Source organism: Trichosurus vulpecula, chromosome 6, assembly GCF_011100635.1.
Source record: "Trichosurus vulpecula isolate mTriVul1 chromosome 6, mTriVul1.pri, whole genome shotgun sequence".
Taxonomy (NCBI): Eukaryota; Metazoa; Chordata; class Mammalia; order Diprotodontia; family Phalangeridae; genus Trichosurus; species Trichosurus vulpecula.
Genome location: NC_050578.1, coordinates 271590028 through 271650975, shown reverse-complemented (window position 1 = coordinate 271650975; position 60948 = coordinate 271590028). Strand labels below are relative to the sequence as shown.

General features: G+C 55.4%; 1 protein-coding gene across 1 annotated transcript; it reads right to left on the bottom strand.

Annotated features, from left to right (window-relative positions):
• Nucleotides 1–3128: 3128 nt before the first annotated feature.
• DAGLA (diacylglycerol lipase alpha) lies at nucleotides 3129–32562 on the bottom strand. The gene is made up of 19 exons (XM_036764199.1): nucleotides 32468–32562; nucleotides 31691–31902; nucleotides 31480–31581; nucleotides 30275–30413; nucleotides 27774–27861; nucleotides 24283–24417; nucleotides 22843–22920; nucleotides 20915–21039; nucleotides 16842–16995; nucleotides 15779–15862; nucleotides 15330–15407; nucleotides 14916–14996; nucleotides 14529–14671; nucleotides 12690–12758; nucleotides 11878–11950; nucleotides 10405–10601; nucleotides 9965–10094; nucleotides 4418–4590; nucleotides 3129–4079 (listed from the first exon to the last, which is right to left on the bottom strand). Exons 1-19 carry the CDS (start codon nucleotides 32560–32562, stop codon nucleotides 3164–3166), a joined length of 3072 nt encoding a protein of 1023 aa, XP_036620094.1. The 3' UTR covers nucleotides 3129–3163.
• Nucleotides 32563–60948: the final 28386 nt, after the last annotated feature.

The following is a 60948-nucleotide window of genomic DNA, read 5'->3' as shown; positions in this document are numbered from 1 at the left end:
TTTGTCTCTCCTTTTTACAGCAATATTAGTTTGGATCTTTCATACATTAGGTACAAAAAAGTCAGGTGGGATTGGCACGTAGAGTGCGTGACTGTCTGTGGGGGCTAGAGGCGGGGCGGGGAGAGGGCGGTGGGGATGGGGAGGGCCTGGTTGCTTCCTTAGTGATTGCATATGGAGGTTCTGTCGGCCCCTGGAGAATGAAGCAGCTCAGGGCCACTGAAGGCAGGGATCTGAGGGCAAAGTGGTATGGGAGCTGCGCCAGAGATGGGGGCTAAAGGGGGGAGGGGGCAGGTTGCTCCTCCTGGCTCCCTGCTGACCCAGGAGAAAAATGGAGTGACCCCTTAAACCCGGAGGTTCATCTCTACTGGAGACAGAGTCTAGGAGTCTTAGAGGGGTGAATGTCTCTTGGGACCATTTGGGAGAGAACCTGCCCCTCCCCATGTAGAGGGGCCTTGGGACCCTGGACCAGCCAACCTGGCCCTATAACACTGTGGTTACAGCCTTCATGGAGGGGGAGGGAAAGGGGGAGACCCGGGGCTCTGGGGAAGAAGTTTGGCAGGCTGAGGCAAGGGGCAGGGCGGGAGAAGGCAACCCTCCTTAGACACAAGCTTATTACCCATTGTCTCCCTTCCATGCTGGAGAGCGGCCTATGCCCACAGCAAGTTGGCCCCTTTGGACCCTTAGTGAGACCCCTGAGGCAGGGGGGAACAGGGGGTCCCAGGGGAAGGAGGACTATGCGAATGGGGTAAAGGAGGAGGAGTGATAGAGGCTGGCTCCCTGGCCTCATCCCTCTTATCGTGAGAAGCAGCAGCCCAAGCACGGGGACCCATACCCATAGGGCTCTTCTTCTGTGGCCTACCTGGTCTGACTGCCCAGGTGCATCACGGATGTTCCCTTCCTTTCAGAATGCCCAGGATGGAATCTCAGAAAAAGCAGGGACTGGGGTAGGTACGGAGCTGGGCAAAGGAAAGAAGGGCCCCTCCTGAGGGGTGACCTTCACTCACTGGAATTCTGATGCCATTTATGGGAAGAGGCCAGGCACCTGAACCAGCCCCAAAGAGAAGCTCCAGGGAAGGGAAGCAAGGCCAGATGGGGAAGGAGACAGAGACAATAGAAATGCTCTCCCCGAGCCTGGGCGGGCTGGTGAGGAGTCTCTAAGCAGCCTCATCCCATGATCAGAGCCCCCGGGGAAGAGCAGAAAGAAAGCAAAAGGTCCAAGAAATGGGGAGGAGGAGGGCGGAGAGCAAGGCAGGGTGCCACTGTTTGCTTGGGCCTCACGGAGAGAAGCTGGCACACGCATGCATACACACGCACGACTCGTCAGGCCGTACCGGCTCACTGTGCTCTAATCTAGAGGGCTCTGGCAAGGCCCAGTTGTGTCATCTGGCTCCCTCACCCCAGGCACACCCCAAATTCAGCAAGGAAAATGTTGGCTGTCAAAAACACTTAGAGATACTGGGCTTACCCCTGGCCTTGCCCCCTGAGGGGTTGGGTGGTGGTGGGAGGAGGCTCAGTCTCTGATGGGCACCTCTGTGGGGATGGCAGCATGTGGGAGGCCATGGAACCCTACCCTTCTGGAGGGGCCTCAGCATCCCTTTCTAAGGCAGCCCAAGCAGGCCTTCATGCCCCCTTCTTCACAGGGCAATGTTCCTAGGTTCAGCTGCTAATGGGGGCATGGGGCCAGCAGTGAGGCTGGACAGCAGCCTCCTTCTCCAAGGGACCGAGAAGGGAGATGTGCCCTGGGAGCGAGGCGGCCCAGCCACAGGGCAGGGAGGAGGTAGCAAAGGGTTTTGTTTCAAATACTGGCATCCAAGGTGTCTGGGGAAAAGGGAAGCAGGCAAGGACCCTCTCTCCCAAAGCGCCCTGAGCTTGGGGAATGCATGCAGGTGGCAGGAAGGCAGGGAGGCCTACAAACAACCCAGCAAGCAGCAGACAGGCCTGCTTCCCCTCCTCTCTGAAGCAGTACAGCTCACCATGCAGCTGGGGTTCAGCTTGGGGGGGGTGTTGCAGAGGCTAGAGAAAGGGGTGGGGGGTGGTTACTGCCGCAGCAAGGACCAGATGGCAGCCCTGATGCCAGAGCCCGTGAGGCCTACAAGGGAGAGGCTAGTGCAGAGAGGCACCAGGTCCTTACACCCCTGGTCTGCCCCCATGGCCTAGCTGCCCCCAGGACCTGTGGGGTCTCAGGGACTGGCACCCATCCCCGGCAGAAAGCTCATTTCAAAGCCTCAGGCCAGGCTACTGTCTACACCTGCAAGATCTGAGAAGCCTTCAATGGGGGCCAGGGTGAGTGCAACTAAACAGGGGAGGTCCTAGGGCCTGAGAAGTGAGCTGGGCCCAAAAGGCTCCTTCCTCTGGGGAGTGCTGGGGAGGGGAAGGCAAGACAGAGAGGAAGGGATGGACCTGAAAAGTCCCCTAAGGAAGCCCTGGGCCGGGCCCACCCACAGGGAGCACCCAGCTGCCTCAGAGCAGGGAAGACAGGCTAGGTCCATCACAGCAGAAACATCTTCGGCTGAGCCTGACGGCTTCTGTAAACATGCTGACCGTGACCCTAGACCGGGACTGAAGGACATGGCTAGGAAGGCAGCCGGAGGCGAGTCCCGCTGAAGTGCTGGGACGATGTGGGGCTTTGGGGGCCAGGGATGAGATGGAAGTCGCTGGGCACCAGGAGGGGATGGCAGTGCCTGCCCCTGGCTCCTTCTCCTCCCCAGGGGAGAGCAGGGAGAACGCTGGGGTGGTCTGGCGATTGTGGGGGGAGGGACCGGGCCCAGATGACCAGCTGTCGATGATTCCTAGAAGCCCTACAAAGGCCATTCCTGGATGGGGGAGGAGGAGGACGGGAGGCCAAGCGCTGCCCGACCCCTTCCCAGACATGTAGTGGCTTTGGTGAGGCCTGGACGGCTCACCTCCCTCCCCAGCTTGTGGCGGCCCCCAGGAGCCTTCACTGACCGGGGCTGAGGTAGGGAAAGGACCCTGTGATTCCACTCTCCTTCTGCGCTGGCAGCTCGGCCCCTCCCTCCCCAGCCGCACGGGCACCCGAGGGCTCCAAGCGGCCCTCAGGGGACGCTTCCAGCCGTTGCCAGCGGGCGGGCAGGGGATGCCGACCCCAGGCCTGGGTCTGCCGCATGCTTCGCGTGGTGGGTCCGAGCTCCCCCCACCCCCAGAACTAGAGGGCCGAGATCATGAGGTCCTCCTGCTTGGAGGGGCTGGCTGCGTGACCAGCGGGAGAAGTCCGGATCTTGTCTGCGGCCAGACACTCCTGACTGCTCAGGCCGGTGGGGGTCAGGTCCATGAGCTCTCCCGAGGAGCTGAGGGGGAAGGAGGGCGACACCGAGATGCCCGACGAGGGGTCGGTGGAGCCGGCGAAGAGCCGGGGGGGCTTGGGCACCAGGTTCGGCTCGTACTGGGCCCGCAGCAGGATCTCCTGCTCGCTCACCGACTTGGGCAGCGCGCCATAGTCCCCACCCGGGCTCTCGGACAGCACCATGCAGTAAAGGTCCTGGAACGAGCTGGTCTTGCTGTCCAGGTTGAAGAGGCTGTCGATGAACTCAGCGAACTCGAGGACCTGGGGACTCGGCGAATCCCCCAGCCGCCCGTTCTGCAGGGTCAGCTCCCCCCTGGCCGGCGCAGGGGACGAGCCACCCTCCTCCGCGCTGGAGCGGCGCCGCGGGCTCTCCCCGCCGCCCCCGAGCCCGGCCTCCAGCGGCTGCGTGTCCTGCGAGTGCTTGGACAGGCTGTCGGCGGCCAGCAGTTCTGTCCTTGAGCTGAGGGAGGGGTTCTCCTCGGGGATGGCCGGGTCGATGTAGAAGCAGTGGCCCTCGTCCCTCTCCATGACCGCGTGCAGACTCGGGGAGCCGCGGATGCTGCGGAAACCGGAGGAGCGTCGAGAGTCGAAGCTGTAGACGGACTCATTGTCCGACAGGCTCTCCATGGTGGCGAGGGGGGCCCGCCGGGCCTGCAGCTCCACCGACAGGCGCTCCTGGGTGGTGAGCAGCAGCAGCTCCACCGGGTCCTTCCTTGTGGGGGACAAGGCCTTGGTCTCATAGAAACCCTCCAGGCTCACCTCGGACTGGGACTTGCTCCTGCCAAGGTCGGGGTGGGGCAGGGCGGGGGCAGGGAGGGCCGGTTGGTGGCGGCTCCTGGGTGGCAGCGGGCTCGGCCCCTCAGGAGGCGGGAGGTATCCCGCTAACTCTGGGGTCCCGGTACCCGTGGTCAGGGAGGGTCACCAGGCTGGCCGCTTGGGCATCACAGTGTAGGGGATATATGCTCACTGGGTGAATGCCTAACGGAGAAGGCGTCCCTTTACTGACTTACTCTGGGGATGGAGGACCAGGGGGAGACAAGTCCCTGCCCCTCCCCCGACCCCCCGTTCCTCTCCTCCAGCCGCCCGACCCTCCTAGGGAGTCACAGTGGCACTTACTTGATGCTGCTGCTCCTCGGGGCGGCAGGGGGAGGCTCCAGGGAGTGGGGGCCGGTGGGCAGGGGCTGCTGCTGGAAGATGAGCTCTGGGGTCAGGTCCACCTCCGTGGGGCTCACCATTACCTTGGCTGCAGAGAGCAGGGCCGTCTTCCCCTTATTGTAGTTCTCCAGCACCTGGGGTAGAAAGGCCAGGGTGGCTGGTTAAGAAAGGCTCTGGACACGCTGCTGGAAAGTGAACCCCAGGCTCACAGTTGAGCAGAATCTGTCTATCCACGAGGCCAAATCTACCCTGTGCCCGAGGGCCTCTAGTCTGGCTACCGTGGTGCCGCTAGGAGGCGCTGCAATGGATACGATGCTGGGCCTGAGTGCGAATATGCCCTCAGACGCTCACTAGCTGTGTGACCCCTGACGAGCCCCTTAAACCTGTTTGCCTCTGTTTCCTCCTCCGTAAAATGAGCTGGGGAAGGACATGGCAAACCACGCCAGTATTTTTGGGTCACAAAGAGTTGGAGATGACTGAACAACAAACAAAAGACTTGGAGTCAGGAGAGATGTGGGTTCCGATCCTGCCCCAGGCATTTACTAGGGGCTGACTACAGGCAGGACACTTTCCCTTTCTCAGCAATGTTTCCTTATTTGTAAAACAGCAGAGATAATGCCTGTCACACTTGTCTCCCGGGTGGCCAGGGTCAAACGAGTTTAAGTGCCATGCAGACCTCAACGTCCAATGTAAATGTCGGTCACTAGCGTCAGCCTCCAAACATCCCAGTGAAGCTGCTCTCCCACCAGAGGCCTCTGATGTCAAGGCCTCTACTTGGGGTGGACAGGGCTGGGCTTGGCCAGGTCCCACCAGGTGGCGAAGGCTCCAGATACAGGCCCAGGCACCAAGAACAGCCTGTGAGGAAAGCAGCATGACTTGGGAGTCAGAGAAGCGAGATGGAAATCCGGGATGTGCTGGCTCCCTGAGCACCTCCTCGTGCTTCAGTGCCTTCCTCTGCTGAATGAGAAGGTTGGACTGGACCAGAGGTGCTTCACCTTCTTGGTGCCATGGACCCCTTGGGCAGGCTGACAAATCCTATGGGCCCCTCCTCAGAATGTTTTTACATGCACAGTGCCGAAGTCCAATTAAATAAAGTTGTCAAAACATTTAAAAAATGTCATTAAAGATTTATTAAGGGCTTCCCATGTGCCAAGTAAAAAGTTCTCCAGTTTAACAACCCCCAGACTAGGCAATCTTTAAGGTCCTGTGGCCAACCTACCAGAGTGTAGAGACCAAGGGCTTTTAACCTTGGATCCATGAACATTTTTGAAAAAGTATTTTGAGAACTGTGTTTCAATCTAACTGGTTTCCTTTGTAATGTAATCTTTTGTTTTCTGCATTTAAAGTCATTATTTTGAGAAGGGGTTCATAAGCATCACCAGACTGCTGAAGTGGGCCAGGACTTACAGAAGGTTAAGAACCCCAAGTATATTCAGCACTGGCTGGGCCCCCAGGACAAGATATTTTTTAGTCACAGGCAACACCCTAACATGACCGCAGTTCTAGAGGAGCTGGGATCTGCATCAGTGGCAGATGCCTTTACGCTCAAAAAATCATAGATTCTTGATGCATCGCCCTCTAGTGATGATGGTGGTATTTTCTTCATCATGATCTTCAAAAAAAAAAAAAAAAAGATGCCACAATTTTCCAAAGCCATTTCAAATGGGGTCCAGAGACCCAGCTCAAGCTGAAGTCCCAACACTACTTTGTGGTGGGATCTTGGCCAAGTCACTCCCCTTCCCTGGCTCTCCTCATCTGTAGAATGAGGGTGATTGGCTAGATCAGGGATGGAGAACTTGAGGCTATCTGTGGTCCTCTAGACCCTCAAGGGCCATCCTTTGGCTGAATCCAAACTTTCAGTCAAAGGGCCACATCTGAGGACCTAGAGGGCCACATGTGGCCTTAAGGTTGCAGGTTCCCTACCCCTGAGCCAGATGATCACTAAGGTCTCTTCCAGTCAGAGCTATAACTATCAATTTTCATGTCTAGGGCGAGGTGTACAAAGTAAATGAGCCCTCAGATAAACTTCTAAAGAGAAATTCAGGTGGTGGTGGTGGGGAACCGAAGGCCCCATGAGGTCACTGCCAGGGAGGCTGCTATGGAGGGTGGAGAGCTTGGCTATGGAGCTCGTGTTGGGGGTGGGGGTGGCTGGGATAGCGAGCCATTGACAGCTTTCCATTTTACCATCTCCCATCTCCGTACCTTTGAACAGGCTATCCCTCATACCTGAGATTCGCTTCCTCTTCACCTCCATTTTGGGGAGCTGCCTCCAATGCTCACCTCTTGAGGTCCTTCCTACTCCCCCTAGCATCTTGAAGACGAGGACTGTTGTCTTTGCCTTGGTGTCCCCTGTGCCCATTAATTAACCAATTAATTATTTATTAAGCACCTACCTACTCCGTACCAGGTACCAGTCCCTGCCCTCAACAAGACTTTCTTATCTCTTCCTTTCCCTTCCTTCCTCACTCTGCCTCCCCTCTTCTGACCTACAACTTCACTGCCATAGGGAATTCCCAAATGAGGAAACCCCTCTGCCAATGAAACTCAGAGCCTCGGAGAGCCTCCTGATGCACTGAGAAGCGAAGCCACTTGCCCATGTCGGCACGGCTGGTAGATGGACCAGGGAGAGCTGGTGCGAGGGTGTACAGATGGTGCCGAGGAGGAGGAAGAGCAAGAAGGCCCAGTATGACCAGTTTGACAGTCCAGCATACGGAGTCATGAGACTAAAGGCAGGGCAGGCTGGGAGGTGAGGACAGCCTTGGTAAGCCAAATAGGAGGCAACAAGGAGACGATAGAATATGCCGGGTAAGGAAATGAAACGGTCACACCTGGGCTGAAGAAGCGCCCCTGCAGCTACGGAGAGGAGGGAGACCAGTCAGGAGGATGAGGGCCTGAACTGTGGCAGAAAGTGAGCGGAGAAGGAAGCCAGGCAGGCAACCAATACGAAAGATGCTGACCGGGCAGAAAGCCCACGTGGAGGGGACCAGATACCTGGGGGAAGGGAGAGTATGGAATCTGGGCTTCGAGACCGGGAGGATGGCAGTGCTCTGGACGGTGCGAGGGGACTCTGGAAGAGGGGAGGGAGGGCCGGGCAGTGGCTTGTTGGCATCTGCACTGCCAGGTAAAGGGGGCTGGAGGTTTGGTCTGTCAGCCCGTGCGCTTCTGAGAAAGGGGTAGGATGGCTGAGGGAGGCTCCTCTCAAGAAGGCAACGGCAAAGACGACGATGAGATGGTGATTACGATGATGGGGACGACGGTCACGACGATCACGATAACGAGAACTGTGATGACAGTGACAGTGATGGTGACGGTGAGGAAGATGGTCACAATAATTATGATGAAACAACCATGATGCTAACGATTACAACGTTACAGCGTCATGTTAATAATGATATGCTAATTACAGTGATGATAGCAATAACAATGGTGATTACGGTAGAAAGGATGCTGACCACCAACGCCAGGATCCGCTCTCGCTCCTGCAGCCCCTTAAGGCTCCAGAGCGCCTCCCAAGCACCTTCTGCCTGCATTCTGCCAGTCGCCCCCGAGCTGTCCCCGCCACGTCCCCTTCTCCGTGGCCCGCGGGGGATTTTCCCTCTCCAGCTCATTTTATCGATGAGGAAACGGAGGCAAACAGAGTTCGGTGACTTGCCCAGGGTCACACAGCTAGCCTGGGGCTGGATTTGAACTCAGGAGGATGAGTCTTCCTGACCTCGGGCCCAGCGCTCTATCCACTGAGGCTATTTTCCTCCTTTTGCAGATGAAAACACTGAGGCCCAGGAGTCGGGACTCGCCTGAGGTTACTTGGGGGGTGGGTGGGTGGCAGTCTTTGCACCGTCCTGCACAGCCACCGGGAAGTGCTGGGGGCCAAATCCAAGGCCCTCTCCCACACTGGTCCTCACAGAAGGGCCTTAGGGAGTAGCTCCCACCCCTAGCCTGGGACCCCTTACCCTATAGAAGGTGCCGAAGGCACCCTGAGGCAACCCTGCCCACTCACTCCCAGGAGGTCAGCCAAGGACTCCCAACTGCTGGGGGCTGGTCTTCCCACGTCTCTCTTTGACCCATAATCTCCTGCCCAGAGGAGGAAAGAGAAGGACCAATCCCTCTAAGCCGAGGCTTATCAGCTGCCCTGGTACAAAGGCTGGGGGTGGGGTGAATCCATGTAGCTGAGTATCGAGTTTGAGAGTGAGGCCCCCGAAGCCCAGAGAGGTCCAGGGCATCGCCCATAGGCACCAGTGAGTAAGGGCCAGGGTTGGGCCCCAAGCCTCCTCTCTGAGGAAGGAGTGGGGGGCTGGGCCCTCGGGGCTCTTCACTTGATTCTGTTCCTGGCTGTTCTGCCCCTACATGAGGAGCCAAGCCTCCTGTAACTTTTCTGAGGCCTCGGAAGGGAGCGTGGACCTGTGAGCGCTGAGGATCTTTTGGGCCAAATGGCTCAAAGATTCTCCAATGTTTGTGGGACGCAGAGGGAATGAACATAAGAACGAGAGAGGCTCCCTAACAGACTGGGTCAAAGTCACTTTTCAAAAGCAGAAATGCAACTCTCAAAGACCGTGTGAAAGAATGCACCAAATCATTAATTATTAAATTAAAAGGGCTGTGAGGTTCCACCTGAGGTCCCTCGGATGGATGGAGGTGACCAAAGAGGGAAATGGGGATTGTGGGCAGGCCCCTGGGGCACTGGGGTGGGAGTCACCAAACCACCTGTGCCTTCAGATTCCATGGTACACTGCGGCTCCAGGCCTCAAGGAAGGTAAGGACTCAAGGGAGAGTCCCGGGACACCGATGTATATACAGGGACCCTTTATGTGGCAGCAGAGACAGGAGCAGAGAAAGTGCCCACAGATCAAGGAGTGTGGTGCCTCCCCATGGTCTGGGGGGTGGGGGTGGGGCCACCAGAACAGACCAGCCCATGGTGACAGGGTGAGGCCTAGGATTAGGCCTTCCATTGGAAAGAGCCTGTCACTTACTGTGCTGTGAGGAAAGACAAATAAGATGGAGTCAAAGGGAAAACCCATGGGCCCTATGTAGAGCAAAGTATGCAAAGCCAGGACAGGAGAGGAGATGGATGGGCCTAAGGAGGACATTGAAGAGACTGCAGGGGCCTTGAGGGAAGGAGAAGGAAGAGGAGCAAGTGAATGGGGGGGGGGGGGTCAAAGACGGGGAGGAGAAGGAAGAAGGAAGGGGAGAGGGGAAGGAGGGGCAGGAGGGGAAAAGGGAGGAGGAGAAAGGTCAGTCTTGTTCTGCTCCTTAATTTGTTATGCTTCATTTACATTACAAGAAAAGGTTTTACTGGGGGGCGGTGGGGGGTGTCATTCAGAAGTGGAAAAGGGGAGAGGGAGAGAGAAGAAAACACCTTTGAAGCCGTTCAAACAGATAGCCTTCAGCCTCGGCCCACTGGGGTCCCAGGATTTAGGAGCGGAGGCCCAAGGGAGGAGGCCGCCCCAGCCAGGGCTAAGAGGCAGGGCTTCCTGATCCCCGCGCTAGCTCCGGGGGGGGCCACCCCCTTACCTTGTTGAGTCCCTCCATGACCACGTAGGGCAGGTGCTCATGGAGCATGGCCGGAGAGATGATGACTTCATTGAAAGCCTTGTTGTCCCCCCAAATAGCAAAATACGTGGGCTCTTCCTGCTCGCAGCAGCTGGGGCAGATGTACAGACATCAGCAGGGGAGGAAAGACACGAGGATCAGATGGGATCTGACTCTGGCCCCTTTGCCCTCCCTCCTCTTGTTCTGCCCCGTGTGGGCCCTGAAGGTTCAAAGCATTCCCAAGCTGAGCAATGCCTCGGTATCTCCTAGCCGGGCTAGAACCAAGAGGCCCCGGACTCAGCGCCCCTGGGCGTGGGCTGCCAGGCTTGGCGGAGAGGCCTGGAGTGGGTGGGCCCGGGCTGCCATGGCCGGTACCCCTGGGCTGCCCTTCCTTGGCCACGGGGGTGCCCTCTGGTACCTACCAGCAGTGCTCCGCGGGGTGGTTGTGTACCACATGGATGATGCGGCCTGGGGGGTACAGGGGCGTGCTGGCCGACAGAGCGATGGTCAGGTCGCTGGGGTGGGTCCACAGGCGGTTGCTGGCCGTGGCGGTCACTTCGGCTTCTTCTGGCAGCTCCGACTTGGGGATGCACTTGGTTGCCCCAATGATGATACGCCACTAGATTTGGGGAGAGGAAACCGAGTGGTGGCCCCAAAGGGGCATGTGCGCCAGGTCTCCAAAGGAAGAGGTGGGGCAGGGCATAGTGGTGAAGAGAAATCAAGGCAGGGTTGGGCACTGGGTAAGTGCCAGGGTTTAAGGGATGGCAGGAAGCCCTGGCACAGGGGGCTGACACCGATGCCTCTGGCCACAGCCAGCAAGCTTCCAGCCCAGCGTCTGAGAGCTGAGAACTGGCTGCTGCCCTTGCTGAGGCTCCCCTGGGGCCGACTGGTCATTTCATAAGCCTTTATGAAGCACCTACTATGTGCCAGGCACCATCTGGCTTTGGGGAGACAAATGAAGTGGGCAGGGAGGTTTGCTTTGGCATCAGCAGCCTCACAGGCCCTGGGGAGGAGGCACTGACCCCCTCTGGAGGATGCCAGCTCCCCCGAGGCAGGGACAGGCTCACTTCTGTCACTGCAACCCCAAGACCTGTCCCAGAAGTGGGGCTTAATAAGTGCTCAGCCCTGAGCCACAGTGGAGAGAGCAGCCCCTGGTCACACAGTTCACATTTCCGGCCTGCCTGAAGGACTACAAAGCACCTTCCCTACAACAAGCCTGTGGGCTAACTCCTACAGATATCACCCTCACTGTGCAGATGGAAAGGCTGATGCTCGGAGAGCTTAACTCAGCCACCCAGGGCCACACGGCTCATGAAGCATCAGGGGCAGGATTTGAACCCAAGAATGCTTGGAGAGGGGTCCAGTCTAGCCCTGCCTACGACCTCGCTGAGGAGGGGGCCTCCAGCCTCCAGCCTCTAGGCCCTCCAGGCAGCCCCTGCCCCAAGGCTGCAGTCTGCCTCTCCGGGCCTTCCCTCAGCCCCAGCCCAGGACTCCCCCTCCACGGCCGTCAGTGACTTCGACCTAACTCATGTGTCCCCCAGATCTTCTCTTCTCTGGCCTAAATGTCCCTAGTTCCTTCAGCTGATCTTCCCATGATGTGGTCTCCCTCCTCCAGAGCGCTGAAGAGAAGGATCAGACTATGACATCTGAAGCCACATAACCATCCCGAGCCTCAGTTTCTTTATCCATAAAATGGGGCTATGTGCTCTACTTCCCTCACAAAGCGGATGCGAGGAAGGTGTTCGGTGACTCTTACAGGGACAGCAAAGTGGGAGTTCTGACCGCTGGCCTTCCTCCTTGCCCCACAACATAACCCTTGGGGATATGGAAGGCACAGGCCCAGCCCTGGTACAACTCTGTGGGGGGCATGGCCTTCCCTGGGGCCACCTGCTCACTTTGGGCTTGGTACTGCGTTGCAGGACATCCAGAAGCTGCCTTCGGAACCCTTCGAGCTGTGACAGGCCGATCCTGTTGGGGAAAGGAGGCCAAGCTCAGTCCTTGGGGGCAGACGGGAGAGCCAGGCCCCTAGGCAGGGTCAGAGCAGTGGGGGGGGCCAGGGCAGGAAACAGAGTAGTGAGGAGGGGGGCAGGGGGCAGAGAGGGGCGGAGCAGTGAGGGGGGGCAGAGAGGGGCAGAGCAGTGAGGGGGCAGGGCAGGGGGCAGAGAGGGGTGGAGCAGTGAGGGGGCAGGGCAGGGGGCAGAGAGGGGTGGAGCAGTGAGAGGGCAGGGCAGGGGGCAGAGAGGGGCGGAGCAGTGAGGGGGGGCAGAGAGGGGCAGAGCAGTGAGGGGGCAGGGCAGGGGGCAGAGAGGGGTGGAGCAGTGAGGGGGCAGGGCAGGGGGCAGAGAGGGGCGGAGCAGTGAGGGGGCAGGGCAGGGGGCAGAGAGGGGCGGAGCAGTGGGGGGGCAGGGCAGGGGGCAGAGAGGGGCAGAGCAGTGAGGACGGACAGAGCAGTGAGGAGGGGGGGAACCCAAAGGGAGCTGGCCCGAGGTTGGGCCTGGCAGGGCGAGGGGATGGCACACAGGGCAGGACGAGATGACCCAGGAGGCCTGGGCCTGCACTAGTGCTTGGGAACATTTCCGAGGGACTGGGGGAAAGGAGGTAGGAGGGAGGAGGTGGAGGATGCTGGACACCAAGGAGGGGGTGGGGGGATGCCAGAAGAAGGACCGAGGGAGCCGTGCATGGAGATAGGGCAGGAGGCCAGACTTGCCTGGGGACCAGGTCTTTGCCCAAGACCACTGCGGTCACAAACTCCTTGGAGTACTCCATGGCGTCCTCGCTGCAAAGGAACCCACAGCCCAGGGTCAAGGCCTAGGCCGAGAACCTCTGGTCCTCCCGCGTGTGGCCGTTGGAGGCCCTTTGCCAGGTCACCCTCACCTCTTTCCATCTTTTCCATGTCCTCCAGGGCCGACCCAGAGTCCCTACCCTTAGACACGGCACTCCTGCTCCCTCTGTGAGTCTCTCTACCACCATCCATACCCAGACCCTGCCTAAATGTGTCCTGGCTTCGGATCCCCCCAGGGGGCAAGGACAATGTTCTTGAGCCTCCCACTGAGTTCTGTTTGCCTCTCTCTAATGCCCTCATAGAATGGGGCACTTTTTTCTCCTGGACTTTTGAGTCTGCATGTAGGGAACTTCTGGTGTGGAAACTCCCTTTGCCTTTCATCTTTCATCTCCCTTGCAATTCATCCCTGGCCTGTAGTTTCATCCAGCTGCCTGGAACACTGGGAGGGGAAGTGATTTCCCCCAGGCCCACTGACAGTGTGGGGGTCAGAGGGAGGGTTCAAACCCAAGGCTCGCAACTCCAAGGAAGGCCTTGTACCACTCAGTTATGCTGTCTCGGAGGAATATGGAACAAGGGGCAGCTGGAGGTGCCCTGGCACACAGAGCGCCAGGCCTGGAGTCAGCAAGACCCGAGTTCAAATCCAGCCTCAGGCACCGACTAGCTGTGGGACCCTGGGCAAGCCGCTCCACCCGGGCTGCCTCAGTTTCCTCATCTGTAAAAGGAGCTGGAGAAGGAAATGCCAGACCACTCCAATATATTTGCCAAAAAAAACCCCAAATGGCGTCATGGAGAGTCAGACACAACTAAAACAGCTGAACGGCAAAAAGTAACATGTAATAGAAATATATATATATATACACACATATATACACACACACGCGTATATGGATTATATATATAGATTTACACATACATATGTATGTATGTACACACATACACAGCCCCCCACACACATACACTCACACACACACGCTCACACACACTCACACACTCTCACACTTGCGCGAGCACACACACACTCTCTCACACACACTCTCACACTCACACACACACCCCATACTTGAAGGTAAGCTTCACGAGGACAGGAGTCATGTCCTATCTGGACTCTTTTTCTCCTCCAGGCCTGGCCACAGTAACACCATCTCCAGTTTATCGAGTGCCCCTGCGCCAGTGCTTTAGAAATATCTCACCCAGCCTTCACAACAGCCCCAGGAGGAAGGGGTTGGCCTCATCTCCATGTCACAGGTGAGGACACTGAGGCAGGCAGCAGCTTTGCCTGGGGCCACACAGCTAGTGGGTGCTTGAGGTCTTCCTGACTCCAGGCCCGGCAGCGGCTCTCTCAGCTGCACCTGCCTAACTCCCTAAAGACCGTCGTGGACTCAAGGATGGCGGTCCTGAGCTGGTCAGAGGTCGCTGCTTGGGGAAAGGCCTGTGCTCCGGAAGCTGGGCCTCTTCCCGGCTCCTGGCTAGTGTCTAAGCCTTCTCTACCACTGTGCTCCCCACCTACCACCTCTCTTGGGTTCGGGCAGCAGGCGGCTCTCCAGATGTCTGCATGTTCCCATTCCCAGGCTGGCTGCCTTCTCCCCTGGGCTCACCAGAGCAGAGATCCAGCCTACCTAGGCCCCCTTGTGAACTTTCTAAGCATCAGCAATGCCTCCTGCCTCCCTTTACTGGGTCTGGACGCCCAAAGGCGTGCCCCGGCCGTCCCCACCGGGCTCCGAGATCACCAAAGCCACCTCATTCCCACCTGTGGCACCCACCTACCTCAGCAAACCCCCCGGGGGGGAGTAGGCGAAGCACTTGAGAGTTGGGTATTGAGGGCGCAGGAGGAAGGAGAGGATAGCGGCGGTGCCTGCACCCAGAGAGTGGCCCACCACAATCAGGCCGTAGTGCTTGGTTCCTCTGCCCTGGGGGAGAGAGCTGAGTTCAAACCCCTTGGGCCCCCTCCTCCACTAAGCCTGCTCCCTTCGGGGGCTGGAGGGGATGGATGCACTCCAGAGGAAGCTCTCCCCCCAAACCACCAAGAGGTTCCCCAAGGAGGATGCTTTGAGGGATGGTTGGGGGGGTGCCCTTAGGGCCCAGGAGGTTGGAGGTGACCTGAGAGAGGGAAGGGCTGCCACCCCTTCCCAATGGGCTTGCCCCTGGACTCACCAGATCCCGCCCAAAGGCTTGCGAGAGGACCATCTCTTGCTCTAGCTTCTTCTTGATGTATTCAGCAGAGAGGACCATCCCCTAGGAAGAGGGAGGCATGGTGAAGAAGCCCCTTCTTGGACACCCATATTCCTCCCCAGCCCCTACCCATTGACGGCCAACAGGGTGGTGAGAGACACAGGCAAAGGTCACTGGAGGGAAGGGGTTGGTACTGCACTGACCCTAAGGTCAGGGGTAACATCAGCAAAACTTGTCTGCTCACGGTGCCAAGGAGTTCCTAAGGAGGGGGTCTGGGGTGGTACACATTTATCTCAGGAGAGTCCCCTTCCCTCGGGGCGACCCTCCGGCAAAGGTCCCGAGGCAGGACACTGAGAGGCCAGGAGAGGAGGGGGAAGGGTTGGGTGGGGGTGGTACCTTGTGTCCCAGCCACGTCCCGTGGTGCCCCTCCACTGGGAGGCGCTCTGCATCGCCAGTCAGATCTGTCAGGGCATCCTTGGAGGAAAGACCAGACAGGTCAGAGTGATAAGGAGGAAGGGGGCAGGGGGCCTGGGAGCGATGAAGGGGAGGAAGGGCTGGTGGGGAAGAGGATTCAGAAAGGGGTGCGGGCATCCAGCTGGGACACTTCCTTCCTTTAAGATGCATCCAGACACCGCTGTGGGCACAGAGCCCTTCCCAACGCCCTCCCCCCAAGCTGCCTTCTCTGTTTAGCTACACTCATTCACGTTATAACCATCCTGTCTACACTAATTCACGTCCTCCTTGTGTCTCCGTGAGACATCTCATCTGTCCTGTGCCCTGGCACCTGGCACACAGTAGGTGCTTCATGATGATTTGCTAGGGGAGCAGAAGGCTGGGCCGTGTACCTTAGGGGACAGGGTTCCTCGGATACTAATCACCACTTTCTTCTTGTCATGGTCCACAGCCACGTAGAAGGGCGTCTCATAGACCTAGGAAGAGGGTAGGGCCAACGGGTCAGTTAGGACTGGGCGGCCGGGGTCCCTCTCTCCTCAGAGGCCGATGTTTGGGGGAAGCAGTGAGGTCACCTTAAGGCTCCAGGGGCGGGCCCCCGAGGCTGGCCGGGCTCCTAGCACGCTTTCACAACTCAGCCCATCGATCCGGGCTCGGACCAGACTCCTGCCAGCCAACCCCTCCTCCCAGGCCTTTGCTCGTGCTGTGCCCCTCCCCAGAATGCCCTCCTCTGCTCCTCCGGCTCATCTGGTCTGTTCTTCAAGGCCCTAGTCCTCTGTGAAGCTTTCCCCATTTGACCAGCCTACTCTCATCTCACTGTCTCTAAACTCCTCCGGCCCTTCTGGCGTGTCCCACACAATTTCACACTTTGTTATCTCCTCTCATACTGTTCTCCCATTGGCACCTGTGCAAAACTCAATGTCTTTCACTAGCCTGGGAGGGAGGCCCGTGTCCTCCTTCTGAACCCCCTCACTGCCTATGGCGGGTCTGGGAGACTGACTCAAGAGTTTTCTTTCTGGGCTCACACGGCCAGGAGCGGGGCGAGGGAGGGCAGGCAGGGGCCACCTGAAGCCCCCCAGCCGGAGAAGTGAATGCAGAATGGAGGAGTCCTGAGGCAAAGCAGGGGCTCGAGCTGCAGAGGAGAGGGCTAAGGGGCGAGGGCCGGGGACGTCCTTGTCCAGGGCTCTCACACCATCACCTTCCTAGTTCTGACCCTGGCCCCCCGGGCCCTGCCAGGCTCAGAGGCTGGGGAGGGGAGCCGAACACCTCCAAACGTGCTCTCCGGGCTCAGTCTGACCTCTTGGCTGTTGGGCTGTAATGGAGGGTGTAGGGAGGACTCCTATTTCTTCCCCGGAGCTAGGATAAAGCAGGGGGATCATTTGCTATTGGCTGGGGCCGAAGGGGCCCGCCTGCATCCTGCCCCTCCATACGGATCCCCCATCCCCCCAGCCCTCTCACCGCGTCGTGGCAGGAGGTGTAGACGATGTCCACTGAGCTCATGTTCTCATCCAGGAAGTGGCGGCGGATGGCGATGGCATTGCAGCCACAGCAGTTGTCCTCTTCAATGGTGACTCCAGGGGCAAACCGGGGGCGAGAGGGGCAGAGGCAGCACCTGTGGGGAGAGCCAGAGGGTAGGGGGCAGAGAGGAGGCCTGAATCCACCACGGAGTGCAGCTCTTCTTCTGGCCACCAGAGGGAGCCAGCACCCAACTGATTCTTCCCCAATGGCCCCAAGAGCCTGGCCTCTTTCTGCCTTCCAGGGGCCTTGGAGAGATGTCGGGGGCTCATTAGGAAGCCTGGATTCTGGAGCCCTAAAGGGGCTTGTCCTCATTCTGAGCCACACTTTCCAGGTGTGAGGCCTGCTCTGGGCGCTTCAGGGCCAAAGCCAAGTTCCATGGGCCATGGTGGCTTCCATTAGGAACCATCCGGTTGGTTGGGGAATCCATGAGGCCGTCAGGGACGTACACAACTGGGGAGAGCTACTGGCAAGTCCTGCTGAAATGCGATCGCCCCCCGTGCGCCCAGACAAGTCCGAGAGGGAGCGGCGAGGGCCCAGGGCTGGCAGAGTACATGCTTAGGTTCTAATTCCTGCCCAACCACGGACCAGCGGGCATGTCATCTTCTCCCCCCATACCCTGTCCCTTTCTCGGAGGGCCAATAAACGTCAGTCCATGTGGTCACTGGGATGAGAGATGGATGAACCCATCTAATTCCACTTCCTTCATGAAACCTTGCTAGATTACTCCCCTGGGGGTAATGACCTTGGCCCTCAGTGTCCCAACCCTGTGATTCTCATGCACACCCCTTATAGAACTTTGAGTTGGAAGGAGCCTCAGAGCGCCTCACTGAACGGTGGGCTGGCCATCAGCGAGACCTCCATTAACTTCCTCCTTAGAGGAATGACTCTGGGCAAGACATTTAACCTCAGTTTCCTCATCTGTCAAATTTCATAAGCTCACTGGAAGAGCAAATGACACATGCAAATTGCTTTGGAAACTTTAACTCTGCATAAGTATTCTTATCAGCATCATTATCAGAGATGAGGAAACCAGCTCCCCTACTGACTCCCCTATGCCTTGGAGATAAACATACTTGTTCCATCTTCCTCACAAAGCTGTCAGGAAGAAAATCTTGTGTAGATTTAGGACTCTGATCCCTCGGGGACTAGAGAGGGCCGATGGCAAGGCCTCCCTCCCCAGGGCAGGGCAGTGGGGGTCCATTTGGACCATCATTGATTTTACAAGGCAAGGCCGTGTTGCGGGGCAGTAATTTAAAAAATAGAAAAGAATCAATAAAACATGTACAATGTTTTAGGAAGATGGGGGTGGGGTGGGGAGGCTGAGCACACACCTCTACTAACCCATGCTAAAGGATTCTGTCAAGAGGAAAAGCTTTATAAAGACTGTTTGAGTCACAAGATTAAGGTCATGCTTTCAACTCAAAATTATTCAAATCTGGCTAAAAACATCATCACGGGGAAAGGCTGGCAGCTCTCGATTATTGGCTATTTTTGCTTATACACGAATTAGTTTCAACAAAATAATAAAGTGCTTTATAAACTTGTAAAGAAGTATATACATGGTGCTATGTTACTAAGGAAGTTACCAGCAAATTCTGCACTCCAATCGAGGTTTTCTTGTCCCATATTCTGAGCTCTGGATTTTACCATATTACTTTTGGTTATTTGTATTATAGCTCTGTGTGTGTGTGTGTGTGTGTGTGTGTGTGTGTGTGTGTGTGTGTGTGTGCATGTGTGTGGACATGGCATGGACAGCCTGGTCATATTAAAGTTGGAGAGGACCCAAGCCAATCCTTTCATTTTAGGCCTCTGGGGAGGAGCAAGCCTGGGTTTGGACAGCCAAACTCTTAAGAGGCTGACTGAGGGCCCAGTGGGGCTCAAGACCCTTCCTAGCCAGTAGCTGGGGTCTGCCTTGGTGCTCAGATGAAGGACAGTCATGTGTGTCAGGCACAAAGGGCCTAGCTGAGCAGCAATGAAGGGCCAATCAGCTGCCCTTAAGGGGGACCATGTTGGGATGGACCAGGATGAAGGATGGAGAGGCCCTAGCTCATATCCACATCCTTCCATTTGAGGGAGAAGAGGAAGCTTGGGACAAAAGGCTCCTGTCCAAGGAGAGTGTTTGGGCCTCTATTAGCTTCCCGAGCTTGAGGAGGCTGGAGAAAAGCATCCCCTTTGGGTTCAGAGCTTCGTGCAGGCATCCCTGTATCTGCAGCCTAACACCCTGGTCTGCCCTCTAGGGATGGAGCTTTCAAAGTCAGTTATAGGATCAAGGAATGTCCAAGCCAAAGAGACCTAGCTCAGAAACCATTTAGCCGATACCCCTGTTTCCATGTGAAGGAAGACTCAGCGTCAGTGAGAGGAAAGTCCCTACCTCCGTTCCCCTAGAGATGCCCTGACCATCTTGGGCCCACCCTGAGCCACTTCCTGCTAGGCTGGCATCTGAGGGCCAGGTTCACCAGCCATGGAGCTCAAGGTGGGAGGTCTTTAATGGAAAGAAGGCCGTTAGCTAGCTTCCTGCCTGATGAGGGCTGAATGGTCCAGAGCCTAAACACTCCTGAAATATCATGGCACGCGAGACTCAGCATGCAGAGGGAAAGGCCCCGGGCCGCTGGCTGCCATCCAACACAGCCTCCTGGGAAGAGCCATCGCCCTGTGGCCATGTGGACTGCGCCATCAGGTGGCAGACTCATTGGAGGCAAGAGGTAGAGGGGAAGGCTGGGGCTCACTCTGCTCACCGAGCCCCACTCCCCCTCCCTCCTCTGGGTGGATTGTCCAGGTCCACTGTGGCTCCAGCATATAATATCACAAGGTCCCTAGTGGCTCAGACATTCCACGTTCTAAGGCCCCCCAACATCCTCTGCTCTCTGCTCTAGGGTGAGACATTCCATGTTCTAAGCACACACCCCCCCCTGCCCCCCATGCCCTCTGCTCTCTAGTCTAAGGCCCTGCCCTGCTCTTTCTGCTTGAACATTCCATGGGGATGCACAGCTGACTGATACAAATCAGAGTGCAGTCGAGAGAAGGCCACTGTCTGAGGGCCAGGCCTGGCATCTGCTCCAGAGTGCAGAAGATCTAAGGCTTGGGGGCCTGGGTGGGGAGCCGGAGCTGCTGCCTTCAGAGCTGAGGGCAGGTGCAGATTCAGGGCCCTCAGCTCTGGACGGCGATGACCTTCGTCGCCATCACATGACGCTGGAACGGGGGCCCAGGGAGCCGTCCTAGTTCAGCACCTCGGCTGCTATGGGAACAAGTGGTGTGCTTGTGTGGAAGGACAGATTGTCCTGGTCCACTTAGGAGGGTCTGCCCTTGGGTGGGGAAGGTGGGGAGGTGTTCTAGTGAGGGACGGGATGAAGACAGGAGTAGGTCAAGGATGTGGCATCCACAGAGCCGGCTGGAGGCTGTCTTTTCAGCCCAATTGGAATGCTCTGAAGTGGGTCAGATGAGGGATACAGAGTTTAATATGAAGCCTATCTCAGGGCCTGGGGAAAGATGTCTGGGCTTGGGGGCACTTCTGAAAAAACTTGTGGTTTTATTGTTTGTTTGCTTGGTTCAGAAAAGGAGACCACAGGACGCACTGGACTTACCAAGGAGGGAGGAAAAGGACTGTGGAGAGGGGAGGAATGGAGCAAAGACATCAGTTCTCAGAAAGGACAAAGAAGAGAGGAAGGAAGGAAGGAAGGAAGGGAGGGAGGGAGGGAGGGAGGAAGGGAAGAAGGAAGGAGAAGGAAGGGGAGGAGGGAGGAAAGAAGGAAGGAAGGAAGGAAGGGGAGGAAGGAAGGGAGAGAAGGAGGGAGGGAGGGAGGGAGGGAGGAAGGAAAGAAGGAAGGAAGGAAGGAAGGAAGGAAGGAAGAAAGGAAGAAAGGAAGGAAGAAGGAAGGGAGGAAGGAGAAGGAAGGAGAAGGCAAGGAGGGAGGAAGGAAGGGAAGGAGGGAGGAAAGAAGGAAGGAAGCTAGGAAAGACCAGAAAAGAAGGGAATGGGGGGAGGCAAAAACAGGGGCCCGCTGCCGCGTACTTACGAGCAGGATCGGGCCAGCTGGCAGAGCCCACACGCGGGTTTCCGCATCAGGTACATAGGCCAACCATAGGCAGCCAGGGCAAAAAGCATGTAATAGCAGACCTCTTTGTAGCGGAGCATCTCTTGCTGGAAGAGAACGGAGACACCAGCATCAGAGCTGTGCTCTGGCCCTCCCGTGCCCAGCCCCTCCCCATCCCGCAGAGGCCCTGGGCTTGGCCCAGCTTCTTGGCCAGGCCCCTGGAGGGCCCGTGTTAACAGGGCAGAGCTCTGAGAGCCATCACATGGTAGGAGGCCTGAGGAAAGAGAGAAGGGTGAGCTGGGGAAGACGGTAATTGCATTTCTCCAATTATCTCCGTGCAATGAGGTTACAAATCCTACAGAGACTTGTCCTATCGAGTCAATCTCAGGATTAATGATTTGGGGACAAAAAAATCCTCTTTGCACTGGATCAATTTTGGTAACCATCTTGAGGAGAGACAGACAGAGACAGAGAGAGGAACAGAGGGAGACAGACAGACACTGAGACAACAACCCCATGAGTGGATTCAAGCAAAGCCACCTCCTAGCCCAGCAACCACTGCTATGGGAAAACAGTGTCCTGGAGGGTCCTTAGGGGAGGGGTCCGAGGCAGGGCTTCCACTACTACCTCCAACTGGCTACCGAGGCATGCGGCCTTCAGTTTCTTTCGCTCCAAAACAAGAAGGAGCCCGGCTCCTTGTCCTCTGTCCAAGCTCTTGGGAGGACAGAGGAGACAGAAGCTCTGAGGTGGAGGAGGAAACAGGCCCAGGGAGGGTGACTTGGCCAAAGTCTCAGAGCAAGGGAGGGTCTAGAGGGGGGAAGGGCTGTGGAGGCCCCTCCAAGGCTGGGGTGAGAAGACAGCCTCCGGGAATGAATTTGTTATGTGAAGAATATACGTGGGATCCTCTAGATTCTGTCACCCTGGCCCTGGGAGCAGGTCTAGGGAGAGGCTCCTGACAGCAGGCCAGGGGCTCAGTAACTTCCGACCTGCCTGAGAGCCTTGGGTGAGGGGGGAGCCCAGTGCCTCCTTCAAGGGAATTAGTCACCTTGTAAAAGTTAAAAAGAGGTTATTAGTCATCCTGTAAAGTGAAATAGGTAACTCCTTAATCAGGGCCCCAGAGGGGTGGAAACGTCCCTGTCTCCTCTGTCTGCTGTTCAGGAACAAGTGTAGAGAAAGCAATTATCAGCTTTGTGTGTGGAAGGAAGCTCCTGCCCTTGGATGGGGCTGGCTGGGGGCCTGCCACATCTCCAAGCTCCTGATAGACGCTGTCTCTGGCAGGCCATCTACAGGGCATCGAGGGGATGGCACAGGCAGCAGGCCGCTGCCCTCTGTGCTGCGGCAGTGTGCGTGGGAAAGGGGAGCTCCTTGGCCTTTCACAATAAAATGGGCCAAGACATGTGTGGGAAGTGGCCTTGGGGCAGGCGGCATAAAGGAGGGAACGAGGTAAAGGCCTGGAGAACAGGAATGGAGGCTGAGAATGAGCGGACCATGTATAATGCACCACTAGTGGGATGGCAGAGGGTCTCCCCAGGACCAGGACAGTGCTTAGCACACACTAAGGGCTTCATAAATGCTTGCCCACTGACTGGAGAAAAGAAGTATTGAGTTTAGGAAGCTGGGCTTCATCTTTTCTAATGGTTTTTGGTTCAAAAGGCCATGGCCCGTCACAGGGGAATGCACCCTGCAGGGCTGGTTAGCTGGGCCTGAAGAAGGGTGGGGGGTGGAGAGACTGGTTTGGGAAGAGGGGTCATGAAAAGAAGGGAAGGGAGGAGCCCGAGCCATGGAACAGACTAGAGATGGTGCCGAACAAGGGGACCTCGTGCTTCATTTGCAATTCTGGTTTGGGGATGGAGTGGGAGGAAGGCCATGAAGTGTGCCCCCAGGATGTCACTGGGAAGTTTTGGACTCACCGAGTTTTTTAGGTCCAGGTACTTGGTGTTTCTGGTCACAGGCATCCCAGACAAGAAAGCCAAGATGTCATTGTTAGCCTGTAACAGAGGCACATGAGAAGGTGGCATGGGTTGGAGGAAGTGCCCCGCAGAGGCCTCAGGAGAACCATGGGCTCCAACCCTGGTTCTGCCCCTGGCCACCTGGGGCAGGTGCTTTCTCATCTGTAAGAGGAAGAGGCTGGATGGGACGCTTCCTCCCAGGCTCCTCTGGCAATCCATGAATCTCTCCTCAACTCCCGACCCCCCGACTCCTCAGGGAAAAGCAGGGCCCTCTCCCATGGCACTGGGAGCTCAGTAACCTGGGCTCTGCTAATCTACTAGCCCCACCTAAAGGATGAAGCCTTGGCCTTCCGTCAGTCCACCCCCAAGGCCTGTGCCAACTGACCAACAGCACTGAGCAGACTACCAAGCCTGGGTACCTTCTGACCCGACTTCCCAGAACTATGTGTCTCAAACATCCTGGGATCCCAGACTTCCCAATCTACTGGGCAGGGGGTGTCTCAAGCCCGAAGGCTTGTCCTAGAGCAGATCTGGGAAAGAAATGCTGGGCGGGGTCCCCTTGGAGCCTGCAGGGTAGGTGGAGGAAAGCCAACCTTGGGGCTGGGGGCCCAACTGGGGAGTGGGTATGGGAAAGGCATCAGAGGACCACTAGGACCTCAGGATGGAAAGGCCTTGAGAGACCAAGGGGCCCTGGAAAGCAGAAAGGCTCACTGATGTTTCCTAGGAGAGTTGGGCCAGGATTTGAGCCAAGGAACCTCAGAGGTGGAAAAGACCCCAGGAGTCACCCAGCATGACATCTGCCCAACAAGAATTCTCTCTATGCCCTCCCTGGGCGGGGGGTCCCTAGACCATCCTAAGGACTGTCAGAGGCTGGGAAACCACAGTCACCTGAGGCAGCCACTCTGTAGGGAGTCCTTCCTGGACTAGTCTGCCTAGACCTGCCTCCGGGGCCAAGCAGAGTAAGGCCAATGGAGGATCTCTAATCTGGCTCCACATCCCTTGTTCCTTGAGACAATCCCTGGAGGCCTGTCTACATCCTAGCTAAAACATGGTATCCAGAGCCAAGCCGCACACTGCAGTTTGGTCAGACTGAGTTGGAGCGAGGAAAGCAGGCCCCACCCCAGCCCTTTGCCAGTCACCAGGCTTCTCAGTGCAGCCCAGGATCCTGGGTCCTCTGTGGCAGCCACATCACACCGCTACCTTAGTCTGAGCTTGTGCTCCCTTAAGGCCCCCAGATCCCTTCAGGTTTATTGCTTCCTTGTCTTTGTGAACGCTCAGGGAACCCTTCAGGGAGTAATAGGGAGCTTGGCAGCAAATGGGAAGGCAGGGCTCCACCTGTGGAGGGTGGGAGAAGTGAGGGGGGGCCAACAGGAGGAGTGAGGAAGCCTGAGTGTTGCTCACCTCGTCCAGAACTGCATTGCGCTTGGCTCGCTGTCGCTGCCTCAGAAGCACCAGTCCTGCGATGATGTCAGATGGCACGATGTCGAGGTCCCGAAAAAACTCCGCAAAGAGGTAGGCGATCTCAGAGTAGGCATCCTGAAAAACCCAGGGAGGAGGATGGGAGTGGAGCACAGGAGGAGAAGGGGGCGAGAGGAAGGAGAGAGCTCATTCCTAAAGCCAGAAACAAAAGCCACCTCCTCCAGGAAGCTTGCCTCCCTGCCACCTCCGGGGGGGGGGTCCCTGACCCTTCCCTGGCTGTCACTGAACCTTCCATCTGCAGTCAGGTCTCATCCCATCTGTCCCCCTCTGCACTCCCATAGCTGCCCCCTCCCCAGTTTAGCCCATCGCTCATCCCCTGGGCTAGTACAGGGGCCTCCTAACTGGGCTCCAGCCACAGGTCCCTCCCCGCTCCAGTCCTGCCTCTCAGCAGCTAAAGCCCAGGGGCAACCGCCTCTTAGTAAACTCCAGTGGTTCCCAATTACTGCAAGGATCAAAGTCCTCCCAACCTGATCCCCTGCGTCCCCTTCTGGGATCCAAATGCACAGTGTACCAGTCATCCCCTGACTCTGAGCCTTTGCCCTGGCTGTCCCTCACACCTGAAGTGCCCTCCTACCTTCACCGGCTTCCTTCCAGAAGGAGCTCCAATGCTACCCCCTGCAGGAGACACTCCCAGCTGCCAGGGCTCTCCCCTGTGAGACTGCCTTCCAATCCCCTGTAGTTACTTGTGTGCAGCCTCCCCCATCAGAAGGTGAGCCCCCTGAGGGCAGGGCTTTTCACATGTGGCTCTGTGTGCACACATCACATCCCACAGCTATATTGTGAGGTCCACAAGAGCAGGCACCCTGTGGCCTCTCAGCTTTCCCTCTTTCCCAGCACAAGGCACGGCCCCTGTCTTCCTAGGGTCCCCATGACATGTCTGCCTCATGCCCCCCAAAGCTTTCGGGACCCCAGGAAGAGCTTCATTTTAGCAGGCCCCAGTCCTGGCCCTCAGGAAGCAGAGGGAGAATTCTCAGCATCTCTGCCAGGGCCACTGAACCTGAGACCCCTACCTCTCCTGGGGCGGGCACAGAGAGCCCTGCATGATGCAGCCCATTCTTCAAGACACAAATTTTACATCCTCCACAATGACCCCTGATGCTCCCAGCAGTGTCTGCACTTCAGGTCTGGCCACAAGGCCCAGAACTGGCTGGTGCCGGCACTGTTGGTTAACAGTTCCTTGAGTTCTTTGCTGGGACCCTTGAACTCCCAGCCTGGGGGCATCTCCCTGTCTGGCTCTGTCCCCATCCCCTCCTGCCCTACCCCAGCACAGGAGCTGAGGCCAAGGACCAAGGCCCAATAATTCTCTCCCAGACACTAATCATGGCCCCGATTCCGGAGGGGCCTACCCTTGGCCAAGCCAATGCCCCAACTACCCCAACATCCAGCAGAATTGCATGATCATTCATATTCAGAGCTGGAAGGGGCAGTAGAAGTCATGTAGGGCACCTTCTTCCCTTGGCAGATGAAGAACCGAACCCTAAGAGGGCAAACATCGTGCCCAAGACCTCAGTGGTGGCCGTGCCAGAGCTCGGATTTGAAGCCAGGGCCCATGACTCCAAAGCCAGGGAGCCTTCCTCTCGAGACACATCCCACCCTACCCTTCTCCAGAGCACCACAGTCTCTGGAGATGGTCTGGTCGTTCCCATGATGCCCCTGGCAGCAGCTCCAGTGCCCCAGGGCACCCAAGAGGGCTTCACTGCCTCAGGAGCCAGAAGACCTGCATTCCAGGCGCATGGAACCATCTCAGATGAGCCACTGCCTCTTCCTCCCCAAATGCTACCAGGGGGACTCTCGGTCCGAGTGCTCTAAGGCTGTTGCCACCATCACAGGACCAAGACTGAGAGGGCTCTCAGGCCAGGGAGTGCCATGAGGCTTGAATCCCTCCTCTTCTCAGAGTCTTCCTTGGTTCCTTGTGGGGCCTCCAGAGAGAGGCTCTCCTCCCCGCCTTCACTGCCCTGTGGTGGCTCCATCTCCCAGACTGGCTGGTCTCCTCTGGAGATTTTCCTTTGGACCCACCTTGCAGAGTCAGGGTAGCTTGGCTGGGTTCTCTAGGTCAAGAGAAGGCTCCACCACCGGGCAACCCACCCTCCAGCCAAGGACAAGCCACAGAGGCTGGCTCGGGGTGGGGGGGCTCCTCTCCTCAGCTTCGCTCTAGGACCTCAAGGGTCCTCTTAGACCCGGGAGATTGACTCTGCAGATCTCTCAGGTGAAAAGAATTCTACCACGATTTTTCAGGGTTTTTCCACTGAAGGGCTTTTTCTGGGTCAGTGAAGACTGTCTTCCCCTGGCTCAGTTACTAACTCATGGGAGCAAGCTGCTTTCCCTCCCTGGGTCCATCAGTAAAATTAGGAGGGCAACCTCCTTTACAATCCCCCTCAGCTCTGACATTCTCTGTTCTGTGTCCTGAGGCCCTCCCACCTGACATTTTGTGTTCTGTGTTCTAAGGCTGCTTCCTTCTCCTGACATTCCAGGTTCTATGATCCCCACAAATTCTAACATTCTAGGTTCTTAGGCCCTTCCACACTCTGACATTCTCTGTTCTGTGTCCTGAGGCCTTCCCACCTGACATTTTGTGTTCTGTGTTCTAAGGCTCCTTCCTTCTCCTGACATTCCAGGTTCTAAAAATTCTAACATTCTAGGTTCTTAGGCCCTTCCACACTCTGACATTCTCTGTTCTATGTCCTAAGGCCCTCCCACCTCTGACATTTTGATTTCTATGTTCTAAAGCTCCTTCCTTCCCCTGACATTCCAGGTTCTATGGTCCCCATAAATTCTAACATTCTAGGTTCTTAGGCCCTTCTGCACTCTGACATTCTCTGTTCTATGTCCCATTTTAGGGTCCAGGTCCCTCTCAGCTCTGACACTGTGTTCCATACTCCAAGGTTCCTCTGAGGGATGCCATCTGTTCTAAGGGCCCTTCAGGAGTTAACATTCTATGTTCTATAGTCAGGGTGCAGAGTGCCAGGCTGGGAGCCAGGGAGACCTGCATTCAAATCCAGCCTCAGACACTGATTAGCTGGGTGACCCTGGGCCAGTCACCCTGCCTTGGCATTCTCATCTGTAAAATGGAGATCACCATAGCGCCAATCACTCAGGGTGAGAGTGAGGAAGACATAATATCCGTAAAGTGCTGTAAACTGATACGATCCGGAATGCACGCTGGGCTGCCTCCCTTGGCAAGTTAGCAGGAGGGCCCTTGTCTGTCCGTGGGTTCCGTGGGGGTGGGGATTCTTTGGTCGTGTGCCTCTCCATGGTTCTGTGACATTCCATTGAGACACACTGATGACTGTCACCGGGTGGTTTCCATGACAAAGGTTCTAACCCATGGGGGACCCATGGCAACGCTCCCCAAGCCTTTGCCCACCTCCCTCCCCCAACACCAGGCCGAGGGAGGGAGACTCCCAGGAACTTACCGACTGGGAGTCCTTGGTCCGAGTGCAGCACAGGAACACTTTGAGCCGACGAGACCAGCTGGTGGCCTGGCCCTCTTCTAGGCGGTGCCTAGGGGGTCAGAGTAAAGGAGGGAACGTCAGGGCCATTCCCAAGACCCCATCAAACCGGGGTGGCCATGCAGAGGCTCCCAGGAAGGGATTAGCCGCTCAGTCCCAAGCCCAGGCCTCGTCTGTCCAGGATGGAGGCTCTGAGGATGACCCTTCCCTGGGAGGCTCCCCCTCTGCCAGGAGGCTGGAGCACAGACACTCCCAAGAGACCAAGACAAAAGCATCAGGGAAACCCTTAGCAAAGGGGGCTGCTAGCCCTCTGTCCCCAGGTGGCTCTGGGTGGGACACTGGTCTTGGTCTTGCCATTGGCTTGGTGTGCTGGGCTGCTTTCTCATCTCCTTTCTACATCATAGCAATCCTGCAAGTCTAAAGGATATGGAGACCCACTCTGATCCAGCTGTGCGTGTGCTGAGATGCTCCAAAGAGAAGAATGCCACCCTACTGTCCTTCTCTACCCCCTGCCCAGTCACACAAGCCCATTGCAAGCACTATGACCTAGGAAGCTGCACCCAACCAAGGGTCATTCACAACAAACCAAGGTGTCTCAATGCTGCAACTGGGGGGAAGCAGATGGTCTGGGGAGAGTCTTGCCTGAAGGCAGGGATGGGAGGTTATGTACATTGGAGCCACTTGGACTTGAGGGTGCTAAATAAAAGGTTCATCTCCACATCAAATGAGATGGGGAATCAAAAATGTCAGGAAACTTGTTGGACAGAACCATTGAGCGTCCTGGGAAGGAAGCGAAGGAAAATTGGTCAGTGCCCGTTCGAGGCCAAAGGCATCAATGGGGTCTCTCAGCAGTCAGTGGCAGCCGCCTCCAATGAGGAAAAGCTGGAGTGAGTTGCTATTCTGGGAGGGTGTGGCCAGAGCCAAGAGTTCAGAGGCCAATCCAAAAGGCAATCTCCTGGTTGGCCAGCCTGCCGGGAATGCTGGGCTGGGGGGCTCTGGTAGACCTAAGAGGTGACCAAGGAGACAGGCTTTCCGCAAAGGGCCATCCTGGTGGAGATCAGAGGCAGGTCTTTAATGTATGTAAGGGGCTGGAGGAACTTCCTCTGGGGAGGCTCCCCCAGGGGCCCTAAGCCTCTTTAGTTCGTGCTGCCTGTGCTAAACCCTTCACTTCCTATGACTTCAGATCCCGGATCCCAGGGCAAATGATGCTGGGTTGGACTCTAGGGCCTAGGCCAAAGGCCAGATCCTTACACTGGGTTCCTGAAGCTCTACACACCACCCTGAGGAAATGTGATGGGCATCAAGGTGTTAAGTGGTGGCTGGAGGCAGTGGTGACCAGCAGAAGACTCCAAACCCCCCAAAAGGCTTTTTAATTAAAACGACAGAAACCACAAAGCCCCCGACTGCAAGGGAGAAGACTGCATCTGCAGCCCCAGAAGCCATTAGAGCAGGGGCGTTTTCTGCAAGGGCCTAAAGAGCCCAAGAAACCAGGAGGGAGAGTAGAGAATGCTCAGAGCTAACCAGACTTTGTGTGCTCACTGCCTTTGGCCCCAAGGCCAGAACTGTGGAAGGGGCTGAAGGAGCTGGGTGTGGTGCGCTGATTCCAAAGTGCTGAGACATAGGGAGGCAGGCCCAGGGACCTGGCTAAGGAAGATCCTGGCCCCTCCTTCCTCCTCTTTGTCCCTCCTTCCTTCTCCTTGTCCCTCCTTCCTCTTCTTCTTCCTCCTTGTCCTTCCCTCCCCTGCCATCCTGCTCCTCCATCCCTCTCCCTCCCCCTCCGGCTGAGAGGGCACGTGGGCTGGCAGGACCCCTGTTTGACAGGACAGGAGCCACTCAGGCCTCACACTCCCTGGGTGGGTTTGCCCCTGGGCCTTTGTGCATCTGTGGCTTCTAACATGCCCCGGGCCCCCCCCCCCCCCCCCCCCCCCCCCCCCCCCGCCCAGATCCTCTCTGCTAAGTGAGATTCCTCCTTGACAAGGAACCTTGGGCAAAAGCCCCTTCCTCCAAGGAGCCCTCCCTGATTAATCCTCAGCCCACTGAGCCCTCTTCTACCCTGTTCTCTTGGCAGAGCACACATGTCTTCATGTATGCTTAATATGTGCTGAGAAAGGGGGGACGGAAGGAGGGAGTGAGGAAGGGAGGGACGGGAGAGAGGGAGAGAGAGAGAGAGAGACAGAGAGAGACAGAGACAGAGAGATAGAGATAGATGGAGAAGAGAGAGAGAGAGAGAGAGAGAGAGAGAGAGAGAGAGAGAGAGAGAGAGAGAGAGAGAACAGAGGGAGAGAGTGGGGCAAGAAGGGAAGGAAGGAGAGAGGGAGACAGAGAGGTGGGGAGGGGCAAGGAGAGTCCTGTCTGCCCTGTGGGTCCCTCCCAGAACAGGGAACACCTCCGTCATTTCTTTTATCTCTGTCCCCTGAAGTCCCAGACCCAGGGCTCGGCACCCACTGGCCAGCAGACCAACTGACCGCAGATTGTAGGTCCGAAGGTTCCGCTGCCTCCTCTTGGTGGCCCTCAGCTTGACAAAGGTTCGTCCGGTGGGGTCAAAGACGCACAGGACAGTGATGCAGACGCTCAGGATGACGACCCAATTACAGACAACCATTCCTGTGGGAGGAGGGTGTTGGGGTTTGTCTGGGGGCCTCCCTCCCCTGCTCCCTCCACGGGGGAGGGGGAGTGGTAATGAAAGTCCTCCCCCTCCTGATTCCATGGCTGTGGACTAACAAGGATGGGAATGTCTAAGTGTTCTCCAGAGCTTACACTGCCCTTTGCCCACAGCGCCCCCATCACAGAGCTAGTGTAAGAATTACTGTCCATTTCACAGCTGAAGACACTGTGTCCTGACCCCAGGAGACAGAGAAGCAGACACACTTTGCTCCTCTTACGAGAGAGGCAGGGGGCGGCAGGCAGGGAGCGAGACTCCCATTCAGCGGGCTGGGCTGGCCTCACCGCCTTTGGTTACAAGAGAAGGCCGTTAGAAAAGAGAACAGGATTTTTTTAAGCGTCAACAAAGTGTTTTTTTAAAAACCTTGAGGCTCAGAGAGAGACTTGCCCAAGGTGAATAAGCGTCAGAGCTGAGACGCCTTGCAGGTGTCCTGAGCCCGTGTTCCACCCTCCCTCCACCACAACACAGGGCCCAAGAGGCCTCTCCCGGAGCCCCGGCCACCACCGAGGCTGCTTCCCGATGCTGGCTGGCTGGCTCTACTGGGAAAGCAAACGTTATCATCCACCTCGTACTGAGGAGGCTGAAGCTCGGAGGGTCACACGCCAGGAAGTGTCTGATCAGGGGTCCTGGGATTCAGTTCTTGCCTCTGACCCCTTACGGCCTATGGGGCGTTACCTCTGAGCCTTGGTTTCCCCCTTTGGCTTCCGAGGTCCCTTTGAGCGCTAGGTCATGGACCTATGATTCTGGTCATCTCTGTCCCTTTTTTCCCATTTAATCATATTTTATTTTTTTCCAATTCCATGTAAAGATAGTTCTCAACACCTACTTTGATGAGATTTTGAGCTCTAAACTTTTCTCCCTCCCCCTCCCCAGACAACAAACAATCTGATACAGGCTCTATACGTGTGACCGTACTAAACCCACAATCTGCCCCTTTCTCCGGGCCGGGCCGGGGACATTCGGCCGCCTCAGGGAGACGTGTACTGGGTGCTGAGGGTTGGGACGTACCGAGGGTGACATTCTTGGCGGTGACATCATTGCAGGAGGTGTAGTAGTGGGTGAGCCAGACGATGCCAACGATGGCATAGATGAACTCGATGAGCAGGATTGCTGGGAAGAGAGCAAGGCCAACGTGAAGGGCGTGCAAGGCGTGGCGGGGCGATGCCCCAGATAGACAGATACACGAGAGAGTGAGCGTGCACACGCGAGAGGGCCTTACCCAGGCGCACGTAGAGCACATACTGCATGGATTCGCGGGGCTCCGTGTACAGGATGCCCCCCCGCATGCTCAGCCATATGATGGCCATCTCAGCAATCATGCAGCTCAGGAGGATGCCCAGGTAGCCGCGGCCGTGGTCCACCAGGTTGAGGGAGCAGGCTTCGTTGGGGTTGTAGGCCAGGCCGAAGAGCACCACCGAGAGGATCACAAACCTGCCGGGCATCAGCTGGGCAGTCAGCAGCTGCCCGGGGTGGAAGGGCCCAGGTAGGGGGCAGGGGGGAGGAAGGAGGCCGTCGAGCTGGCTGCAGGAACTGATCTCCTTTGCTGACCACTCCCTGACCACAGGAGCTGTGCAGCCCTTTCAGGGAAGGGATGAAGGTTTCTGGTGCCAAGCTGGCAGGCTGGGCCATGGAAGGGCCCACGCCAGGGAGGCAGCAGCCATAGCTCAGTCGGGGGTCCTGGGGTCACTATGGGAGAGCCCCGTGGCCTTCCCTTAAAGTCCGGGAAGCCTCAGAATCTTCTTGTTTTAGAATTCTTCAAGGGCAGACGGGGAGCATGGGAGGCATGATAACCTTATTATCCTGAGTCTAGAACTGAGGGGGCCCTCCAGTGAAGGGAGGGGAGCCGGGCGGTTCCCCCCAGCTCCTGAGGGCTCCTGGGCTGCTCGGCCCCAGTCTCCCATTCTCTTTACCTGGTGTGGTACATGACTGGGACTGGCAGAGGTCGGGGTTGGGAGAGGCCCTGGGCCTCGGGCTGCCGAGTGCCCTCCATACTTACCACGTCGTATGGAGGAGGAAGAGGAAGATGGCTGGCAGGACGAGGTCATCGCTGCCCACAGACCAGCGCCGGCGGAACACCACAATCCCGGGCATGGCTAGCAGGTCTGGGGAGGCTCAGCATGCGTGACGCTCACCTCCTGCAAACAAGCAGAAGATGGTCCCTGTGCATCAGCCCCAGCCCCGGCTGCTCTTCACAGGCTAGGTTCCAAGGATGGGGAGGATTGGGGCAGGCCTGGCCGGGCTGCTCAGGGGCAGGAGCTGGGGCAGCCACTGGCCTGAATGACTCCTCCTCGCTGCCTTCTTCTGCTCAGATCAGAGTGATGGGCGTAGGGGAGGACGGGGACCAGGGAAGGGGCCCCCGGTCAGAGCCATGCCCTGCACAGAGGAGGGGTGCTCCTCTGAGGGTCCCCTCCCACACGGACCCTGACACCTTGGAGAAAAGAGAAAGATATGGGCAATGAGTGTTTAATTTGGGGCCAGGAGGTGGAAACCGACAGCAAGGGCAGAGGGCTCCATTGCTGGCTACACCAATAATTTGCTGCTCCTCTCTGATCTCAGGCTTCCCACCAGTAAGATACAGAATCCCAGGCTGAGGGCTGAGTGGGCCCTCTGGCACCTCCAGTCCAACCGTACGATACAAAAGATGGCCCATTCACTGCTGGGCTGGGGTCCCCAGAGAGGCAAGGTCACTACCATCTGCACTGAACTCTAGGGTGTTTCTGGGGCACGTGTCTGGACAGCTGACAGGGCCATCTCAACCTCTCCAGTGGCACCCAGTCCCCCATGCGCCTCCAAAGTAGGCCCAAGACATGCAGCAGGACAAGGGTAGAAATAAGGAGAGACCCCAATTTGGAACCTGGATAGATACTCCCGCCCCTGAGCTTGTGGGGGAAGCTGCAGGGGAAGAGAGCCAGGGCTGGGGAAAGGGCCAGGGTGGGTGGGGAAGCATGTGGTACTCAAGACAAGAGCCTCCCCAACCCAGGTCAGGAGAAAAGACCCCTGTGAAGGGCTCTGGTACCAAACAGGCCATACAGGGCAGCCTGAGAGGCTCACAGGGCATCTGGTCCAGGGGTGGCAGGTCCTTCCACCCAGGGGAGAGTGTGTCCATCCACTGAGCTGGCATCCCCTGGTAGGGAAGTTGAAAACTCCTCATTTAGCCATTACGGCCCCCCGGGTGGGCAAGGGGGCATGGAATGGGCAGGCAGCCACCCAGCCTCTCTGGCCAAGCAACATGCTCACTCCCTGGTATAGCTGCCTCATCTAGTCAGCCGGGACTGTTCTGAGTGAGCGGGCAGGAGGGCAAGCCGGGGTCAGGTCTCCTCCTCCTCCCCTCCCAAACCCCCCAGGAAGTGACATCATCCCACTCTCTGAGGAGACTGAGTGCAGATTCTGGGAAGAGAAGAGGATGGAGTGAGTGAGCTGTCATGGTGGGGCTGGGAACAGCTGGGGCTGAGGGCCGACCCATGTAGATCTCTATCCCTTGTGATACCGGCCCTCCCCAGCAGGACGGCAGGAGCACAAGTGTGTGCCAATGGGGCAAGGGGGCCGTCCGTCAGGAAAGATGCTGTGGGGGGGGGGGCCCTCCAATGGAGAATTCTGCACCCTGCTGTGCCGGTCCAGGGCTCAGAAACAGAAGCCTCCCCCCAGAGACCGGGCCTGATCCAGCCAGCATCCCCCTCCTCCAGGTCTGCATGGGCCAACCCTGGACCCAAACCCACCAACCTGTGGGCAGCCCGGATGCCACCTTTGCAAAAAGTCGGTGACCTTCCTTTCACCAGCCCACTGAACTTCCCCCAAGGGGCACGGAACTTCTAACTCCACACACACACACACACATACACACTCTCTCTCTCTCTCTGAATCAGCACCGTTTTTTCCCAAGGGGGCCCTCCCAAAAGGCTCGCTGTGATCTTGGGGGGAAGACGGATGAGGCCCTGGACACACATACGAGAACAGGTAGCAGCCTGCATCTCCTCCCAGTCCCCAAAGTCCCACGGTCTGAGGAGGAAGAGAGCGGACTGGGGAGTCCTGCTAGCCCAGCCAAGGGGAGAGGGTGCTGCAGCCAGCCCACTGCCCAAGCCCTTCCCCCACAGTACAGACCCTGCTCAGTGGGTCTGGAGGGGCGGCTGCCAGAGCAGTGGCCACACATCCCAAGGGATCCCCAGATGCTGCTTTGTGGGGTGGACCCAAGGAACTAGCAGATCCCAGGAGCCCAGCAGGCAGAAGACCTGGGTTCAAGTCCTGATGCCACTCCTAGTTAATGGTGTAAGCTTGGTCATTTTCCCCTCTGCAAAGTGAGAGGGTCGGGCCTAAACCCCATGGTCTCCTTTCTCCAGGATTCCTGGCCACTGATTAGACTTAGTAGACCTGGGAAATGGATGTCTGGTAGTCACACAGAGCATGATCTGCCTGAAATGCCACCATCAGTGACACATTCCCGCTACACGTACGCTCCTCAGAGCCCATCTTCCCTTCCCCCACCCTCCCTCTCTCGCCCTGCAGAGCCCTCCTGGGCTATCGGCCCAGCTGAGCTCACACCCAGACACTAGGGCCCAAACGGGAAGATATCTACTTGTTTCCTGGCAGGCACCCTTCATCGTCAAAGCGAGCCATGACTGAAGAGGGTGGCATCCTACCCCCTAAGCTCCTGGTACTGCCATCCATCCACCTTGCTGCACCAGTCAGGGAGGCCCAGCAAAAGGTGTGGCTGTGGCCCGGAGCAAACTTCCCTGGCTCCTAAGAACCCTGGGCTCAAAGACCCTCTAAACCCAGAGCTGGCAGCCTGTGACAGCCAATGTGTGCAGGGCTGTCTGGAGGGAAGCCCGCCCCTCTGCTCTTCTTGGGGGATCCATCAATCTCGGAGCCACTATCGGTAAAGACCCCAAATGGTGTTCTTTTTGCCGGAGATCCCAGCACCTCACAATCCTGGCATTGTCTGCGCCCTGGTGGGGGCTGTGATTTCCTCTCTGGGCAATGTCTTGGGAGAGATGGGGGAGGTGGAGGAGCAGTTGCATGGTCTGGGGATTTGCCCAAAGAAGCTCCTCTCTCTCTGGTGTGTGGGCAAGACACGCCTCCACTACATGCTCAGCCAGGAGGGGAGAGGCAGCCCCCCAGCTGGGTCTGCCTTGGTGGTACACACTGGCTTAACCAGCAGGTTCCCAGGAGAACCAGGCCCAGCTTCCAATCCCAGCTCTGCCACTTCCTACACGATGGCGAAGCCTCTCAGCCTCTAGAGGTCTCAGTATTGTCATCTGTAAAATGAAAGCCTTGACAATCTCTGAGGTTGAAGCCCCCCGGGGTTGTACCCTGACCACCACCCCCTCCTCGGGCCAGCCTCACACAAATGGTGGAGGGGAGGCTGTGGCTGCTCCTGGAACATCATCTGAGGGTCCTCTCTCCTACTGCCACCTGATACACCACCTTTTGTGATTCATTCCTTTGGGAGCCCCTCCACCCCCAACAGGCTTGTTTGTTTTAATGCACACACTTCAGGGATGGATGGTACATTGAACCCTTAAAGTCTAGGCTGTGATCAGATCCTCTTCCTTCCTAACAAGAGGGAAAAAGGTAAAGCCGAGTTCATGGAAAGGCATGTGAAAGACAGCCTGGCCCAGGGCTAGCCTGGGGGCTCCTGCTGGGTCTGGGAGACCCTGTGGCAGTCACTGACCCTCGGAGGCACCCTGTTGTGGTTCCTTTCCAGTTCTGCAAGAACTGACATCCCCACCACCAGCACCATTCCTTCCCTCCAGGCCTGGGGCTGGGTTCTGGGGAATCCTAAGATCTCAGACCTAGAAGTCAAAGGCATCACAGAAACCACCAAGTCCAACTCCCTCATTTTACAGATGAGGAAATCGAGGCCCACAGAGGGGGCATGGCTCCCCCAGAGCACGTGTCAGAGGTGGGATCTGAACCCAGTTCTTCTGGCTGCCCCCTGGGCTCCTTCCATTGCTCTCCAAGAGGACCACATCCCATCATAGAGGGAAATGGAAAAGACGCCACATGAATAGAGGGAACTCTGGCAGGGCTTTATTTGGGCAGGAGCCCACGAGGGAGCCAGGGAGGAGGCCCTGCGTGTGAGGACAGTCCAGAAAGGCCGGGCCGAGTCATTGCAATGGGCTCCATGCCAAGCAGAGACGTGTGCATTTGATCTCAGAGGCAGCTCTCGGAACGTGGTGAACCAGGAGTGACCGGGTCAGACCTGTCCTCGAGGAACAGGACGGATGGGAGAAGGTTACCGGGTCGGCCAGGTGAGAGGTGCCCAAGGCCTCAGCGCAGGCTGGTGTTAGCCGGAAGAGAGTGTGAGTCTCTGGCCAACAATGAGGAAGAGGACTGGTGTTAGGCACCCGGGGACAGCTGCTCTCCATGCTGTTAGAAAGGGCAGATCCCAAAGAGGCCCCCAAGGCGCTGGTGCTGAGTAGCTCCCTGGCTGGGCCCCACCCAGTGTCTATGGTTCTGGGAGCAGCATCTCTCCCAAGGAGAGACTTCTGGATTTGGGGGCTGGGCTAATGCAAAAGGGAGGAGGGTGAAGTGGGGTGGGGGCTTTCTTCCTTTCTAGGTCACCTTCCAGGATGCCACAACACACAGGGAATCAACAGATGTGAAGTCGGCTCACTTGGTAATGGGAATCTAGGTCAGAGTGAACTAAGGGCCCACAAAAGAGATAGTGATGGGAGGTGGGGAAATTCCTTCCCCTTCCCTCTCCCCACCTCTGACCTTGAAGCTGGTGAGGGGAGTCAAAAATGGAGCTCCCTGCTTGCACTCGTGCCCGGACTGGCTGAGGTTATAGGGCTGGGGGAACTTTGGCCAATGCGGGACAGGAATTAGAGCTAAATGGAAGTTCTTTTTTTGCCTTTAATACTGAAGAGAAAAAAGGGGGAGCAAAAGCAGCAAGCCTCACCCAGACAACTTCCCACGGGGGTAGGGAGGGGAAGGGGGCCAGGACGGTGGTCATGAGCTTTAGAGCCACAAGGGACCTCAGAGGCCAGTGAGTCCGACTCCCCACCTCTCCCCTCTCCCCATGTTACACATGAGGAACCTGAGAGTGAGAAAAGATGAATCGTTGGCCCAAGGGACTACAGCTCCTAAGTATCTAAGGAAGGATTTGAACTCAGGTCTTCCTGACTCCATCCACCACACCACCTCAGTGTGACTTTTACTTGTGCTTCTGGTCACGACACAGCGCAGGGAATTCCAAGAAGATCTAAGCCAACCCCTGCCTTCCACACTTGAAGAAACTGAGGCCCAGAGGGAGAAGGGGCCTCCAGTTCATCTGTGAGGCGTGTGACGGCCCCAGGAACACCCGGTCTTCAAGGCGCCATGTCAGGGTTCCCTATTCTCGCTCCATCAAACAGCTCCTGGGGCACCCAAACTTCTCATACCTTGCCCTGGCCCAGCAATACAGCCAATCGCCCCTCAGCCGGATTGTTCCTGATCTCCCCGGGAGATGCCCTAGGGAGACTTCTGGTGTGTCTGTCTTGTTCACACGAGTGAGGGAACATGTATAACCTCTCTCTCTTAAATCTTCTCAATCCAAGTGAACTCCCACACTGTCCCTAATCAGGAAAGACCAGGACCGAGGGTTTTCTCCTGAGTCTGCCCAAGACATGGGAGGCCTCTGCTCCATACTGGCCTCCCCCACCTCTGCCTTGCTTTGACCAATGATCACTTAATCACCAAACCCGATGGGCTTTTTCAGGCTTCATCCTTAACTGGACTGCTGCATTCAAGACTACTGACTGTCCTCTCTTCCTAAACCTCTCTCCTCTCTGGCTGTTCTTTCTCAGTCCCCTTTGGGGCTCACCATCCCTGCCCACTCCAAACTGTGGGTGCTCCCCAAGGTTCTGCCTTGGACCTTCTCTCTCTCTCCACTCTCACCTGATGACCATCAGCATCCATCTCTATGAAGATGGCTCCCAGGTCTCGATGTCCAACCCCATTCCCTCCCCTGAGCTTCAGGCCTGCTTCTCCAACTGCCTATTGGTTCCAATTGGCTGTCCCATGGACATCTTCACTGACCAAAACAGAACCCATTATCATTCCCCCAAACTCATCCCTCTTCCAAACTTCCCTATTTCTTTTGAAGGCACCACTATCATCCTGGTCACCCAGGTTTTTCACCTGGTTCTTAACAGCCTCCCTCACTGCCCACATCGGATCAGGTGCCAAACCTCGCGGGCTCTACCTCTTTCTGATGGCCGATCACCTCTCTCCTCACCCGGGCACCACTTTAGCCTAGGCCATCATCATTCTTTACCCAGATTCTACAATGACTTCCTACCTGGTCTTCCCTCCTTGTCTTTCCCCACGCCATGCCCTTGTGCCTGGGATACAAGACCTCTTCCCCTCCTCCTCATGGAATCTTTCTTTTCACTCAAGACTCATCTCAAGTCCCGGCTTTTACTGAAGCCTTGGGATCTGCTCAGCTCTTGAACCACCCTTTGTGTTTACTGGCATTCATCCTCATCAGAGTTGCTCTGCATATGTCGATTAGATGCATGTACTTATACTGTACAGATACCGCATTAGAATGGAAGCTCTTCCAGAATTGGGATTCTTTGATTCGTTGTCTTTGTATCCCCAGGGCCCAGCCCAGTGCCTGGCAAAAGGCCTTACACAGAGGGGGTGCATGCTTGAAAATGATGTCCAGGCTGACCTGGAGGCATCTGCCACAGGGAACAGAGTGGGCCCGCCATCAAGTGGGCATCCGTGGATGGAGCATGGCTACTCTTTCAAGATGGTGGCTGATGCCATCATCTTGTGAGACAGGATCCCCCAAAGCTACAGGAGAGCCCTGAAGGCAGAAGGCCTAGGTTCAAGTCCTACCTGACAAGGACTGGCTATGTCACTCTGATCAAGTCTCTCAACCACTCAATGCTATGGGGGGGGCAGTGTTAGAAGATGGACTTGCCCTGGGAGGAGGAGTTTCTTCACCTAGCAGTGAATCAGGTCGCTCTCTCTAAAGGTCTAGGAAGGGAGTGGTAGAGGGGGAAGGGCTAGAGAGAGCCTCCTACCAAGAGGAAGGGCCACAGTCACTTGGCTACTTTCTTTGTGCACAGAAGACGAGAGAAGGAAGGTAGTGAAAGAAAACTGAGGGAAGACACAATCTCTTCTTGTCCTGGATATCTTTAACTCTTCTATCTACACAGGCCTCTCTACCTTCCCCAGGGCCTTTGTGCACATCATCTCATCCTCGTCTCATGATATTTTGAAATCAGTAAAATAGGTATTTTTCCCATTTTGCAGATTGGGAAATTCAGGGGCAGAGGAGTTAAGAAACTTGCCCAAGGTCACATAATAAGTCAGTTAAAGCTGAGACAAGGGCCCAGGCCAGCTGCCTCGAAATCCAGGGGATGTTCTACCAGCCCCACTGTCTCCTGGAATATTATCATTATTATGGTTTTTAATCCACCTAATGTCCTTACGACTCCCACTAAAATGCCCCAGGAGCCACTGAGGCAGTGGCATCAAACAGCCTCTAGGGCGGTTTTCCTTCCTTTCTCCTTCTCCCCTCTTACTCCATCCTCTCTGATGTGCTGGGGTGAGCCAGCCTGGCCCAGCAGTGGAGCCAGGGTTTGACAGATACCGGCCAGCAAGAAGGAGAGGAGGGTGAGAGAAAGAGAGTAGGCGTGGGTTTGGGGCCGGGTGTGTTCAACCCAAGCTAGAGGCCTGAAAGCTGCTGATTTTCACACATCAGATGGGTTGGAGAAGAAGCAGAGCCGATCTTGCCCAGGGCCGGGTCCAGATTTCAGCACAAGAGTGGCCTTTTTACAGAGTTTCTCCAACTCACCATGACTCTAACATCAGGTGGTGGAGTCCAGTAGGACTGTCCAGGAGACAGGTGTACCATGGAGAGCTCCAAGCTACCCAGAACTGGTGCCTCCTTTCCCTGGGACAGGGGACCCCTCCCCCATCCCCTAAGGATAAAGCCTGGGATCTTGGGGAACCACCCCCCAAACAGGACAGTTTCAGGGCTGGGTAGAAGGTGAATGGGGGGAGCAAAGAGAGAGCAGAGAGACTCCTGTCCTGTTGGATGTGCCAGGCCTTGCGGGCTGTTCCTCTGCGGGACAGCCAGGGGCCAGGCCGCCGGCTCCAGCTTCTCCCTCCCAAGGCTCTCCTCCTCTTCCTCACCACGGTTCCATCTCATCCCTGGCTTCTTGTTCTCACGCTAATTATTTCACATTTGTCTACACTGAACTGAGTTTGCCATCTGCTGCCGGCCCAGTCAGCGACACCAGCCAACTCGGTTGGAATCTGGTGCTTTTGTTTCCTGGTATTTGTTCGGAAAATGAGAAACATATTGTAGAGAAAAGAGAAGGGTCCAAGGGGTCCTCCGGTCCCTCCCCTGGAGACATTTCTCTCCTCTACTGCCCTCCCCCTCATCTCCTGGCTTATATTCTAGGCTTGTGGCCCAGTTGGTTTCAAAAGACTCAAGTGTTTCCCATGAGGGGCTGTTCCGGTTCTGGAAGCCGAATGACTTGTTTTCCATCAAGAAACATGTTCCTATCCCTTTTGGCCTGCTCCTCCCGCTCTGAACCATCCTAATTCCCTCCCGATATATGGATACGGACTAACTAGACAGTTGTCTCATTCAGCAGCTCTTTGGCCTGGCTGTCCTTCTTAAATCCTTTCCTTTGAGGCCTATCAGTTTCATAGAATCTTTGAGTTGATCAGGACCTCCAGAGCTTATCCAGTCCACTCCCTGGTCACCAGGCAGACCTAGAGTCTAGCAAGCCCCGGAGATAAGGACCCAGATTGAAAGCACTTTAGGGAAGGAGGCTCCTTAATCTCCCTTGGTAACCATAAGGAAAGGGTTGTCTTTTGTGAAACTTGATAACTGTGGTGAACTGAATTGCACTTTGAGGAGTCTCATCTTTTCTGGGGTGACTGAACGCCAACAAGTGTTTCTTCTGTCTTTGTTTCTCCCTTAGAAGAGGGGAGAAGAAGTTGCTAACATGAATGAGGCACCCCAAATCCCATATTCAATAAGGAGGCTTCCTGATTGGGCTGGAGTGAGCCTCAGATTGGAAGAATAAAGGAATGAACTCCTTCCAGAGATGCGAAGTAGGGTTGGGAGTGAAGATACGATTTTCTTCTGGGGCCATCAAAGAAGTAGCACCAACTAGCTTCCAGTTCAAAGAGGATCATGGGCCCAGGCTATCCCAGGGTAACCTGAGTTAGGGATGGGTTAAAAGGCCCGGGAGCTTTATTTCACGTGGACTTCTTATTACCTCACCACACTGATCATATCTAAATTTATCTCTTTTCCTTTATGAAAAAGTTCTAAATGATGGACTCTTGGTCTGAAGCATGTGAAAGAGGGAGAAGGGAAAGAGGGGAATAGGCCAGGAAGCAGGATACAAGGAGCACCTCCAAAGCAACCCTTTACCAGAAGCCGGGCTGGTGCTCTGAGAGCAAGGCTGGGCTTGTCACGGTTGGGGCTGTGACAGATCTCTGCATCCACAGGGCATAGCCAGTTCAGCTAGCCAGAAAGGCTCATCAGAGTTGGAACATCTAGGAAGTTCGGTGCCTCCTGAAAGTTCAGAGATGACAGAAGATTGGAAAGTCTGAATGTGCCGGTCATTTCAGAAAATTCTTCCTTATCTCTCATCTAAACCCTTCATGATGCAAACAGACAGAGGCCATTTCCTCCTGTCATTAGTGAAGACAGAAGGCACTTGATCCTCACTTTTTTCATTTGAAAAATGACAGGGAACCTCTGTTTCTTGCACATTCCAAGCTAAGCAACAACTTCCTTTGGCCTCCTCTTGTGCACCTCGGTCTTTAACTCTTTCAATCACTGAGCTCTCGCCTCTGAATTCTTTCCATGACCCCAGATCTAGACACAGCAAAAGTCCTTTGACCAGTCCTGGGCTGGGCATCTTTCCTGTGCCCATCATCCCAACAGCTCAGGCCCAGGGCCATTTCTCTGCTGGCCCTTCAGAACCAGGCAGAGGAGAAGTATTCTCTTACAGATCCAGCCAACCCTTCTGTAAAACTTGAGGCAGGAGATGAACAAACTGGTCAGATCTCTTCCAAACCAACCCCTTCCCTGGGTCCTCACAGCCCAAGTCTGCCTCTCAGGCCAAGCCGGCTTATTGTTCTTCCTTCCCTGATCCAGGCCTGTTGCAAAGAGTTCTTTCTCAGATCTAAGACATGATCGCCTTCATCTAAACCAGTACTCCCCCAGGCATCCCCCTCTTTGTGCATGTTCTGCTTCTTCTCCTCACTCCCCTGCCACCCATGGTGGGGAGTTATCAGTCCTCTCCTACAAAAAACAGATCTGTGACTGATTCCTCCCCAGATGGCTTATCTCTCTCCACACTGCTATGGAGTGGTCGGTTCCTGGCCCTGCACCCAAATTAGCGGTTTCCCCCAGGATTTCTTCTCTCCTCTCCGAGAGCAGCATGTTACAGTGGATTGTCACCTGCCAGCTCCCTGAGGAGGATGTGAGGCGGGCCTACCTGGCCCCATCTTCTTTCCCTTCCCTCAACCCCGTCTCCTTGGCATCAACCAGCACTTGTTCCCAGTCCTTCTGTCGGCTTTTCAGTCTGTCTGAAGGGCCGCTGAATCCTGCCTATTTGAATTCACTGCATGAACAAGAGCCATGAGCAGCTGTGTCAAAAGTTTCACACACACACACACTCACACACACATTGGAGGGGGTGGAACAAGCCTCCAAGAAGACTGCTTACTCGGGCCTCGCCAGCCCACAGCACATGCTGGAGGCTCAGCTGATCCAATTTCACTTGAACCTATTCCCCTGGGCCATACGGAAGTGGGGATTGAATGTCAGAGTAACAGGAGCCCGGTCTACAGGGAGGATGTTTGCGGAGTCACACGCATGTGAGGAGAAGGACAAACACGTCATGTCCCTGCAGCTGTAAGGAGCCTTCGGGCACAGAATCCCAAGAGCAGCTATGGATGTCTCTTGGGAGAGAGTCTCCCCAGAGACCAGAGTGCCAACCCAAGAGAGCCCACAAACTCTCTGCCTGGTGCTCTTGCAGACTCTCCAAAGGACCACAGTGCACTAACAGATAATTAGGAACTGAGATGTCTAGATCCCAGGATTAATTCCTGATTCCAGCAGATTTTCTTAAGGAAAAAAAAAATCCATTGAGTTGTTTCTCTCTGCCTGGTTTAAAAATCAGTGTTTTCTTCTCATGTCCCTGGAATCCAGAGAGGTCTCCAAAAGGCCCAGGAGTCACTTCAGGCTCCTGCATCAAGGATGTGGTACGAAGACCACTCATTCCTGCTGAGGCCACTCCAGCTGAGAGCTGGATACAGGCACCTCTCAGACTGAGCAAACCCGGTGTCTACAAACTGGGATTTGCAGATTGGGGGGGAGGGGGAGGCTCGTCCACCCTTGCCTTGAAGTTGGGATTTGTGTGTGTGTGCTGCCATCTTCTTTCCCTTGCTCCCCCAGGCTCTCCAAGCCCTTGCATGGCTACTCTGTCCAGGCCCAGGGAACAGAACCACTCCACATCTGGACAGCTTCCTTCCCCAGCCTCTCCTCAGCTCACTCTCTTCAGTCTGGCCTGCCCCCAGCAGTGAGATCAAAGCCCTTGTAGCTTCTCAAATCAAATTAAAACTCTTAATGATGGGCTTCAAGGCTCACACCAGGTGGTTGTCCCCTGCACAACTCCCCTCGTCTTCCACAAACCCTCTGGCCAGGCAAAGACCTTTATCTGCCCTTGTACCTGCTTGCTCCCACTCCCAAGTCCTGGCCCCTCCTCTTCCTGGGAGGGCCCCAAAGACCCACCTTGCCACAGTCTTCTCAAAAGAGGCTTCTGGGGGCAGCTAGGTGGCACAGTGAGTAGAGAACCGGCCCTGCAGTCAAGAGGACCTGAGTTCAAATCCAGCCACAGACACTTGATACTTAGCTGTGTGACCCTGGGCAAGTCACTTAACCCCAATTGCCCTGCCTTTCCCCCTCCAAAAATAAAAAAAAAAAAATTATATAAAAAAAAAAAAGAGGCTTCTGTCTCCTCTTTCACTCGATGGCCTCATGGTGCTGATAAACAGATGCCAACAGGGATGCACATCACTATGTTTCTGCTGCACACTCACTTAGGGCCATGCCACGGGGCAAGAGCTCAGGTCCAGTGAGGCCCAGAACAGGGCAGTACAGCGTAGGAAGGGCCCTGACAAGCCAGACCAAGAGAAGGCTCAAAGAAAGCATGAGGGCTGTCCTGGGAGCAAAGAGTGGACAATCACGAGTCCCAGGACAAGAGGGCTAGAGCTCAAAAGGGTCGAGAGGCTGGCCCCCTCATCTTACATCAAGGGAAACTGAGGCTGGGGGAGTAAGAGCTTGGTGACCAAGGCAGGACTGAAACCCCAGTCCTCAGCCTCCAGGCCCCACTGTGCTTCCACTCACAGAGAAGCATGTGTCCACTCAATGCAAGCAGAACTCCTTAACTATCCGTGCTACCCACAAACTCAGTGTGCTGCCTCAGGAGGCGGTCAATTCTCCATCCACAGAGACCAGCTGGCCTTTTGTCCAGGGATCCCCATGCAGGTACGGCTGAGACCCGGCTGCCAATCTGGGGAGTCTGTGACTGCCTAGAGTTTGCTTCTCCGATTCCACAAACATGTATGAAGCGGGCAGGGCACTGTCCTGATCCTCTAGGCTGCACAGATAAAAAACAGAGCAGCCCCTTCCCTCAGGAGGTTTACATTCTCACTGCCTGTCCCTCTGTCCAAATAGGAACAATTGCGCTAGATTTCCTCTGACATTCCTCCCAATGGAGAGATTTTGGGATCCAGGGAATGGGGCCATTGGTTCATCCCATGCAGTTCCCAGCTCTCCCCAAGGACAAACACTATCTCCCTTCTGCTCAGTTTCCTGTGGCTCCTTTATACAATGAACACTCAATACATGCTAACCGATTTCCTAGGAACCACCACGAGGCCCCTTTTCCAGGCAGACAAACTAAGGCTTGGAGAGATCAGACTTGCTTATGGCTACACGGCCAATCTGCTGCTGTGCCCAAGAAAGCCAGCAGATAGTCTTTGCTTTCATGTCTTCCTTCCACCACCATCTGTGCCCAGAGGCCCAGGACAATAAGGTTCTGCCCTCTGACAAAAGCCCCCAGAGTGGTGGCTGGCAGCAGGGACAGCCAGAGCAAGGCCCTTGCTGACTGGCCAGGGCCTGGGGGGACCCCAGGACATCCCCTCCAGCCCAAAGTGGGCACAGAAACTACCTGGGGCTTTGCAGGAGTGTGGCAGGGTCTCACACCAGCCTCCCTGAGGCTTGCACTCTCCACACCATTAACCACCGAGAATGGCAATGAAGAAAAGCTGTCCCTTTTAAGGCAGCTGAGAGGCCTGGAGAGAGCTCAGAGGGCTCCCGGTAAACCACAGGCAATGAGCCTTTTAATGGACACACTGTGAGAGTGGGGAGAAGTCCAGGGTTGAGCCTGATGATTGCTAATGTGCTACTCTGCCTGGGGGGCCCAGAACTCGGAGGGGGCAATGCTTGGGTACAGCCCCCCAACCCAACCCAGCCCCCCAGCTGGGTCTGAGCCTGCACGGGAGACTTAGGAACAAGGACTGGAAAATAAAAGCAAGGTTGTGAGAAGTAGGTACTGTGGCTGGGGTCTGCCTGCGTCACAAGGCGTCCTAGCTCACTTCTGCAGGGATGCTAGAAATAGCTCTCAGTAATTCATTGCTGCAGAAAGTGACCTGGATCGTGGGCTCTGAGGCCTCCTGGAGGCCCCCTCCCCCTGATCCCCCAACCTGGGAGCACCCTGTCAGCACCGCACAAAACTGGGAACAAGGGGCAAAGATACAAAAGAGGCAAATTTCAGCCCCAGGTAACAAAGAGCTTCCTGACTGCCCAAAGAAGAATGGACTGCTTGGGGGGTTCCCATCACTGCAGGACTTCAAGAAGAGGCCAACTGGCAGGAATGCCGTAGGAGGGACTCCTGTTCAGGTGTGGCTTGGAGGGGAGGACCTCTGAGGGGCCTTCTGACTGTGAGTCTGCATGTGACCAGAGATAAAGGCTCAGGCCTACCCTGCTACCCCTTGAGCCGGAGCAATGCTGCCTGGCCTAGGGAGGGGCATCCCAGGGGGTGGAGGGTAGACCTCTGGTCTACCAGGCTGTGTCGCAGTAAAACTTCAGCCCTGCAGCACCTGCTTGCCAGCCGAGGTCATACAGGCTTAGAGTAGGACAGGCACAGTTGTCCTGGCTCACTCAGCTCAGATGAGCTGTCAGCAAGAAGAAAGCCTGGCACAGTGGAAGAACTCTGCATTTGGAGCCAGAGGATGTGGGCACAGCCCTGGCTCTGCCTCTGGTAGCACCGAGGTGAATGTGGGCAAGCTGTTCCTCCCACAGGCCTCAGCTCTCCTCTCCATAATGGCTGTGGGGTGCAGGGGTGACCCCCAGTTTCTACCTCGGCTTTATTTTGCCAACACCGGGCAGTCCTATCCCACGAGCTTGGCTAAAGTGCCAGTCAGAATCTCCTATCACCTTCCCAGAAGAACACCAATGCTCAGACTTCCTTGTCCCCATCTCTGATCTCTGGCCCTCATCATAACCATGTGAGACACACTATCCCTGGGACGCACAAAGCACCAAATGTCACTGCCAGAAGGGGCCTAAGGGGACACCTTCCCCAAACTCTTGTCTTATGGAGGAGGAAACGGAAGGCCAAAGGAAATGACCCAGCCAAGATCACAACAGGCTAGCCCTAGAGCTTACCTTCCTCCTCTCAGGCCATGCATAGACCTGCTCTGGAGCCTTCCCAAATACCCTCAGCCTGGGGCCGAGGTACCCAAGGAGGAAGCTCCGGTCTAGAGGGGGTTACATAAGCACTGTCAAAAGCAATCTTCCCCAGCACTTCCTTTCTAGGGAAACTGAGGCTCGGAGAAGTTAAGGTCGTGCAGCCGCCACGTGGGGCTCCAGACGGCCCCTTTCCACATCACACTGCCTCCCTGGAGTGACCGAGATTTGCCCTCTGCCAACCACCCAGGGATATTATGAGAACAAATAAGATGAAACACAGGCTTCTCAGAAGAAAGGAAGACACTATAAAAGTCACAATAATCTCATTACCGCCCTCCATTCTGTGCCAGTGCCTGGGGGCAGGGCAGGGAGGGGGGGGCTCCAGAAGCCTGCATGTGACCCAGGGTGGGGGGGGCAGCTCTCAGCAGAGGCCGAAGCCCAGGGCAGGACTTTGGCAACCTGAGAGTTACCACCCACTGCAGTCTGTGCCTTCGGGCCCTGGCCACTGTCACGTGGATGACACAGCTACCTCTCTGGGACCCTGGGCAAAGCACTCCCCCTTGCTGCCCCCTCCCCTGCTGCCTATCTGGGAAGTGAGGGCATTGGGATCTGGGGTGCCCAGGCTTCCCCACTGCACTCCTTCGAGAGGAGAGGGCAAAGACGCCTCAGGTGGTATGATCATTTCTGCTGCCCAGTAGGGAAGAGGGCTGTCATCCCCAGCCCGGACGGGGTGGCCAGCTAGTTTTTGCAAGCCTTGGAGGTGGGGAAGCTGGAGACTCCCTAGTTCCCCAACTCTGCTGAACAGCTGCCTGGCCTGGTCCTCCAGGCTGCTTCCCCAGCCTTGGTGAGTGAGTTATGGAGCCCTGGGGCCAAATGTTTCCAGCTGAGAGGCCCTGGGGAGCCTTGTTTGAAGGGTCTGTCTGCTGACTCCAGACAGCAGGGTTTCTCAAGAGCAGGAGACAGTGGTCCTTTCTTTGCAGCTGAGCCCTGTCAGAACTTGGTGGTCTGGTCTCTCCTCCCCCCACCAGCCTTGGAATGATCCGGGGTCAAGGGGACAGCAGATCCACAAGCAGAACACTGCATTCTGCTTTGCTAGAGAGAGGAGCTCCCTAGCCAGGGAGGGAAGGGCTCACATCTCAACTCAACCTGGGGAAAGGGTCCCCCACCCACCTGTTTACAGCATGCAGGAGGGGAATGCTAGGGAGCTCTGTGGTGACATCTCATTCACCTTCCCAGCATGTCTGAGTGGTGCCAGGCACACGGAGGCCATTCAGCTGGGTAGTGCTATGGGTGATGCCCCCACTCCTAGGAAGAGCCAGAAGCTTGCACAATGATCCCCCCTGAAAGGAAGAGGGGACCTCTCCTGTAGAGGGAGGACCACAGAAAGGGAGGTGCCTAGGCCCCAGGGAAGAGCCAATGACCTCTCTGCTCATGGCACCCAACGGCCTTGCAGTAGGACCATACCTACTTGTGTCTGCCCACCCTGCTGAAGTCACCACTGATGGACAAACAGACTAGGAAGATGTCTATGGCCACATGACCTCTCTGTCTGCCAGCTACCTGATCCTGGCAAAGGGAGAGTGGTCAGCAAGCTTGGCAGCACACACAGCCAGCCAGGACACCCAAGGCCCTGGACAAGGGAAGAGACTGATTCGAGAGCCTCCAGCTGATCTCCTCTCCAGGAGCTGAAGGGGAGGCCACTAGAGGAAGCTCTGTCTGGGAGCTGCTTCAATGTTAGAAGCCTATGTGCCAGCCCATGCCCCAACTGTTCGCAAGTTCAGGCCTGACATGCAGCCTAAAGGCGCCCCCAGCCCTGCTGTTCCCCATGTTGGCCTGAGTGTAACAGCCCTTCAGAGCCTCAGAGACAGCTCTCACATCCCCTGAGGCTCCTCTATCTTCAGGCCAAACATCCCCTGTCCCTTCCACTGCTCTGCTTGTGGGACACAAAGCCCTCCATTCTGGTGGCCCTCCTCCAGCCCCTATCCATGTCCTTGTGAAACGGCGGCCCCCAGAACTGATGTGCCCCCAGCACTTCAGAGGCAGTCTGAGAAGAGAGGAGGAGCCAAAAGAGATGGTCTCTGGCCTCCCTCGGCTAGAGGCTGGGCCTCTCTCCAGGCAGCCCAAGACCATTGCTGGGTCTCCTTGCTGACTCTGCAGTTCACTAATCCCTCATTCACCTGGAGATTGGTCCAGCCAGGTCCCTCCCATTTGGTATTTGTAAAAATGGATGTTTTAACCCAAGTCTAAGCCCTCTCACTGATCTCTGCAGAGTTTCCCTTTACTAGATTTGGCCCAACAGAAAGAGACAATTACAAAAGATGAAACAGATGATTTTAATTACATGCGATTTAAAAGCTTCTACGTAAACAAAATTAATACATTAAAGAATGAGAAAGAAAACAATTGACTTGGGAAAATATTTGTACAGAAACTTCCTGATAAGGGTTTTTATCTGAGCTATTTACATAACTAGCAGATATAGATAAGACCAAGAGCCATTCCTCTAGAGAAGTGGCCAAAAGATATGGACAAACAAGAATGAAGAATCGCAGATGATTAATGACCACAGGCTTGACTGATCAAAATCCCTAACAGGAGAAATGCAGACCAGTACAAGCGGGATGTACCTCACTCATAGTAAATTAACAAAGATGACAAAAAATGGGCAAAGTCAGTGTTAACGGAGCTGTGAATCAGTACTGCTCTTCCGGAAAGCACCTGGGAATTATGCAAATAAAGGGCCTAAGGTGTCCATCCTCTTTGACCCTGAGATTCCACTGTTGAGCAAGTGCCCCAAGGGGAGATCTGTAAACACCAAAATCTTTACAGCCGCACTTTTCATGACAGCAAAGAACCGGGAACAAAAAACCACCCATCAATTGGGGATTGACAAACATGTTGTTCATTACATGAAATAAAGAAATACGGCTCTGCTGTCAAGAAATGATGACTACGACGGACACAAAGAAGGACGGGAAGACTGCCATGAACCCGTGCAAAGTGAACCGAGCAGACCCAGGAAAACAACGGAGTCGACAACTAAGAACTGACTTAGGCTGGTGTGGCCCCTTCTTGGACATCATGCTGGTTCTTTGTAGTCTCTGCTTCCTTTCCCCGCCCAGATGCCCATTAACCATTTCTTTAATGATCTGTTCTGGAATTTCCCTGGCATGGAAATCTAATTCACCAGCCCATAGTACGTAGACCCTGTTCTTTTCCCGTTGTCCCTCCCTGGCCCTTCTGCGTCTCTCCTGTTCTCCAAGATCCTTTGATGGACAGAAATCACATCCAACAACTCCTTCAGAGAGTTCCAGGATTTTGCACAGTGCTCAGCACAGGCTGGTGGAAAGACCAACAGATCTGGAGTCAAATCCCAGCCTTTCTACTTGCTATATCGGCAGGTTTGGGGAAGCCTCCGTTTTCTCACTTGCAAGAGGAGGGGGGTGAACTAGAGGGCACAGGAATATGGAGTTTTCCTTAAAATGGTAAGTGGCATCTACATAAAACCATCAGCAAGCATTATATGTGATGGGGGAAAGCTAGAAACACTCCCAATAAAATTGGGGGTGAAACAAGGATGTCCATTATCACACTGTTATTCAATACGGCACTAGAAACGTCAGCTTCGGCAATAAGAGAAAAAGAAATCAAAGGAATTAGAACAGGGAAAGAAGAAACTAAGTTATCACTCTTTGTAGATGTAGAGATGTAGAGATGTAGAGAATCAAGTAAAAAACTACTTGGAATGATAAACAATTAGCAAAGTTGGAGGATATAAAACAAACCCACATAAATCCTCAGCATTCCTATACATCACTGACAAAGCCAAACAGCGAGAGATAGAAAGAGAAATTCCTTTTAAAATTACCATTGACAGTATAGAATAGTTGGGAGTCTACCGCCAAGACAAACCCAGGACCTATATGAACACAATTACAAACCATTTTTCACACAAATAAAGTCAGATCTAAATAAATGGAAAACTATCAGTTGCTCATGGGTAGGCCAAGCAAATATAATAAAAATGACAATTTTACCCAAATTAATTTACTTATTCAGTGCCGTACCAATCAGCACGATAAAAAATTATTTTATAGAGGTAGAAAAAACAATAAGCAAATTCATCTGAAAGAACAAAAGGTCCAGGATGTCAAGAGAATTAATGAAAACAATGCAAAGGAAGGCGGCCCGGCTATACCAGTCCTTAACTTGTATTATAAAGCAGCGATCATCAAAACTGCTTGGCACTGGCTAAGAAATAGAGGGGTGGATCAGTGGAGTAGGTTAGGTACACAAGACACAGTAGTCAATGACCACAGTAACCTACTCTGATAAATCCAAAGACTCCAGCTTCTGGGATCAGAACTCATTATTTAACAAAAACTGTTGGGAAAACTGGAAAATAGCATGACAGAAACTAGGCATAGGCCAACATCTTACATCCTATACCAAGATAAAGTAAAAATGGGTACATCACTTGGATATAAAGGCTGATAATGTAAGCAAACTAGGAGAGCGAGGAACAATTTACCTGACAAATCTATGCAGAAGGGAAGAATTGATGACCAAACAAGACAACATTATGAAATGCAAGATGGATGATTTTGATTTCATTAAATTGAAAAGTTTTGCAACTTTTGCATCGCAAAGCCAATGAGGCCAAGATTAGAAGGGAAGCAGAAAGCTGGGAAACAATTTTTACAGCCAGTGTCCCTGATAAAGGCCTCATTTCTAAAATACAGAGATAACTGAGTCAAACTTATAAGAATACATTCTTCAACTGATCAATGGTCAAAGGATATGAACAGCTGTTTTCAGATGAAGACATCAAAGCTATCTACAGTCATGTGAAAAAAACGCTCTAAATCACTCTTGATTAGAGAAACGCGAATCAAAGCAACTCTGAGGCACCACCTCAACCACATCCCCCCTACCAGACTGGCTAACACGACAACACAGGAAAATGATAATGTTGGAGAAGATGTGGGAAAATTGGAACATTAACACATGTTGGTAGAGTTGTGAACTGATCCAACCATTCTGGAGAGCACTTTGGAACTATACCTAAAGGGCTATAAAACCGCGCATACCCTTTGACCCAGCAATACCACTTCTAGATCATAAAAATGGGAGGAGGACCTGCATGCACAAAGATATTTATAGCAGCTCTTTTTGTGGTGGCTGAGAATCAGAAATCGAGGGGAGGCCCATCAACTGGAGAACGGCCGAGCAAGCTGTGGTATATGGATGCAATGGAATCCTACTGTTCTATGAGAAACGATGAGCAGGCGGATTGCAGAAAAACGTGGGAAGATTGACATGGACTGATGCTGAGTGAAGCGAGCAGAACCAAGAAAACACTGTACACAGTAACAGCCACAGTGCATGAGGACTGACTCTGAGAGACTCGGCTCTTCTCTGCAATGCAATGACCCAAGACAACTCCAAAAGACTTGTGACGGAAAATGCCATCCACATCCGGAGGAAGAGCTCTGGAGTCTGAATGCGGATGGAAGCAGACTGTTTGCTCTCCTTTTCTTTTGTGGTTTTGTTTCTTTTTTTCTTGTGGTTCCTCCCATCATTCTAATTCTTTACATCACGACTAACGTGCGAACATGTTTAATATGAATGCATATGTACAGCCTGTATCAGATTGCATACCGTTGTGGGGAGGAGGGAGGAAGAAAATTTAAAGCTCAAAATCTTATGGAAGTGAATGTTGAAAACTATAAATTAATTATATTAAAAAATTTAAAAAATTAAAGTGACTGTGAACAGTGGAAAAAAATGAGGGGGTTGAACTAATGCCTCCAAGTTCTCTTTTGGCTTTACATCTTATGATTCGCTCCTCCATTTATGAGCAGTTTCTTTACAGCCCGACGGGATCAGGAGGCTTCAGTTCATTAGAGGCGACGGCGCGCTCCTCCTCGGTGCCTACGTATTCCAGCTCCGTGACCCCATTTAGGGTTTTCTTGGCAGATACTGGGGTGGTTTGCTATTTTCTTCTCCAGCTCATTTTACAGATGAGGAAATTGAGGCAGAGAGAAGTTAAGTGACTTGCCCAGGGTCACATGGCTAGTTAAGTGTCTGAAGCTGGATTTGAACTCAGGTCTTCCTGACTCCAGAGTCAGAGCCCTATCTGCTGCACCACCTAGCCACCCACAGATGTTCCTTCTGCTTCCTTGGATCTTGAGCACCAGCTCCCTCTTTACTCTTTTTGTTCTGTCATTTTCGATGCAAAGGTCATTCTCCTTGGCAAGAAAATGGAACAGAGAAGGAACGGAGCAGGTCTGTCTTCTCTCCGTTGACAGGGATCATCATCCGGTCTGCCCCAAGCACAGAACGTGGCCCTTCCTGAGGCTCTGCTGTCACCCAACACAGCTTAGAAAAACAGACTAACCACACCCCCTCCCAGGAAAACCTCCTTTGTTTTTCTTCAGAACTCTCTTGAAGCCACATTTTCAGGATTGGGCCACGCTCCCCTAGCTGCCCTCTATCACAACCCCTGCTTCCCTCTTCTGTACAGTTAGTCCATTTGTAAAATCTACGTTGGTTGGTCAGTTTCCTGTTCATCAAACTGGCCTCTTCAGAAAACTCCCATTTTTCTGCCTCACTTGAATTATGTTCCTTTGGCTCTTCAGAATTTCATTCATGAGTTTCTCATCCCTCCTGGGCACGAGTTTTCCTTGGGGAATTTTAGTCTCTGGGATGCTGCCTAGCCCTCCTTTGAACTCTTGAAATCTCTTTTCCCAAGATCAGGACGTACCAGATTCGTCTTCCCCATTACAAACTCGAGGAGGGCGTGCTCACTTCCCCCTTCCCCAAAGTCCCCATCATTTCACACCAGCAACCACTTCCTCCCTATTAGTGAGAATTAGATTCAATAAAGAATTTATCCTTGTGGACAGATGAAAATATCATTATGGCAAGTCAGGAAGTTGTTAGCAGTTGTGTCTTTGGCAGATGTCTGGATAACTGAAATGTCCTTTCATTACTGTATAGGGGCCTTGGTGCTAGGTTTGTAAGCTGTCCCCTGAAGGGGTCCCTTGGCCTAGAGCAGTCTCCTGGAGCTCTTTGCTTTCCAGCTCATTCCTGCTTCCCAGCACAGGCCACCAGCCTCCTCGGCACCTTCCTAGATGCCCAACAGACCAAGCTCAAGGCTTTCCAGTTCGCTCATCAGCAGTCCAGGTGTCACTGACCCTGCCCCCTCATCCCAGCCCTGACCCCCTCCTTCTGAGCCCCTCTCAGAGCTAGGGCCTAAGGAAGTTTGGTTAGCCATCCCAAGTCACAGGCCAGATGGTGACAATGAACTCCGAGGAGATGACGCACCAGAAGGGAAATCTGCTCTCCTTTTCTTACCTGAAGAGAACCAAAGTGGTGGCCTCCCAGGAGGAGAGGGTCTAGATGGCCCAGCTTTCTAGAACTTCCTCTCCTCCCCTCACACACCACCTGCATCACCTGGGCCGGGTAGGTCCTTCAGCAAACACCTGCCAGCAGGTGTGAGATGATGGAGGCAGCCTCCACGGCTGGGAAAAGCAAACAGGGCAATAACTGCCCTTCACTACAACCTATTCCCACAGGAGGCCCCTCTGGGGGAAGGCGTGGCGGCACAGGAAGGCCAGGGGTCAGTGAAGGGCTGCAGGTGTTGCAGACTTGCTGCTCCCAGGCGTGGCTGGCTGACGAGGCCAGACCTCTACCAAGCAGATTTCTGCCAAGAGAAGAGCCTGGATTCCAGACGCATGACTTATAAGCCTGCCAGGCCAACAGGCAGGGAAACAATTTTCTGGTTCAACACCAAAAGCTGTGGTTTCTCCATCTTGTGGGTGGAGCCCAATTTGGACCCTGCACCAGGTAAGTGACTGGGAGGCTGGCCAGGAATCTGGGCTGAAACAGCAGCTTAGGTCAGAACTGTTTGTGAGGTGCTTTGCTGGAGAGGGGCGAGAGCACAAAATGGGGAGGCACTGATAGTTTTCCCACCTTCCTTTGACCAGGGCCTGTACCATTTGGAAGGACAGTCATGCTTCCAGCCCACTTCCTCTCTGCCAGTTGCCCAGGGTGCCCAGCTCTTGGCAGGCCCTCCACAGCTGGACTCCAGGCTGCTTTTCCAGGCTCATCAATGTCACTGCCCTCTGCACACTCTCTGGTCCCACCAAACTGGCTTATTTGCTACTCTCCACCTCCAGGCCTTTGCCCAACCTGTCCCCCATGCCTAGAGTGCCCTCCCTCCTCATCTCCTCCTCTCATAAGGCCTAGCTCTTGTTAGTACAGCTCAGCCACCACCTCTTTCCTGATACCTCCAGCTCCCGGTGAACGCTTTCCAGATTCACTGTGTGTAATGGGGTTTCTCGAGAGACTGTAAGCTCTCTGAGGGCAAAGATGATCTCATTTTCACCTCTGTACCTCCAGAGCTTGGCCCACGAGAGACCCAAAAGTAACTGCCTGAACTGCTGGCCTCATTGGGCTGGACCTTGAACCCAGGTCCCAGGATGTAGGGCAGCCAGTGCTCCTTCCTGTGCTGCTGCAGGGTGTGAAGGAGAAAGCCTAAGAGGAAATGGGGGAGGAACAGTTAGGCCAGGAACTCTCCCCCTCCCCTTCCAAACAAGGAGCAGCGGGATCCTCCTGCCCTTGTCCAGCCTGGCCCCAGAGGAGCATCCCGAGCAGGCCCCCGGAGAGCCCCCCACACCTGAACGACAGGTGCGCTCCTTGGCACCCTGGCCCTGCTCCTTCCTTGATCTCTCCCAACCACAGGTGGGAGCTGGCCCCCAGCGCGAGGCACGCCTCTGCTGTCCACAGCTGTTCCCCCTAATCCTCCCAAACACGCCCCAAACATCCTGGGTCTTCCTGCCAGGCTTCCCAGTTGGCTCTGCCTTTTTCTGCATCCCATGGGGGAAGAACAGGTTGGGAGACCAAGGCCCCGCCGCTCACTCCACAAGCCCCTACGATGCATCATCTCACCCATGTGGGTGCCGGCTCTAGTGACAGAGAGCTCAGCCCAGAGGCGGCCTTTGGAAGAGGCTGCCCCAGCCCTTTATTCAAAGTTTTTCTTTCCAGCTTGGTACAGTCCAATAAGCATTTACTCTGCCCCAACTCCAAGTGTGCCAGGCAAAGACAAAACAAAGCTCAAACTGTCTCTGCCCTTAAGCAGCACACGTTCAACTGGGAAACAGAAAGTGTGTACAAAATAAACAGGAGGGAGGGTGGCCTGGAACTGAGCCTTGAGAGGAACCAGGGCTTGGCAGGAGCTGAGGTGAGGAGGGAAAGCATTCCAGGCATGGGAACCACGTGTGCAAAGGCTGGGAGGTGGGAAATTGAATCATTTACAAGGAACAAGTCACAGGCTGGCTGGAATAGAGTTCACAAAGGGAACTGGGAGTGAACGAGTGGGATCTCCCAGGTGGCAGAGAGTCACTGGAGTGGCTGGGCCTGAGGAAGGGACAGGAGCACCAGCCTCGCTGGGAGGTGCCAGGTCTTAATGAGGGTGGTGGCCCTAGGGGCAAGAGCTACCAGGGCTCATCTGGCCCATCCTTTGAGAACTCAGGCTCACATTCAGGACAAGAGCAGGCTTGAGAATCCTTTGGGTAGAACCCTGGGTGCCATGTATCATCCACCTTTATGCTGCCCGTTTACCCACCCAAAGAGGGGGCCACCTGTCTAATCTAAGAAGCTTAACACGTGCCTTCCTAACATGCCCTCAACTCCCAATCTGGGTAAAGGCTAAACCAGGGACCTTTCTTTTAAAGGTTACCTATGAAGACCACAAACGTAGCCTGGAAAGAAAACAATGTATCATCTCATAGACCAAGGCGGGCACCAGCCTCGACAGGCGAGGGTAAGACAGTCAACCTGTCCCTTGGCATCAGGGTCCCAGCAGTGGGCCAAGCTGGAGCCTTGAGCGGTGCCAGGATGGGGCACCTGCAGCAAACATTCCAGGAAGGTCCAAAAGAGGAAGAGGGCACCTCCACCCAGGGTGGGCATGTTTGTGCCTGGAGAGGTGAGTGAAGATCTGAGAGGCAACAGCTGCCCAGGGACACGGAGCCAACAGAAACTGCTGAAGAATCTCAAGTGAGGAAGCAGATATGGGCGTGAAGATGGGCCCCTATGAGCAAGCGGGCAGATCCACAGAAGCGACTACAGAGCTGAGGTTCTCTGGCCTCCTGGAGCGCCCCCTCCCCCCTTCCCCGTGTGCCCACAGGCAGTGACAAAGCGGAGGCCAATCAGACTGGCACACACACCTAGTGCCAGCCCAGCCCGGCCCACAGGAGAGCTGCTGCTCATCTGCCAACGCCCCCACAGGGCTGCTCCCGAGCCTTCCCCATGTGTGTCTGCTCCTTCTCTCCGCACCCCCTCCATGTGGGAGCCACAGCACAGCTACCCCCACTGACATGGCAGCCATGTCTGCCTACACAAGCCAACCAAGAACAGCTCTGCCACAAGGCCACCCATGAGCCCACTGCATGGGAGAGGGACAGGTGCCAGGGATGGCCAGAAACCAGCCCCTGGGGCCAGCTACCCTGCAGCCCTCCCCCCTCCTCCTCCATGTTCACCCCACCAGGGCTGGTGTAAGCCAGCCTTCCCTGGGGAAGGAGGGAGAGGCGGATCTTCAGAGGGAACAATCCATTAATTCTCTCTTTTCTTCCCTCTCCTCTGGGGGAGGGGTGGGGAGTGGGGGAGTGGAAGGAGTACCTCAAGAGGGGCGCTTTGAGCTGGCTTTCCCCAAGGCCGGAGCACCCGGGCTCCCTGCAGCCACTTGGCAGCAGCAGCCAGGAAGGTGTCCTGCTCGTTGTTGAGAAAAGGGGGCCAACCCGGATGACCAAGGCCCAGAGCCCTGGCATCTTCACCAAGGCTTCCCAGGAAGCCAGGACACACAACCGGCATGTCTAGCTGGTCAGTGGGAGGCTCTCAGCTGTACAAGTCATCTGGGCAGCTTCCTTCCTCAAAGGCCTGTCCCTGGCCAGGGGGCCCCAGGAGCCCCTCTGGGGGAGGATCTGTCCTCGGCACTGTGGGGGTTCCTGGGGACTCCTTCTAATCAGCAGATGTGCAAGTCACTATCATCACCCAGACACCACACCCCCCCCCCCCCCCAACAACCTCTGCTGAGCTGAGGCTGAGTCAGCCAGGGAAATCCCGGCACCAGGCTCGAGGCGACTGTGCCTCCCAACACCTCCGGTGCAGGGCGGCCCAACCCCCTCCTGGCAGAGAGGAACTGGTGCAGGGACCCTGCCCACACCACCAATTCAGGGCCCCAGAGCCCCCATGGCTGGGCTTTGACTTCCCTGCTGATGTCTGGGGTGATCTCCATGCAGGGCATCAACTGTCCTCTCTGGAAAACAAAGCTTAGACCTCTGAGGGGCCTGCCTGGCCTCAATCTCGACTTCCTCCTGACCCACACTGAGAGCCCTGGCTCTGTGCTCACCCCTGCATGCTCTCACTCTCTGTCTCTAGCCCCTGGCTCCTCCCAGGCCCCTGCCCCTCTTGGGCACTGCCCCCAGCCTTCAGGAAAGGCCTGCCCAGAATCGGAACCTGAGACAGCTCAGCCCTGCCCAACAATCAGCTGCTAACTACAAGGGCTGAGACAGGGAGAGAACATGGAAGGAAGGGCTGAGAAACCCTGGGAGACCGAGGGGCCCCAAAGGAGATAAACAGCCTTGCCTTAGCAGGGACGGAGGACAGGGAAGTGAATATACTGGCTCCTTTACAGGAACCTCATTGACACCAACCCCCCCTAGTTCAGCCAGATTCCCTGAAACCAGCAGGACCGGTTAGCAGCCACCTCGTCCTCCCCTGGCTCTAAGATGGGCATGCTGTTTACCAAGGCTGGGCAGCCTCCCCATGCTGTCTGCATCTCCCAGGGCATGACCATGACTCCCCCCAAGCAGCCCAATCCCAGGCCCTGTGGAGCAGGTGGGAAGGGAGAGGGCCGCTGGCGCTGCTTCGGAGGAAGCTAAGGGGGTCAGAGGGCCCTCCGGCACAGGCCTGAGGATGGCATTCCCTAGCTCATGAAGCTTCAGGGGCTCCCATCACCTATAGGACCAACTCTGGCATGCTTGGTTTGGTACTGAAGGCCTTTCAGAACATGGTTCCTGCTTCTCTTTCCAGGCTGATGCCACAGTGCTGTCTTCTAGGATCTCAAACTGGACCACTGGCTGTTCTCTGGTCACCATGACCCATCTCCCACCTTCAGGCCTTTGTCTAAGCTGTCCCTCTCCACTTCTGCCTCTTGGAATCCTTACCTCCCTAGCTCCTCCCAGATTCCTGTCCTCACCTCCCCAGGTAACAGTGCTCTCTCTCCTTCATGCCCCAAAGTTACTTGGTCTACACTTTCTATTAATACATCTTAGCATGGGAGAACACAAGCCCCTGGTAGTGAGACACAGTGTCCACACTGCCTTCCTCATCAAGGTTTGAACCCAATTCTTGCATAGGTGGAGACACACCACCTGTGGCATTCACAAACCAGCCACAAGCTCTGTCGAGGTGACAAGGGGAATGGGACGTCTAAAACCATCCAGATGCCTAGAAAGTCTAAAGTTAAACGTTCAACCCTCAGCTTTCTGTGGATCTGCTTCATAACTCTAAGATTCGTGCCCAGATCCTGCCCCAGGGTTACTAGAGAAGGGGCAATTTCACTGCAGCATTCTGGGCCAGGACCATTGGGACACAGGGGCCAGAGAGGGCTGGTCCTGGCATCCCAGGGAGACCCAGCAAGGCTGCCGATGAGCCTGCTTAGGAGGTGGCCCCTCAGACCCCCTGGGGGGAGGGCTGGAGCTAGAGGCTCCTCGACTCTGAGCTGCCTGATCTAAGCGAGCTCTTCCCTGCTATGGTTTTTACGGTAGCATTTGGTCTCTTGCATTTTCCCATACTGGAAATTTGGAGGCTGGAGGGACCTGGAGCCCAACCAATTACACTGAAAGAGGATGCAATCTATAAACAACTGGGCAGAATCCCATGGGTTTACTTAGAGGTCTTTAAAAACAAATGGCTTGAATGGATGTGCCTCCAACCTGCCCACCGAGGCACTGACCTCAGAGAACTGAGCAGCTGTGGAAGGCTGAGATGTGCTGCTGTCAGGAGCTGCTGGAGGGGACACTGGAGGTGCCCCAGTGGCAGTGGGGCCAGACCCTGGCACCTTCAGAAAGTCATGACTCCCCCTGCCCCCAGGGGCACAAAGGAGCTATAAGCGGAGGGTCTTTCTGACTTGCCAGAAAGCACCTCTAATCATGGTGCCCAGGGCCCCACACCACCACCTCCAGATCCAAAGAGAAACCTCTTGGGTCCAAAGATGCCTGGACTTTCTTCATGCCTTGAGCCTAGAATAGGAGCTGGCCTGGAGGAGGCTGAATAGGGAGGGCTCTGGGCTTGCAGATGCCTGCCTGCGTCCAGGGCTAATAAGCTCCCCCTGGTCACAGGGAATGGAAGACAGCTGAACAGAGGGGCTGCAGCTACAGAAAGTCAGGTCAGTGGGAAAGGAAATGGATTTGGAGGACGAAGGCATGGGTTCGAATCCTAGCTCTGTCATTTACTGAGTGGTCCTGAGCTCTCCAGATCTTATCTGCCTCCCCCGGAAGATGAGAGTCTGGGCTAGATGACGGCTAGCTTCCACCGCCATGATCCTCAGGCCCTGGGGGCGGGGAACTCACATTTCTCTTCTAGCTCTATAAAGGGGGACGGGAGGGTAGAGGGAGGGCAAGCAGACTCCCTGAGCTTCAAGGACGTCCCCTTGGGCCAGCTCTGCCCAAACTCAAGCCCTTGGTGGCTTT

Bases quoted from the DNA above. Each gene is read 5' to 3' on its own strand.
- DAGLA (XM_036764199.1), bottom strand. From the start codon at position 32,562: ATGCCCGGGATTGTGGTGTTCCGCCGGCGCTGGTCTGTGGGCAGCGAT. The intron at 31,903-32,467 runs GTAAGTATGGAG...GATGCCCGGCAG, and splicing joins TTCCTCCTCCATACGACGTG to GTTTGTGATCCTCTCGGTGG. The intron at 31,582-31,690 runs GTAAGGCCCTCT...CTCTCTTCCCAG, and splicing joins TGTGCTCTACGTGCGCCTGG to CAATCCTGCTCATCGAGTTC.